Here is a 72089-nt window from a genome sequence, read left to right on the forward strand (position 1 = left end):
TCCTTCTCGATGGCTTGCCAGCATCAGACGATCCCAGGATCGCCTTGGGCTGTGGCTGCAAAATCCCCTGTCACATTTGATGATTTCAAACAGCGGATCACCCTATCCAGAATACCACAGAGCAACAGAAGCCATTCCAAAACAGTTCGAAGACACTCATCCGGACTCTGATTACGGATATACCTAGTATTAATGTACCTCTACAATCTTCTGCTCCCTGTCTCTGGTTTGTTGTCTGATTCTTGTCTAAAGCACCCTGCCTAGATGCTGGTTATTATCCTCAGTCCAAAGAAGTATAATAACGTTGAATTTAAGTGTTTGTTTTCTCCAGATCAGCGTTTCACTGTTGGAGTGCCAGTTGTGCATGCTCGGCTGTCCCCTGGGAGTTTTGCTAAAATAAATATCTGACAAAAATTTTGCACTCACTTGAACAGGATTTATTGGCAACACCGCCAGTGTTTTTTCTTCCTGTTAGGCCAAGTACATTGAATTCTCTGGTTCTCGCTCAAGAAAACATTTATTTGTGCCGTTAGCTGTAGAATTTTGTTGTTTTGCCAAAATGTGCCTCAGCACCAAAAAATATCGACAACCACTGGTTTGGATGGTTTGGTTTTATATGGCTTGCGTTACAAATTCTACACCTCATCAATCTCTATATTTACTTTGTGGGTCTGTTTGCTTCCTGTTTTGGTGAGTAGGTCATACAGAGACTGTGCGGCGTGAATGATGTGTGTGTGTGTGTGTGTGTGTGTGGCAATGACCACTTCACACCACAATGCTTAAACACCCCTCTCTTCACTACAGCTGGTCAAAGATTATAGAGCTTACCCTCCACCAAACCACACACACACACACAAGCCCACCGTGCCCACTGACATTTGACACACACTCACTTCACACCCTTCCTTCGAATGCAGCTCGCGGAGCAAAGTCTTTATTATTTAGCTTGAAGGAAAGAGCTGAGGACAGAAAGGTAGAGACAATCAGTGATGATCAAAGATCCTGGGACTGCAGGCGGGATGTTTAAACAGAGCCAATGAATAATTCATTTCGCAAGGTTGAACTACAAAGCAATGATTCTCCGTCTCGACTTCCTCAGATATGCTCTTTGTAAAATTACTACTGTGAGATGTCTGACTAAAATCACTGTCAGGCAGAGAATGTGGTCATTTAGGAGAGGCTGTGGGGCAGGATTCTGAGTAACACCATGTCCACACAAATATGGATAAATTTGAAAGTGTTGTTCATGTGTCAAAAAGATCCCCGCAATTTTTCTTCACATCTTTTTTTTTTTCTTTAAAGTTTACCATCCATACTGACAGTGATTACAGGGAGCTCAAGGCACTGCAGCTTACGCAAGAAAACACAGGCAAACAGAAGACTGAGGTCTGGGTTAAGCTTAAAAAGAACAAGTTTGTCTGACTTGCTGTCCGACCACGTCAAGCCAAACTTTTAGGCAGAGCAAAATGCAGTTATTCATATGCTGTGGCTTATTTTACAGTTAATATTATTAATTATCTGATATGCATAGATGCATACAGTCACAGTTACATTTTGTCTTCCACAACAATTCTGTTTTAACGTCTTATGCATCTACATGTTAGGGAATTCATTGTTCTTCAGATACGCTGGAGAAGTTTAAACCTTGCTAACTTTCTCACCTCTGCATAGATGGCCAGTGTTGGCATGAAGTGGATATGGATGTCATCAAAGTTTTCAGAAATTCAAAGTCAGATAGGTAAGCATCTAACATTTTCTTCTGTTGAAGCAAACTGATCCTATTAGAGTAGGGGTCGACAACCTTTGCTATTAACAGAGCTAATATTGGCCAAAAAAAGAAAACAAATCTGTCTGGAGCTGCAAAACATACTTCAATAAAGGTAATAGCCTGTTAAGTCTAAATTAGCTCATCAACATTACAAATAAGTCTTACTGAGCATTCATTAATATGATTTACTACAAGGGGGTGGCTCTGCAGTGGGCTGTTTATAATTATTTAGCACTTTAACTTTGCAGCATTGGTGAAGAAAGCAAATAAATCTGTCCACACACTATTAAATCCTCTATTTTCCTTTGTTGGTTTTGGAATCCACAGCCTAGCCTTGCTAGCGAGACTGAAGTGGAAGTGAAGTTGAACAAAATTTAGAGGAAAAGGCACCAAGTCGTAGAAGTATGACGCGCATTTTAGTTGAATACACATTAAAACATTTTTTAATTTAATGTATAGGCTACATATTTACAGTTTTAGAATGCAGTAATTACTCTCGGCCTACAACAATGACAAATAAAAATCTGAATGTAAAAAAAATAGCCATTATTCATTTCCATATAAACTCAAAGCCACAGGGAGACAGTGGAGAGGGTCTAAAGAGCTGCATGTGGCTCTGGAGCTGCAGGTCGCCTACCCCTGCATTAGAGCCTGCAGTCATGCTAGCAGCTCTGTTAGGCGGTACTCATAGTTACAGCAGTGCTTTGAACTAAATGCTAATGTAAGCATGCTAACATGCTTTCACCATGTTCACCATCTTAGTTTCCAGTGTTACATTTTCTAATTAATTAGTACAGCTACGGCTTATTTGACTGTCAATAGTGTGCATCATGTTTTTAAAAGAAATGCAACAAATGGATGACACACAAGCAAATTAAGAACCACATTCACCAAAGTGACACCACATATGCAGCATAGAGAGACATGATGCAAATACAGAAACACCACATCTCTCAGAACAGTAGAAAAACATACTTCATATTTCATCATATTTCTTCACTTGCAGCCAACGGCATCTTTTTGTCCACACTACAGTTTCAGAGCAGTGTTTTCAAATGTTTCCGCTTTGGAGACTTTTTTCAAAAATAGAACTTTTTTGGAGGTTACAGTAAAAATAAATTGTTCTCAATCACAACCAACACTTCACTGGGTCCAAGTGCGCAATAACTGCCGCAAGCCAAACCAACAGCACTTCGAAATGTAACCTCTCTTTTATTTATGAGGTTTCATCCAGGCAGCGGGCCATGGGAAGTGCATGATGGCTTTCTACACCATTGCCTTGTCATGTTTTGTTTGTAGCCTTGTTTTCATTCCACAAAAGTGCCTGTTGTCATGTAACTGTGTTGTGAGTATATTTAAGTGTATTAATGAGGCAGCCTTCCTGTGTTGTTGGCCCGTTGATAAGCTCAGCTATAGGTTAACAGCTTTTACTGTCGTTTTACTACGGTGTTTAGGTGTGTGCGTGTGTGTGTATGTGTGCATTTGTATGTACGTCTGGAGCCAAGGAAAGTTTCCCCGGGGCGTCAGACTCCTCATTAACCTTCTCTTCATCTTTCCATTCCTCTCTTTCCTCTTTCTGCCCAATCCAACATTCCTCGCTGCCTCCTCCTTCTCGACAAATGGCAACGTTCACATCAAAGAATATTCTGTACGGTAATTTACACATTCATTAAAGCTTTCTGTCGCTTACAGGGAGATTTTTTTTTCCTATTTCCTGTTATTCATCTGTGCTCAAGGACATTCCTCCCATTTGATAAGATTCATATGCACACAGATAGATAGATAGATAGATAGATAGATATTTTGAATTATCTTGAATGTCTTTATACAGGGACAATAATACATACTGTGGGGGTCATATAGGGATAAGAATCAGATTTTCTGTTTCTCAATCCAGCTAAAGAATCCTTTTTTGATCGCCTGCCATCTTTATAATGAAAAGCCAAATACCACATACTCACTGTGCATATCTGTCAAGTACTTTTACTTTCTCATCCAGATTTACCAATTCTTTTTTTTTCATTGACTTTATCATGCTATTTGCATCACTTTATTCCAAAGGCATCATCTTGAAAAGTGCAAAACAACTGCAAGTATTTAAATAATCAACGTGTGACTTCAGTAGAAATCAAAATGTAAGTTCTGCCTGTGAGAAAATCAATGTCAACTCTCCAAAGCGGGTTACAACTGTAAAGAACAACTTTCTGATGTTTTCACTCCATCATTTTCCTTGTACAGAACGTCCCCTAAAGCGGAGTGAAGTGTTAGCAATATTGCTACTGTTGGTACGCGAGAAGCCTCTTTACTGTCTTTTATCGCTCTCTCTCTCTCTCTCTCTCTCTCTCTCTCTCTCTCTCTCTCTGTCCTTCTGTTCCTCACATGCTCCATTTATCTTTTCTCCCTCTCTCTCTTTCTCCGCGTCTCTCTCAATCTCTCTCTTCCTGTCGCTGTCAGAGGGGAATGACGACCATCTGCAGCCCTCCTGCCCCCTGACATCTGGAGACGGGCTGAGACACAATGACAAGAGCACACAGACACACACATGCACATATGCACACACACACTGTCTTTACTGTAGTAAGAGATGTGCAGCAGACAGGAGAAGAGACAAGGAATGAGGTATTGGGTGGAGTAGAAGGGGCACAGGGATACAGATGAGGTCTAATGGCAGTAACACATCATGCTACTGTTGGACTGTCATCATTCAGAATACAGAATATTCTCCTCAGGACAGAGAAAAACGTGAGCTATTAAAGCAGAGGGGGCTGTTTTAATGAGGACTTACCTCAGGATCTCACTTGCACAACTATCTGTACATCTGTCAAAGATACTGAGCTGTTATCTCTGTGTTCTTATATATAACATCTTGCACTTAAACAACCTCCCCTTTATTTATTGGTTTATTTAACAGGGCAAAGCAGTGAGCAGCAATTAACATTGTTGGAACTGTCCTAAAAAGCTATTTTTCATCTGTAGTCCAAGGATAGACGTTATTTAGTCACCCTAAAAGAGAATCCAAAATTTAAATGGTTATTGCCCACCTGGATTGGGAGAGAGTCTTTGCCTCAAGTGAGGGGTTCAAGTATCCCAGCTTCTTGTTCACGAGTGAGGGTAGAATGTAGCATGATATGGATCGACGGTTTGGTGCGGCTTCTGCAGGGATGCTAGCACTGCACCAGATCGTCATGGTGGTCCTTCTACGTCCCAACCCTCACCTATGGCCATGAGCTCTGGGAAGTGACGTAAAGAATGCGATCACTGATACAAGTAGCCAAAATGACTTTTCTCTGTGGGGTGGCTGGGCTCAGCCTTAGAGATAGGGAAAGGAGCTTGGAGTAGTGCCGCTGCTCCTTCACATCGAAAGGGGTCGGGAATCTGATCAGGATGCCTCCTGGGTGCCTCCCATTAGAGGTGTTCTGGGCATGTCCCACTGGTAGGGTAGACCCAGAACACGCTGGAGAGACTACAAATCTCATCTGGCCTGGGAACGCCTCGGGGTCGCCCAGGAGGAGCTGGAAAACATTGCTGGGGAGAGGGACATCTGGGGTTCTTCGCTCGCCCTGCCACCCCCATGAACCCACCCCGGATAAGCAGATGAAAATGGATGGATTGATATTGCTGTAAGTTATGAGCATGCAAAGTTCACCTAAGTAATATTCTGTGCTGTGTAATAATTAATTTTGCCACTGGGATCATTTCACTTGCATCTATTTTCAATTTTGAAATGTTTGTCTTCAGCGACAAAGGCAAACTTAATGATCTGGAGCATTGTGTCTTTGCTGTTAAAAGTATCAGACCTCTGCTGAGGTGTTTTCTTTTACCTCAAAAGTCTCTTTGTTCAGGGATGATGTCATGTTTTAAACCTTTAAAGCCACATTTTCACATGCATGTCACTGAAATCTTCCAGGATACTCCTACAGTGTATTTCCATTCGAGCTGCTGTTTTGGAAAACTCTGCTGTTGAACTGTGTGGCTGCAAAGAAGTGTGCATAGTAACTATTCTTGTGGACACCTACAGGCTGAACTTAATGTGTATATCTGAGACAGCTGTTATTTTATGGATTACTAGTATCTCACATATACAGCCTCAAATGGTCTAATTTGTATTTGAGGCACCTGCAGGTTGTTTTATTTAATCAGTGCTGTCCTATGAGAAGACACTATTTTTGAAGTGAATACATCAGTTTTGAAGGGTCAGAGCAATCAGTGAGGTACAACACCTGGACTGGGTTGCACCAACTGGTCTTTACTAATCCTGGTCTGAACTGTTCAGTCGGTCTTTATTAAGACCAGTCTTTTATGCAGTGTCTCATTTTATTGTTAAGTTTCGGTCTATTAGACCTTCAACATAGCATACAATACATGTCTGGAATTATTAATGTTTCCAGCACCTTGCCAAGGCCAAGCTGGGTGGAGCGGTAGTTGTTCTGCATCAAGACCAGTCTTTAACATGGACTTTATGTCGATTACACCAACCAAACTACATCAGGTCTTAGATTCACATTCATGTTAATGACCAGCCACTGTGGCTATTGCCAACAGCACATGCATTGCTAAAATATACTGTAAACATTTTCCCTCTGTCTTGCTAATGTAAATCATGTAGCTAGTTATTTATCAGGCTTGCATTTTTCACTGGTGAACATTTGTTCGGTCACTCATTAAGGAAATCGCCTCCAGAAGTCCATTGTAGGTCCTTATCCTGATCCTGTTAGCCTGTATCATCTGTATTTGGCCATTTAAGGGGCAGTGGACTAAACACTGACATATTATCAACGCTTATTTACACATCCTGCAGCAACATTAGCATTCATTTATAGATTTGTTTCTGGTTTCCTGGTGAATCTAAGTCCAATATTCACTCTGTTTTTGGCTCTGCTTTTGGTCTCCACCAACTTCTGAGGGCTCTTTAGCTGGCTCTTTAGCTGCAAAATGCTCCACTATGTTAATCAGCTTACAGAGTTTATTTAATTTTTTTTTTTTTTTTTTTTGAGCTCCTGGAATTGACACTGATAAGAACGGTGAGGCTGAACCAACAGTGAAATTACAGCCAGATAGCCAAAAACAAAGAGCTGAAAGATGCTGAAATGTAGAGTCAGGTGATAACTTTCTGTGGGTTCATGACTATGATTGACACTTTTTACGTACACAATCTCCCATCATTGAGTATAAACTTACCAACAAGAAGTGCATTAGAGATCAGATGCATTATGTGTTGGCAAACCCATTTATTTTTTAAATGTATTTAGAAACAACCCCATATTCTCAGTCGTGGTTTGATCAAAAGTGAGACATGTATCAGGTTTTAATCATGCTAGCAAAGTTACCCATAGTAACTTCCTCACAGGATGAGTCACTTTCCTGCCTTGAGCTTAGCCCAAGTGCAGCACCCGCCAAAATGATAGATGATCAACTTATCGTCTGAACTAATTAGAAATACAAGCTCTTGAAGTGTATGAAGGATAGTATTTCCACCAGAGTGGTTTTAATCAGCTTCCTTCATCTCAGTCACACTTAGAGCTAATTCAGAGGACAAGCTCTTGTAGGAGTTGAAGGATCATATTTCTAACAAAACGGAATTAAGTTGACTTCTTAGCTCCCTAATGGCAGAAACGCCCTAGCAGTATTTCAGACAAATGAATTGTTTACAAACCCTCAATGTGCACTAGAAGAACAAAGTCAAATCACCTTGGCGTGTCTCCTACAAACTTAGTTACATTTAGACGATAAATAATGAAAAGAAAAACTGGATATTTTTAGCCATGCTAGCACCGTGGCTCTACAGATGGCAATGTCGTTCTGTCAGTTATTTGGTCCACCAGTTTGGTCCACACTGAAATAGCTTAACATTATTAGATATCAACCCATTCTCATTCCCAGGATGTCAAATACAGCAGTTTGGTCAGTGGCCTTCAGCATCTGACAATGCACCCCTCAGCATCTGTATGAGATGCTTTCAATTAACTCCAATGTAATACAATCTATAGCAACATTAGATGCTCAGAGCAACGGATGTAAAATAGAAAGCATAAAAGTCTGCACAGGGAGGAGCATGAGGTGGTGGACAGGTCAAACAGGACTTTTACCCAGGAGACACTCTTTGTGAACATTGCTAAACTAAAAGCGAGGTCAGTTTTTTTACACAAACCATGTAGTTAACATCATGTGACAGCCCAGTTTCACTCCGAAGTCGTCAAAATCCGGCGCTTGGGCAGTGACTTGCGGAGTCAGACAGTGACGAAAAAAGCTGTCCTATAACATCGGCATGATACGCAGCTGGTCACTGTTATAGCTTAATGGCACTCAGCGGTGTTGGGGGAAAGGAGGCATGACAAGAACAAAAGTTAAGGTGGCGAAAGTACAAATAGGACAGTTGGGAAGGGTGGTGGATGGGTCCAACTGTCCCATGAACGCCAACTTTCACCTGGGAGAACGGTTTTCACATCCTGTAAGATTATAAGGCTAAACCCTGATCTTTAATCCTAAACCTAACCCCATGTTTTGGTTACTTAAACCCAACCATGTGCGTTAATTGTTTAAGAAAAAAAAACAACGTAAATTCGCTTTGTACTGACATAGTATGTTTATTTTGAAAGAGACAGTGGGCTCTAGTTTTGCAGACCGGGGCGAGGCAGGGGCGCAGCGCACCTGCGCTTCGCCAACTGGGTGTGGCCAGGCGGATTTTGCAAGTTTGGCACACCGTGCGCCCTGGTGCAGCTACTCCTCTTTCCCACCTCCGTCCCTCCTACCTGCGCAAGTCGGAAACAGGGAGGAGAGAAGGCGTGGAGTGGGTTTTACACACATCCCACCAATCAAATGAGCCCCTCTCCTCGCCCTTAAATGCGCCGCGCGAAGGCGTAATGAGAGTTTACTCAATTCGCCATGGCAGAAGAGAGCAGCAGCGTCAGACGGCCAAACTTCTCCCAGGAGGAAACTGATGTTTTGGTCCGGGAGGTCCAAGCTCGCAGTGTCCGAATATACGGAACTGCGAGCAGACCTCCACGGGCTGATGATGCAAAGGTAGCCTGGGAGGAGGTCACCACAATTGTAAATCAATGTTGCGTTTCTCTCGTGCGCGCGCGCTCTCTCTTTCTCTCTCGCAGTCTCACTCTGTTTCTTTTCTTTTGACTTTTCTAAGATGACAGATGCTGAATATATACTCCCTATCTGATGCTGTGGCTGTTTGTGGTTGGCTGAGAGGGATGTGAACTCATTAGTTTGCAGCTGTGTTAATCAAATCAGGTTGGGTTTCCATTACGCGTGCCAAACGTGCCAAACGGTGCCAATCCCCTTTGATCTGACATCAGATGTGACGGGACAGTCGATATAGAGATACATTTATGTGCTGATTGCAGATAGTTGCATTGAATAGTGTTTTTTTGGGTATTTATTGCATCGTTAATGTGCCTGATATTCTGGAAACCTGCCTGTGAGGTTTTGGTGACGTGTGCGCACTGTCTGCTGGTCAGCCAAACTTCGGCTTACACCGGCTGCGCTCCCCCTGCGCTGACAGTAGACGTGGTTTCAGCTGGCGAGCTTTTAGCGCACCTTCGGCGAAGCCTTTTGGCACGAAACTGTCACTGCGCCAAGCTGGATCTGTCGACACCTCCCCCTGCTGCGCCGTTACACCCATCTCAGCGCGCCTCGGGTTGCGCTGCTTGAAACTAGCTCTGCGCGGGGTTCGCCACCCTACGCCACCCTGCGCTGCACCGGGAAACTAGAGCCCAATATGTAAAAGGTAAATTTCATGTGAAAACAGAAGTGTATTTTGAAAGAAGACAATGCATGTACAGTAACAGGCAGAACTTGACACGGCATCCTAGAGCGTCAATAACCAACGCACCTGGGGTACCTTTCACATCGTATCTGGACGTCAGTGACCAAATGTCGATATGTACTGAGGTCGGAGTGAGAATTTGTTGCAGGTGACACATGTCATAGTAGTTAACTTATGAAGCTTTGCGTTAGTTCATGCACGACATGGAAGTCATACGCCCCAGCTGTAACCAGCTGACAGCCAGCTGATTGGATCATTGTTTCTTATCCGTCACACACCAATCACAGCCCATTGCCATACAAGGCGGTCCATTTAAATATGGCTTCCTACTCACTGAGCCCTGCTACACTAATGCTGCCACACACCACTGCTGCTGCTGCTGCTGCTGCTGGCAAAGCTTTACCTCCACCACCCCAGCCTCCACCTTTCTAATTAGAGTCCTAACATGACTTCAAGGTCAAAATGTTTTGCTTGGGCCCACTCTTGTGGACCAGGGGGACTGTCTGCATTGTGCTCCTTGTTTTGGCATAGCATGCTGCTTGTCTAATCCAGGAAGCACCGCAAGAGCGGAGCCCTCACATAACTGTTTTGTAATTTGTTGCAATAAATGGTTAAATCTATGAGTGTTCCTGACTGAAGTTAATTTATATACGTAGTTAAGCTACATAACAAACATACTTACTTTAACTCAAACCACGATCTTAATTCTCAACCTAACCAAATTTTGCTGCCTAAACCTCAAACATTTATGGTGGTGAAACCTACATTTCTTGTGATCATGGAGGTTTATTTTGAAAAGACACTATGCATGTAATGAGTTGAAGCTGACATACAAAACTGACATGAGAAGGGTAATTAATGCATCACAGTTTAAAGTGAAGGGTCACTGACCAAGCTGCAGTGCTGCAGACGAGATGAGAGTGAGAACATGTTGACAGTCATGATGGCCCAAGGATAAATCCTAGGCCCACTGACTTTGGTGATCCTCTGACTTTCCCATAGTGCTACCGAAAGGTTAAAAAAAAGTTATCTAAATCCAGAAACCCCCTTTAATAAGTGACATACATGGCTGCAATCACAGGAGTAATTCTACGACTACAGTATAATTGTCTGGATGTTTGAAGAAGACATGAGCACCACATGATGCAGATGGAGCTGTAACATTTTGAAAAGATGAGGCAGAATGAAGATCAAACCATGCAGTAGAGTACATGTTGTTACCCAGCATGGCATCTCATTTGCCTCTTCACAAGTGTAGGATAAATACTGTCGAGTAGTGACTGCAATGTCAGCCGCGTATAACCTAGTCAGGGGACTTATAGGTTTAATTAGTTTATTAGTAGTTTAATTGACGTTTTCAACACATTTCTGAGCAAGACCAGCCATTATATAAGATGGTCTAGGTTCTTGTGTGAAGGTTCAATGCAAAAGTCAGAGTATTCCACTGAGATAATTACAGATTCTGTCTGTCTGACCTGCAGGGCAGCAAATGTGTCTGCTCCAGTGCCTTTGTGCATGTCCACAAGTACTGATGTGCATGTGAGTCCATTTCTAGGTCTATGTGTGAAAGAGAAGAAAAGAAAAGATTAAAAGATTAAAGCTGTGTCCCAAAAGGAAAAGTGTATGTCTGAGTGAGTGTCTCAGATCTTGCTGATTGTTGCGTGTATTTGTGTGTAGATGTGAACTTGTGGCAAAGACCGGTTATTTCCATGAAACCGTTTGTGACACTGAGAAACCACTCCTTTATAGTCTAGGTCCAAATTATCATTTAGAGCATGTTACGTCACCCTGCAGTCTGACACGGTATAATGTCCTCAAACCGTGCTTGATTAATCTTATATTCCGTTATTATGCTATTTATGATGTTATCTTTCTGTTCCAGCTGTCTGTGTCTGTCACATCCCACAATGAGGCAGCTCTGAGACACTGTGCTCATATATAACCTAGCTGAGTCTATCCAAATCCTCTCTGCGGGATGGTCGGCTGGCTGCCACTTTTAGCACTCTTAGGTAAACCAGCTAAATTACTGTGGCAAGCTGTGAAATGCCATTTCTTTCCTATTTAAGAGAGGTGTCAGCTCAGCCTTAAATTGTGTGTTTCGAGGCAGAATCTGTTGATTGGACAAGCTGTGACCTCTGACTTTAGAGGCCTGGTTTACAATGTATTAATGTTGTCCTTTTCAGTGATCCCAAAATAAAAAACTTTGGTGTCCTATAATGGATACAGGCTTTATTTAGTTGCTCATTTTTAACACATTTTTGCAATTATAAGGCTGGAATTTAGAGTTTGGGTAGAAGATTGTTTAAGAAGACTGCTTTAAAACCCTATGACCTGCGTTTATATCCCATGTCAGCAAACACTCACCCTGGTGCTAATACTCAGCACCGCACTAAACACTCTGCTGGCTGCACCAGAGAGACCGCAGCACAGAAAACATTTCCTCGGAGCATCACTAAAGCACCACATTTCTCCTTTTCAGCAATTAAAAATGAGATGTTTTACTTTCACGGAGCAAAAATAATTCTATGTTGGACAGCAAAACAGACAAGGCAACACACTAGTCTCGCACTATGTTTTATTTTAACCAGATTAAGGCCAATTATGCCATGCCAGTGCCGATTACAGTCAAAGTGACATTTCTGTGCTAGTTTTTTTATCCCTCAGATGTTTTCCCCGAGTCTTGAATGTCAACTTTGTTGCTAAATTAGTTCAAAGAATTTTGCATTTCCAGTTTAGCTTCAGGCTATAACTGCTAAGGGAAACAAGACCAGAGGGAGTCGAAGGAGCTGAGACAACCTCTAAAAAGCCTCAAGTGTTTGAGCTAGTTAGCACGACAGCTTACTCACACCTCTATGTGAATGGACTTTATGGACCTAAACGCTGAACTGCACCAGTTGGAGTAATTGACTGTCTAAATAGCTGCAGCTAAGATAGAGTCACTCCAAAGTATTAGATAATTAAAAAGACTCACTTTAGTCCGTGCTTGTTTAGATTGTGGGTTCCTCAACTGTTTCAAGGCAAACTGGGGAAATTTGTCGTCTCACCCTGGGATCCAGATTCAATAATAAAGTACCGCTGTGCTTGTCTGCGTGGGGCCACAGCAGGAAAAGGAGAAAAAGGTCCCTGAGGAATTTTGGGTCTAAGCCCATTGCACTGGCATATTTTCAGAATGAAGTCACGGATAAACACAATCCAACAAGCAACAGTGATTCATATTTCATCATTTATATGTCGTCAACAACAAGATCCTCAGGATTTCCTCAAAAAATATATATTTCTGTCAGGGTGAAAACGGCCTCTGAAGACAAAACTCACCTTCACAACCCAGGTGGCCCAACAGTTCTTGGAAAAATAAATTCAGCATTTAAGGAAATACCCCTAAAGATCAACACTAATCTGTTATCCTTCTGTTCAATATGAAGCTATCACTGGCAGCCAGCTAGTTTAGCTTAGCACAAAGATGAGAAACAGAGGGGAACCACAAGCCCAGCTACCCAACCCAGTCTCTGAAAAATATGTCTGTATATTTCTAAATTGCATAATTGTCATAATTATGTTGTGGTGACAATGAAATCACTGCCTAGATTATGTTCAGAGACAAAGTTTCTTTGTGTCACCAAAACTCCGCTCTGGAGCTGCGAGGAGGGGGGTCAGGAAGTCAGGAAAAAAAACCCCTTTTTTTTTTTTTGAACAAACGTTACTATTTCTGTGTGCACGATTTGTAATTAATAATGTGGTTATCGTAGATAAGCTGGGGTAACCGTTAGCTGTTAACGTTAGCCGTTAGCGGTGTCTGTAATAACCATAGACTGTATAAAAATAAGGTAATAACTCAATAAACGGTCCGTGAATAAAATATCTTTTCCAGCAGATATCTTAGTTACAACATGATTGAGCTAGCAAAGCAGTTTTGTGTTGCTATGTGTGGTATTTATTCAGTTATGGGAAATCACGATGTCTAGAAAGCATCAGTGGCTGCAGCTGACAGGGACAGTTAGCAAAGCTAACATCAGGACGTCATCTGTTAAAATCCTCCCGTTGTCGGATACGACATGAAACTACTCCAGTTAGCTCAATCATGTTGTAACTAAGACATCCGCTGGAAAAAAAAATTTTTTTCAGCGTTTTGGGTGGAGCGGTCGCTATGGACGCGGAGCTTGCTGTTTCTGTAGGTACACATTTCCTGACGCGGAGCTTGCTGTTTCTGTAGGTACACATTTCCTGGGGACACCTCAATCAATCAATCAATCAATCAATCAATTTTATTTATAAAGCCCAATATCACAAATCACAATTTGCCTCACAGTGCTTTACAGCATACGACATTCCTCTGTCCTTTGGACCCACACACGTATCGCCACGCCCCCTCCATTGTGATTGGCTAAAGCGCAGCATCGTTCAAACTCAAAGCCCCCCCTCCCCCCCTCTGTAGTCGTCTTTCACACAGGGCTGCCGACAGATTCTACAATGTAAATTGCAGAATCTGTCTTGAGAGATTAATACAAAACAAAATTTTCTCAGCATTATGCTTCCCTAAAAAGTGTATTTGCTGTTCAAATTACTTGTATAAAAATGTAATTTGTGGGGGTGTAACAATACATTGATCTTGGTAAATATATTGATTCAGTGATCAACAATTCAGCATCATCATGTCATCATATTCAAGTTATGCTTTTATTTTGAAATTCCCATGGTGCATCTGTGTGACCATTTCCATCAAAACACACCTCCTTCCTAAACACTGAATCAGTACAATGTATCCTATTACAACAGTTTGCATAATATCCTACAAATTAGTGCCCCATAAAGAACGTTACGCCCTTACTGTAAAGTTATGTAATTGACGTAAAGTTGCTAAGGTTTGCTTTAGGCAAGTAAAGTTACTGTTATTAGGTTTAGGAAAAGAAACATGATGACAACGTCTCTTAAAATAACTCAAATTTCACTCGAGGCTCACACTGTTCTGAACACCGATCTCCTGGGGAAAGTCCTGTGTTTTGTGACCTATCCACCACCCCAACCTGCTTCCTAACTGGACCACTTGGGCCGTTTCCTTATTTACTCCTGTCAGTGCATTGCTCACATGATCACAGCCTTCCAAAATACATGGGTTATGCACGAATTATTGGCTCATTATCATTTGGGATATGTACAAATTTTGGCGTGTTACTTTTGTAGCATTGTAGCAGAACGAATGAACTGTGCATGAGAACAGCCTAAACAGTGCTAGCCGCCTTGCACCTTGCAGACATTAGCAAGCAGCCAGGACAAATACAATTAGGATATCGATATCAATATCTACTGATACTGTGCCATATTGATCACAGGCCTTGTGATATCAGCAAATATCGTTGTGCAGAGAATCAATGTAATATCATATCACAATAAAAATTGTGATTTACACCCTTAGTAATCTCTAGGAGACAGGGCTGACCTACGAGAACCACTCATAGTTCACTGATGAATTAATTAGTTTAGTTTGTTTTCATTATTAATATCTTTACTATTTTCCATTTTGGAAAAAGGCCGGTTTCTTTGTGTCCCCAGTCTATATTTTTAAGATAGGCTAACCAGCAGCCAGCTGAAACTTCAGATTTACCGTACAGACAAGAGTGATGTTCTTCGATGTTCTTCTTAAACTTAAAAGCAAGAGATCGATGAAAAATTATTTCCCAAAATGTCAAGCTTTTATTTTAAGGCAGGATGACCCCATCTATCCAATGAATAGGGGACATTAACAACTACTGACTCTCATTTACTGACAAATCTCATTCTGTTTGTTTAAAAAAACATGACTGAACATTAAAAAAACATTGGCAAAGACAAAAACATTTAATAGACTACTGGGGTAATGTAGAGATCCTCATCATATAAGAGATGTGGAACACAATTGGTTGATTCTATTTTGTATGTCATATGATATGATAATAACTGCATGAATCACGGGTTTTGATTAAAAACAATCCGCTCTCTATGTATGGAAACACGAAAACACAGTGTGAAATTAAATAATCTTTCATAAGAAATGCATGGGTCTAATTAGAGCAAGTTTACACAGTATTGAGTCATTTGTGTTGTTTGTGCCTGTCACAGGGTATAATGAAATCGTATGTAACCCTGTTAATAAGCTGTCATCGCAGGAACAGTTATGGAGAACAAGCAGCAGAAAACAGAAAACTAAAGTGAGGGTTGACAGAGAAAAGACGAGGAATGTCTCACCTGAGCTTTTGTTATTGACATTTTCTATGTGACACTTTGTGTGTGTGTTGGTGTTTCATGCTGATTTAAAGCCCCGGTTATTAGGCGCATATGTAAAGGACCGCAGGCCACCAGACGTCATGCCCCCAGGATCCCCAATCAGCAGCCCCCCAACCTCTGTTGTCCACACTCACTTATTAACTTCTTCAACCCCTGTCAACCCCCGCTGACCCCTCGTCTGCCTCTGCCCTTCATCAGCTCCCGCCTTCCTTTACTCTTACCAGGCCTGGACCACCTTTTCAACCCCTTTGCTGTATCAATATATCTACCCATGTCAGTATATCTCTCTTTCCCCCATTTTATCACTCCTCCTCTTAATTGCCTCTCTATCAATGAGGCCTCTATTCTCCCTGAAGTACGAGCCCATGTGAAGCTCCAAGGACATGACGTCATGACCACAGCCATAAAGACTGTTAAGAGTTTTAGGTCTAATTTATAACATTTGAAGGACATTCTTTGCTAATCCGCAAAAACAGTGCTGTTATTGATTTTTTTTTTTCATTATGGGTGGTCCCATGGGAAATCAGACTCTTAACCCTTTTATTTATACTTGCACAAATGTTACAACTAAGTAGGACAATGGTAACAAGAAGGGAAAGGGAAAAAAAATCCAACTGGTCGCCAGATCTTTCTTTATGTTTTCTGTTGTTTAAAAAAATTCAAGTCTTCTTAATACTTCTTCCTGAGGGTGGAGTAGTATTGCAGCAGCAATTTAATGTTGCCTTCTGGTGATAATATAATGGCTACATCTGCAGATAATAGACCTCCAGCTCACTGATGGACCCCTCTTAACCTTCTCCCATCCATTTTTCTTAAACTGCTCAGTCTTTCTCCTCCTCCCTCCCTCCCTCCCTCCCTCTCTCCTCTGGCTCGAGGGTCAAAAGCTCAGGGGCTTTCTCTGCTGTCCATGTGTGAGATTTACTCAAACAAGCTCTGTATATCATTCAAGAGAACACAAGGGGGACTTGTTGGCTACAGTATTTTTGTTCATCTCCGGAGTGAACCCCTCTCTCTCTCTCAGGCATTCGGATCAAATTCTATCTGCTGCAGCTTCCTTAATTTTTAGCGATGACATGAATTACTGCCTCGCACCATGGTGATAATTCTTGCTGTTAGTCTTACAGATACTAAGTCTCTGGTAGAGATCCAGAGTCATGCTTAAAAGGGCACTTCTGAAGGATGTATTTTTACACTCTTTAATCTTCTGGCTGTAACATGCTGCCCCGCCGGCTAGTGTACACATTCAGAGCTGAGGATGGTTCATTACGTTAGTTCCTGAGTTGTGGGTAATAACACTCCATCACCTCTTATTGGCCTGTTACGTGTCTTTTTTGGTGTAATGTGTTGAAATTGATATGTAGCTGATATATGAGTCTCCCAAAAAAAAAAAGAAGAAAAAAAATCACCTGCTGATGTTTGTGAACACTCACAATACACACACCTTCTATTGGAGTCTGGACTGCAAGCCAAAATGTTCATCTTAATACTGTTACTTTGATGTATTGAATACTTCTTGTCCATTGTTACTATTGAAATGGATTAGCTTAATATTATCTTAATGTTATTCTTATTTAGTGAAATCATATCTACAGTACATATGCTGTACAGGAGGTATGCAGGAATTATCCTCCGGTGTCGAATCGATGCCGTACCAACAGCATAGGCTCTACATTGATGCATATGTTATGGTTGGTAAAATATCATGTTTTTTTTTTTCATCCCTGGTAGCAGAGTATCGAAGGCATGGGTGGACGGCCCACTGTGAGCCTGTCGAAGTGGGCTGCAGAGGCTTCGCAGGGCGATCTCTACACTGGGTCCTGGGACTCTTACGGATCTGTGGACAGCAGCGACGAAGAGCCATCAAGAACATCTTGGGAAGCAGCTGAAAAGGCTTCCCGTTGGCTTTGGATTAAGAGGGGTGATGAGTGGCGAAGTGAGCTACCTGGACACAAGTTGGGGCCTGATCATCCCCGGCTGGGTCGCCCAGGTGAAGGTGTCTGATGTTACGACCTAAAACACCCAGTGATCACCGGGTTCATCACTGACGATGTGTCCAGGTTGAATCGCGAGGTATATCACATCAACAACAATGCTGTGGTTACCATATGTTTGGCACAAAGTCATATGTTATGGTCGGTAAAAGAACATGTTTTGGCTTCATATACCCAATTTTGGTGGTACAATCACAGCTGGAAATGCAACTGATGTTAAACTTAAAGACAAACTCTCGAACACTGGTCTGCAGCTTGGCAGTCATCTCGCCCAGGTTTAATAACACCCACCATCCCCTCACTTTTGAAACGTGTATGATACCTATGAAACATGTAACCTATCTATGGTTTGCTGAAATGCACAATGCCAAAATTTTCCTCTAGCAACTGGGCTGCTGTGACAATAACAAAATAACTTAAACTATTAAACCTGGAAAACTTATACTTAATATAGGACCAGTGTCCTGTATGCAGCCCACTATAACATAGTAGATAATTACGTAAAGTACACATTCCTCCACAGCATCCATTAAAACCTTGTTGTTTTTCACCAGAACTGTTCACCACAGAGTCACTGATGACCTCCAGACCATGACCAGTGGACACAGACGTTTCTCCTTGTATGGCTACGATACAGTATGAAGACTGCACAATGTTGCCAGTGTCAAGCCACAACTGAGAACTCATCACTCAAATGAAAACTCTCTGTATTGTGAACTCTGATCTACTGGCAGTTTATTGCTCACATTTATGTACAGTAATGGTCTTGCAGCATTTTCAATTTGTTCCCTCTGTTTAAAGCGCCACAAACTAATCTCACTCATCAAGCTTAAATATTATTTTTACATTTTATCATGTTGATATCACAGAACAGGTCAGAGGTAAGCCTAAAGAGAGATTCAGTTTTCTTAACATAATTGCTTGCCCTCCCCCAGCTAGCCATCTCAAATAACTTTGTTTCCAACTGAGAGTAAAGCTAACACATTTAAAAATAAGTCCTTGTGACCATCCAACCATCAGCCCAGTGGATCCCTGCCATGGCCGCCTACTTGGCTGCTAAGCTCCAGGCCCTCGCTCAGCCAGACAAGCCTTGACCTCATGGAGTGCTGGAGCCTCAAATCAATAATAGACCTCAAGGTCCTGGTCCTGGTGCCCCACAGCGGCCTCAGGCTCTGAGACAGCACTCCTTCTTCAAGGTCAGACTTCAGGAATATTAGCTGTCGTGAAAACCGTGAATCTTAAAGGATTGTGGCAGTGTTAGTCAGAGTTGATTTAGACAAAATAATCAAGATTTAAAAGTAGGAATTGGGAGCATAATTATTGCCTGGTGATATACAGCGTCTGCAGAAGGATGTTAATAACGCAAATATGCACCATGATCTTTCTCTAACTTAAAAATGCTGTGAGCACTAAAACATAACAACAAACATGCTTCAGTTACTGCCATCCGATAATTTACCGCAGAGTGGACGTTATCAGGAACACAAATTTAATATGTTTTATTTGATTAAGAAAAAGCTAAGTAAGGTGACATTGTGTGGAGATAGTACACAATATGCTATACAACAACTTTCATAAATGTTAACAGAGTATTCCATGTGATAAGTTTCTTGGGCCATGCCTCAAACCAATCAATAATAATCAATCTGTCATTTACAGTAGCAGAAAACGGACCTATGAAGAAAGCTGATGTCAAATCAGCTTGGAAACCAAAACGGTTACAGCACATGCTACGTAACGGCAACATCCCCGCTTCCACTGGAGGATCTTTGGCTATGTTCAGACTGCATGCAAATCAGATTCGCTTCTCAAATCAGATCTTGGCTGCGCTGTTAATTACAATTAAACAGATCAGATTTGTGTGTCCACCAACCGATCTGCACAGGTTGCTGTGGTAATGACGCTGGTGTCTGTAACTACGTAACTACGCATCTGTCCAACACAGAAGCATGAAAAATGAAGGTCCATAATTTCAAACAGTTTATTTTGGCGCCTGTCCATGGACTTTTGTTCCTCATGATGTCCTCTTTAGCGCTTTGGATCTGCTCAGTACGTCTTTTCATGTTGGATTGGATGTTGTTTTTGTGTGTTGTGTCCAAGGACACTTTGAAATCTGATTTGAGCAGCCAGAGCATCTGGGCTGAGACACCTGTAGAAATTTGACCAGAATCGCATTTCAGACCACCTCCACATGTGGTTTGGATTAAATTTGCAAAAATCACATTTCCAAATGTGTTTCTGACGTCCAGATTTCCTAAAATCAATCTGGATATGACAAAAAATGATCTGGCCCCTAGTCTAAACAAAGCCTATCTTACATGTCTCCCCATTCCCAGCCTGCTTCCACACTTACACCGGTCCAATAAAGGTGAAACAGGCCAAGACAAAATAATTTAATAAAATAAAGAATGCTGATTTCAATAAGAGTGTTTGGTCTGTGCTGGACAACCTGTTTTTGCCTTTAACCAGCACTTTATGAGCCCACAGCCTTAACCTGCTTGGAGCCCAGAGGTCATGAAGAATGTAATTGGAGGTCTCGGCCTTGCTAAGGATAGCTCTTGGCTTCCTACCCTTTCTGATGCCTCTATTCCTGTTTTCACTTTTTGGTATGACCTTGATGGAGGGGGGACATTTGAGGATGAATATGTTTTCTTTTTTCTTTTCCAAGATGCGTAAACTAAGTAAGACAGTAAAGACAAAATGATCATGTTTTTATGCAGGTGAATGGTGCCAGACATCTGTGCAAACACCTCTGTCCTTGTACCGTCCCTGTTCCCCCTCCATGTTTTTATTTTGTATCGCCCTAAGCTTTTCTGACACAGTAAGAACAAATACAAAATGTACTGTGACGCGAGAGAAGAGCTACAACAGTGAGGAAAGGAACGCACTGCAGTCAAGTTCAATAATGCAAATATCAGAACTGGGAAACGAACATAACTTAATAGAATGCAATGATTTTTTTTTAGCCAGGACTTTAGAGAAAGAGTTTATTCACACATCAAAGACAGATCAAAAAGAATACATAATGCACATGATTTGAAATTACGTATCAGCAAGCTGGTCTCTTCTCAGCACTGAGCTGTTTACTTCCTGAATTCATGACTCAGCACTCCATTGGTTGACCTAGATAGCACCAAACCCCAGAGACAAAAAAGATAGAGAGCACTGATGACCAGTGTACTTTTTAAACTCTCAAAGGAGAGGCTGGCCGGAGGCGTAGAGAGCCAGACTGGAACTTTAGTTTTTGCGGACTATACTGTAGGCCTATGTGTCACAAGTGTAAATGAGACTAAGTGTAGTAAACAATTCATTCATTGATTCATTGACCGATTCATTCAATATTCATTTAGATGGTCTCTGTCCATTAAATAAGTCAACAACATGCTGTAGTACCTTTTATTCCCTTTCCTTTCTCCCTTTCTTCTGTCTCCCTTCATTCATTAATTCAGCCATTCACCTCCCCCAAAGTGCCATTGATATTACATTATGTCTTGATTCGTTCCTTCCTTCCAGTCAGACAGACACTGATCCATTTATTATGGTCCAATACATTCCAATACAGTGATGACTATTGTAATGAAGTGAGCTGGGATTGGGCCTAATGCTTTTCACAGCCATATCACAGCTACAAGGAAATCAGTGCAGCATGAGGAACTGTTAAGTCCCCACACACCAACATGGCCTGCAGAGACATGGGTTATAGGGTGGTGGAGATTGGGTCATCTGTTGAAAATCACCAGAGCGGAATTTGCTGGTGAATGTGAAGCATCAAATTGCATCTTCAAAGATATTTACGGATGTTCGCTTGTCAAGCTGGGGGGATAAACAGTCATTCAAGATTAATATTACAATCCATTATTCAGGCAGCTGATGTGAGGATTCAGTCATGACCCTATTCTCACATCTGCTGCTGCTCTGTCGCCCCGCTGCCTTAAACTGAGATCACTTTGTATATGAAAACTTGATTTGGATGTTAGAAACTTCTGTCTAAACAAACCAATGTTATGTGGAAGGGGCCACTTACACAAAGGCAGGCTCTGTAAGGATGGTGGGTCGGGGGTTACTGTGCTGAGACAACAGCTGAGAAGCATCAATCTATTTTGACTCTCCCTTCATTTAAGTCTCTCAGAAGGTGGTGTGATCATTACGGGGTGCCTGAGAATCCGAGATGACACGAAAGAGGGGACAATTCTTTATTTAGTTGCCCTCACGTACATTTCATGAGAACTGTGTGGAACTATGGACGACTCTACTGAAACACAAAGTCCGGTATTTGCTCAGTCTGGGCTTTATTGTCCCACTGTCCCTTAAACTGAATGGGGTCAAAGGGGCATGGAATGGAGATAGCTGGAGCCCCTAACACCACACTTGTACAACAATACAACAACTTTACAGTCCTGGGCTGAAACCTTGTAAACAAACAGCACCAGCTGGCAATAGGTGGATGTTTTATCCAGAAAATTCTGCAACCTAGGACCACATAGCTACCATTGATGACACGGGGGTCATGTCCTCTGTGTTATTTCTGGGAATGTGATTGGCTTTCACGACCCATGAAGGGTAGCATCAGGCTAAATGTGACATATCTTGATTAAAAAGCTTTACATTGGCTGTTACTGATTAAAAATATTCAATTCAATTTAAATCAAGGAAGGGAATTTAATATTGTATGTTTGCAGTATGGAAAACTCACTGAAACAGCTTCTACACATTAAAGCCACAGTTGGTAACTTTTACAAAAATAACTCTGTGTCATATTTGCTGAGACTGTCACTATATTCTGAAAGAAGTACATGAGACAAAAAGTCTTTGAAAGAAATCATGTCCCTCCTCCTCTTCCTACTGTTTCTAATGGCAACCAATCAGAGCAGCAGAGTCTCTAAAGCAGCTGTCAATCATTTAAATCAGTGCTTGTAAGCTGCTGTCAGGCAGCTCTGATCAAATATGAATCAAGATTCAGTTACTGCATTGCATATTTCTCGCTCAAATGCTTTTAGGAACATATTTGAGTGCACTGTTTAGCTGTCAAATGAGAATGTTTGTGACCTGGCTGCCATGAGGGTTACAGCTGACTGAATGCAGCAACTTCATTTTGATTGGCAAGCAGTGATTGACATGATTGACTGCTGCATTAGAGACTCCTCTGCTCTTATTGGTTGTTTTGTCACATGTGGTAAGGCCATTAGATATGCTACAAGGCAATGGAGTCGGCAGATGAGCATGTTTTGTTTTGTTTTTTCCTCCAGATTATCTGCCTCATTTAGTGAAATGTGAATACAGTGACAGTTTCAGCAAATATGTTTTTGTTTTAAAAAAATAAAAGATACCAACTACAACTTTAAGGAGAAGTTTCATTGGTCAAAATGAATAAATTAATGAATGAATAAATCTGGGAGGGGTGGGGTGAGAATAATGGAAGAGATTTAGATTTAGAAGTTTTTAAAAATCCTTAAGGTCTTGCTGCAGCTTCCACCAAATGTAGGAAAAATATTATTTATTTAAGCAGCTTACACTGATGGCATCAATCAATAAGCTATAAATCCTCCCCTAATTACATGTAATTCGCAAACTAGGCGGAGATAGAGTGATCTGAGAAGTTATAAATGAGTTGTGCAACAGTTGAGACGGATGATGTAAAATGAGCTGCAGCTCATCAGACAGAGGTCCTCTTCTGTGGCCTCCATGCAGCGTGAAAAGATTTGAAAAGAGCACCCTGAAGCGCGGTGACTCGTTACCTCTGTGTTTCCAGAAAGCCCCTCCTTAGACAAACCCCTCAGCCCGAGCGTCACTCAAAGTTCACTTCAGTCCAGTCCCCTCTTCCCTCAGCTCAAATACACATTCACACACATCCACTGTCATCCGCACAAACGCGCACACGCACATTCACACAGAGCCAGACGCTTTTGCAAACAGCCCGCCTGCCGCTTCCAGCGCTACTTTTCTTTCTCCAGGAGACGCGCATGAAGACCTGTTGGATGTTACTAAAAGCTTTCTGTGGTTGTTGTGCGGAGTTGACAAAAGTGTGACTACTTTTTTTTCTCCCTCACTCTCTTCAGTGACATCTTATGTGACAACTTTTTTGGGACCTTCTATCTCGGACTTTATTGGTGGAACAGCTGGTTAATTGCATTTCAAATTTCCGATCAGTACAAGTGGATTAAAATCAGTATTTGATGGGCAAAATGAATAACTCTGTGAAATAACTCCAAAGGATTTCAAGGTATGCTCTTATGAATTATGCACAGTGATCTATTAATCTCGGATACTTCATGCGACCGTGCGTAATTTGCTTTAATTTCATCTTCAAGTTGAAAAAGTCTCTCGAAGTATGGTTCTGCAGCTGCTTTGATGTATTTGAATGGGATATGTGCATTTGTGCGCTTGTGTGAGATTAGATAAGAGAGGGACAGAGGGGGAGAGCGCCGGAGAGTTTCTATAGGGTCTTATTTTACGTATCCCCTTTGTTTTCCTGTTAATAATAAATCCCCCTGGCTTTTTGATCTATGCGGTGATATATCTGTCATTCAAACAACCTACTTGGCACGCGCATGCGCATGTGTAGATAGCCCAAAGGGCTGTTTTGTTTCAGACAGGTGCAATGTGTCAGTGTGGATCTAAGGATAGAGTGTGTCATGTGTTGTACAGATTGCAAATCCCCTTGAGTTAAATTTGTGTTTTTGGGCTGTATGAATAAAACTGACTTGACTTGTGTGTGTGTGTGTGTGTGTGTGTGTGTATGCATGAGAGAGAAGGAGAGAGAGAGAGTGGGAGAAAGTGTGTGTGTGTGTGTGTGTGTGCAGAGGCGCAGAGAGAAAGAGAGAAAGAGAGAAAGAGAGAGAGTCTCCCATCTGGATTTTGAGACATGTCACTGTTGTGCACTTTGCGCCCCTTCATCAGACTTCAACTCCCTTTTCTCTCTGGCAGCATTAATCCCAGTGTGACTTCTCCTCTGGTGGAGTGAAGATGTTTCGGAGTGTGTGTGTGCCGGCGGCACTGCTGACTTTACTGGTGCTGACACTTGTGGTGCCCATGGGCCAGGCCTGTCCCAGGAGCTGTAACTGCTACCAGGCCAGCGAAGTGCACTGTACCTTCCGCTCCCTGCTCACTGTACCTCCTGGCCTGCCTGTACATACACGCCGCATAAACCTAGGGTAAGGGAATGCATGTAAGCACACAGAAGACTCTAAGATAAAGTGCTTTTATTTCCCTCACAAACACACCCACAGAGTTTGGAACCAGCAGTCAGACTGCAGTTAAAGATCCAGTGTGTAGGATTTAGGGTATATATTGGCAGAAATGTAGCATTATATAATAAGTATGTTTTATTTAGTGTATAATCACCAGAAAACAAAAAATGTTGTGTTTAAAATTAGCTGTTTATATCTGCATAGGGAGCAGGTCCTCTTCCTCAAAGCCATGTTGCAACACTGTTTCTACAGTAGCCCAGAACAGACAAACCAAACACTGGCTCTAGATAGGGCCACTGGCATTTTTGCATCAGCCACCATAGTAAGCAGCCCCTCTGCAATGACACGCATTGGAAAATAACTGATTTTTAAATGTGAAACTGCTGTAGTGAATGTTTTTACAGTTCAAATCACCAGGGCTGTTTGTTTTGGAGAGGAAGAGACCTCTGCAGACAATGTGGCTCCTGGTAAAAACGTCCTGAATGTCTAGATCTCAAGTTATCAGAGAGAAAAGCAGAGCATACTTAAGCAGGTGCTAGAATAGCAGCCTGTATTTGTACCCTGAAGCTTTTTTATTCAGTGTTTCTGCTGGTTTTAATCACCAAGTTAATTCATTTTGGAGAGGAAGAGACCTCTGCAGATAATCTGGCTGCTGGTAAAGACTTCCTGAACAATGAACACTGCAGGAATTCAAAGTTTTAGCTCGTTGCAATTTGCAATCCTCACCACTAGATGCCACTAAATCCTCCTAAATCTTACACACTGCTTCTTTAATTAAGCTAATATGGAAAAAATAATATTTGTTGATTTATTGAAGTGTCAGGTTCATGATGCTGTTTCGGTGCCCCTGCAGATTCAACAGCATCAGCAGCATCCATGATAGCTCTTTGGCTGGGCTAAAGAAGGTGGAGCTTCTGATGCTCCACAGCAATGACCTCCACCATCTCCCAGATGGAGCATTCAGGGATATGAAATCACTACAGGTAAACAGAAGGAGGAGCAACAACAGCATGCACTGGACCCAATAATATTACAGTATAGGACTAAAGAAGAGGGAATTCCATTCATAACCAAACTAGCGGATGATTACTGGAGAGGATAATCAACAAAATGATGCAAAGCCAGCGTTTTGAGGCAGTGCAGATGATTCTGCAGATGCCTCTTGTTTTTGTTTTACAGTTCTTCCTCATGGAGCTAGCAGTAGATCTGCATTTCCTGCAGCTAACAGCTGCATACACTGCGAATGACCTGAACTGTCCTTTGCCAACCCTAACTATTGATGCTGGATTATAAAATATATGGCTGTTAATGGGGAAAATAAATCATCGTCTCCTCACATATTTAACCTTTGACTCCTCTGCGATGAAGGTTTTTGCAGTACAGAGTTGTGTAAATCAAACCTGGACCAAGCCTTCATGAAATGTACTTTAATCCCTCTCCAGCCTCAGGCAGGGAGGACCATATGGAGGATCCTGCACTATTTCAAATGTGCTTTGTTGCAGAAAGCTCAGCTCTTAAACTTCCAACATGTGCTGTACTTATAGTTTACAGTCTGCACAGCCCCCTAACTATGAGAGATGAATACAGTTAAACAGTTTGACAGGAGAGATTTCTGTTTTTAACAGTATGAGTAATGAAGAGATTATCGAGCTACACAGCATTTGTCAAGAGTTTGATATAATTTAGAGAGGACACGACACTGATAAATATGCCTAAATCTTGCAGTCACCCTCTTGATAAAAATTGATTAGCAAAAGAATTAATTTTACATTTCAACTGTGAAAGCAGTGTGCAAATTAAAACGACGATTTACATGATTCTGTTCACATTTTTCTAATTTCTGTACAACTAATGCATAATTTATGTGCCATCATTCTTCTCACTGCTCAGTGACAGGAAACACACTGGACATTTTAGCAGCAACCTAAGGGCAGAGTTAGCAGTCCGTGGGGAAGTGATATTACTCAACGAGCAATTGTTCCCTTCATCTCCCAGGCAGATGCTGATATATTTGCCATTGTGTGATAATAGGATTCATATTTCCATGTGCTGACATCTTCACGTGCGAGATCTGTCAGCAGCTGGAACTCTGCCAGCTAAGTAGCCTTCCTGCAGAGCAGATTTATCATAAGCCTCACAAAAACACAATTCCACAGTGTGGTTTTCATGGTGTGCCTTGTTAAAATTTGGTGAGTTCTCCACACATGACTGGAATAGCAATAGATCCCCGCGAGTCTTCTGTTGAGGATAAAGGGCTAAATTTCATATTTGAAAAGTTGAAGACCCCCACTGCTAGAATATCCTTTTAGTCTTCCCTGCTTTGAATCGATAAACTCCCAGCATGAATACATCCTCTGGTTATGTGCTGTGGGCTATTTTCTCAGTTTTTACATGTGAGGTCATGTGCTGCTGCAAGTATTTCCCCATATTTTGAAAATAAACAGACTGTGTTGAGTCATGTTTGCTTACAGAGAGTTTTTCACTCAACTCTTCATCCTCATTCCAATTCCCCTCACATGATTTGTCATAAATTCAATTTACAAGCATGTGGTGTCCAGTGACAGACTTATGATGGGAGCATAGACTTGCGTTCTTCATCAGCTTTGTTGCCCATTATTTAATTGCTCTTTTAATTCTTCATTGCTTCCTCTCACTTCATATCCCTCCCCTTCCACCGGCAGATACTAAAGCTGAGTTATAACAAGCTGAGAGAGATCTCTTCATCTCTGACCTTCTCTGGCCTGACCTCGCTGCTGCGTCTGTACTTGGATCACAACCTCCTCCAGCACATCCACCCCCGGGCCCTGCTCCAGCTGCCTAGCCTCAGGCTGCTGCGTCTGCAAGGGAACAGGCTGCATCAGCTGCACCCTCAAACTCTGTGCACATTGTCCCTCCTGAATACTTATTATTTCTCCACACTCAGGTGAGCTTTAACACTTAGAGAACATAATGTCATACTCGTTGTCGGGGAAGTTACAATATTATGGCTGGTTATTGGTACAGATCAAACCATAGTGATGCCATGCCAACAACAACAATCACTTCAGGGTAGACAACTGGAAATTGATTTGAATTACATGTGAAAGCAGAAGACTCAACTAAACATCAACTAAACTAACTTAGTGACCTGCTGTACACGTCATGAGCAACTCAGCGACAGTGTATCTGGCTACAGTTGGCAGTTCGTAACTTTATTGCTTGCAGTGTGAACATAGCATAATACATTAAAACCACAGACACGGATTATGAAATCATAGTGTCTCTGTTTCATCCATCCATCCATCCATCCATTTTCTAACTGCTTATCCTCTTGAGGGTCGCAGGGGGGCTGGAGCCTATCCCAGCTGACATTGGGCGAGAGGCAGGGTACACCCTGGACAGGTCACCAGACTATCACAGGGCTGACACAGATTGACAGACAACCATTTACACTCACATTCACACCTACGGACAATTTAGAGTCACCATTAACCTATCCCCAACCTGCACGTCTTTGGACTATGGGAGGAAGCCGGAGTACCCAGAGAAAACCCACACTGACACGGGGAGAATATGCAAACCCCGCACAGAAGGGATCGAACCAGGAACCCTCTTGCTGCGAGGCGGCGGTGCTAACCAACTTAATGTTAACTTAAAAACAGCTTTGGTTCGCCAGCCTCAATGTACGAGAGTAACATTAGGCAACCTAACTTTAGCCTAACTAACACAACACCAACAACCTCAAATAAGCTGTTTGTTTGATAACTGAAAATGAAGTGAGACATAAAGCTTACTTTTCACAAAATTCCTCCTAAAAGGCTAGGCTGCTAGGTTTTCCCAACTCCTGACACTATATGGCTCTTTGTCTTTTCGACCATCACAAGCCTTTGTTCTGTGCAAAATCTCCTCCCTTTTCAGACGCTGAATCCAGAGCTGTCTTTGAGCATGTTTGCTCTTGACAGATTGAAATCTAAAAAATCCGACCCCTCTCCACGCTTCATTGTTACCCGACACTCCCATACACAGCAAGACTTAATCATTTTCTCAACTGTTCCTCACCCTTATTTTCTCAGCCCCATTAAATCGTGTGTACATGACACAGGGGTTTTCTACCTGCAAGCTGTTGTAAACAAACATTGTGGTTCTGTCTATAAAGACAAGTATACCTCTAACACTAAAGCTATAGCAATATCTCTTAACACTTTTCTGATTCCCTTGTGTTAATACTGCTGTCTGAACATGAAGGTGATAAAAATGATGGATGATTGTCTTACTCCGAACCTGTCAGCTCTCAATGCCCACTCCCACTCTTACATCCATTCCTCTATGACTTTGATTCAACATTGGTTTTCCCCCTCCCCTTCCTCATACCTTCTTTTTTGCCATTTTCCCCTCCTGTAGACACCTAGACCTGTCCAACAACAGTCTAACTACTCTGCCCAGAGAGACATTAGCCACAGCGCCTCTGCTGGAGACTCTTGTGCTGCAGGCGAATCCGTGGAGCTGTGACTGCAGGATGAACTGGTTTCTCACTTGGAGTCTGGCTCATCCAGGTGACTGTCCTGTCTGCAATATTATTTGTTTTCATCTGTTGTTTTGTCTCCCATGTGCACATGTGCTTTGTGTTAGTCGTTGGTGGAGTCTCTGAGCCAGTGTGATTCAGTCAGAGATGCAGACATGCGGCGGTTAATACAGCATGTGGGCTGCTTGAGAGACCAGAGAAGAAACAGATAAGGAGGAGAGTTAAGACGCAACATGGGGAATGGATTCAGAAACAGAAGACTTATTTGTTGATAATTCCAGTCTCTAAGCAATCTAAAATCTTCAATATAAGATGTCAAATCCGGCCAGATGATAGAATGATGGGATAAATACACTTTCTAATACAACCAGTTTTGTTATCTTGATACCTCTAACATCTCTTCACCTGTTTTTCATCACAAACTCCTCTCTGTTTTCCTTCATTTTCTGTATCTCTTCCAGTGTGTCTTGTGGCTGTTATTGAGATGTGAAAGAGGGCTGGACCGTGAAATCTTTCTCATTGATATGCCAGACTTAACCTGCCATGACTAATCCACGATGACAGCATTGATGTGTGCAGGCAGCTGAAATATAGGCTAATGATTGCTGTGTAATAATGAAGTGATGCATTTTTCTGATTTACGAGTAGATGAAGTAACCGTACCGAATTAGTAAGAGATATAAAGGGTAATGGATGCTTAAGAAGATCTGGCATGACTAATATATGACACCACTAATATGTGTTGATAGCTGAAATGTGCACTAATATGTTTGTATAGTTGCTATGCTGTTATACACATTTGATATGCCAGGGATGGTAACGCCGTCTTTTATGACATAATTTTCTCTGCCTCTCTCTTTCAATTAGGCTTAATGAAATGTCCCAGCGGCCCTCAGTGTCCAATCTGCGCCTCGCCTAATTCCCTTCAAGGTCAGGGCCTACTTGAGAAGGCTGACCTATCGTGCACCTCACCTGTCATCCCCTCCCCTGGAAGAGACACACCTTTGGAGGCAGAACTCGTTGAAATCCAATCAAGTGAATACTTCAGAGAGCCTTTAGGCACTGCATCTCTGGGTCTGTCTGATCACCAGGGTAACAGTGTCGATCTGGGTTGCAACATCACTCACTCTTCGGAGTCCCAGGATGTTGCTCCTCCTCCAGATCTCTCCATTTCCTCTTCTTCTCCTCTCCCCCTTGCACTGTCACTCTCCCTGGAGTGCCCCGTGGAGAGACACAGCTATGAGAAACTTTGGAGAATCCTGGCTTACTACAGTGAGACTGCAGTTCGCCTGGAGAGGGAGATCATGCTGAGTAAAGCCCCGGCATTGGCCTACCGCTACAGGCAGGCAGCAGAGACAGACGGATATTATCACACTGGAGTCAAAGCTTCTATTAAAGCCAGACCACAATGGTTGCTACAGCCAGCCATTAGCATTCAGCTCAACAGAGCACAATCTAACGGACATAAAGTTCAACTTATATACTCAACAAGAGTTTCTGCTCATCCTGACCGTGCTTCTCATCCCTCAGCATCCTCCTCTGCCTCTCAGCAGTGGGTGATGATTTCAGCTAATCATACCACCACAGCACTGGCAGCAGTTGCAGGCAGTAAGGTGGAGCTATTATGTCCTGTTCTAAGTTCTGGTAACCTTGAAGTTCAGTGGGTTCTCCCAGATGGATCTAAGCTCATCACCCCCTCCAGCAGCCCAGATGGTAGGCTCCAGGCTTCAACCTCTGGTTTACTTCTAAACAAAGTGCAGCTCTCAGATGCAGGGATCTACTACTGCATAGCCCGGGCAGGCAAGGATGTAGATGTTCTCCCTATGCGCCTGGCAGTGGAGGAGTCCTCTGTGCCGCCTTCAGGAGAGCAAATGGCACCTTCTGTCACCGGAAATGATGGGGAGCCCATCACTCTGTCCTGCCAAGCATCTGGTTCACCGGCGCCTCATATGAGTTGGGTGTTACCAGATGGAAACATAGTAAGGCAGGGATTAGCTATTTCAGGTGGGCTCATTATGCAATCAAATGGGAGTCTCTTTCTGCGTAAGCCTTCTCCGAGGGATTCTGGTCATTACCGCTGCATTGCGGTCAATCAGTATGGTAGTGACTCTCTGTCTATGCAGCTAGAATTAAACTCACAATATCTTCCTCCACTTATGACTTCATTTCCCAGAGGTCCACAGTCAGCCGCTGGCCGGTCAACCAAGATACGAGCACCATTACTAATGGAGGAAGGATCGGGGGCTGGAGAGGAAGAAGGGAGAACTCTTGTCGCTAATAGGGGACGGCCACGACCTCTCCAACCTCCCCCAAACAGACGATATCCAATTGGAAAACCCAGAAGACGTGGACCTACGAGAGAAGGCCCCCTAAGAAGAGGAGGAGGGCCTATATCATCTACTGACCAGAGAAGAAACCGATTTGAGAACAGACGGAGAATTACCACTAACAAACAAAGGATAGACCCTCAGAAATGGGCTGACCTCCTCGCTAAGATACGACAAAAGACTGTTCACGCCAATAACAGCCAGCCCGTTGCAGCAGGAAAGCCAACAGCTGAGCCAGTGGGAGGAGGCAAAGGTGAAGACACAGGAAGACACGAGGGACATGATGATACAGAGAGAAGCAGAGCTGAGGGAGCAGGGGTGGATGCAGAAACAGAAGGGTCATCTGGTGATGACACTGATCTACGAGAGGAAGGCCTACAGCTCATTCACCCCGTTCACACAAAAACTCACACAGAGCCAAATACAGACTCTGAAACAGACTCAGAGGTACAGATGGAGACGCCAACAGAAACACAGACAGATAAAGAGAACGAGACAGAGAGAGAGACAGAGAACACATCTCCACAGACAGAGACAGTGACAAACCCAGTGACACAGAGAGAGACAGTCACATCTAAGCCAATCTCAGGAACAAATGAAATTGTCCCTGAACCAAGTGAAGGAGGTGAGCTAGAAGCAAACACTAGTCCATCTAGAACCAGGCCTCAGAACCCCCGGCAGAGACTCTTCCCTAATTTGGTTCCCAACTCCCGGCCTCAAAGCCCTTGGAACTCCCGCAGGAGAATTGGACAGCGAAGACGAATCATCAGTAGGCCCGGGGGGCGCCCTTTGACCCCTCCCCGACCTCTCCCTGACCCTACAAACCCAAGGTCACAAACTGTAACACCTGATACAACCACAGATCAAATTAATGTGTTGTTGCTGGCGTCAACAACCACATCTCCAGCGACTGTGTTGACACGGAGTGACCATATTAGGACTGCTTCAAATGATGTGGCACTGAATCCTCTGTCACTACCTGCTTCTAACACTGACAGCATCTCCACTTTAAAATCTGCCTCCCCCTCACTGACTCCCTCTACCTCCTCTCTCACCTCATTATCCCCCTCTCACACAAAGACACATATAGACACTGCGACTCACTCAGACAACATCCCAGACACTGCAGAGTCCACACTCTTCAACACACCGACACCAGCGCCCACTCGCTCGGATACCACGACTGCACAGACACATGAGGCGCACACACACGGCCACACACATGGCATACAGACACACAGAGAAGCAGACTCAGCCTCAGGCAAACATGATGATAAACCCTCAAGCAAACACAGTGGAGAGCTGGAGAGGAATCTTTGGGGTGTATCATATGTGTCCCACTCCTCTACCTCTTTTTCACCCACATCTTCCTCCATTGTTTCCTCCACAGTCCCCACTGCAGCTACAACTACTACTGCAAAAATCACACCTTCTACTACTCTCAAGAGCATATCTACTAGTACTGCTGGTAGCACTACAAGTATATTTACTACTACTACTACTCCTACAGCTGGTGATGACATAGTGCCCACAACAACTACAACCACTGCCACGACTACAAGTCCAAGCACGTCTACTACAACTACCAGTGTTATCCCAACATCTAGCACCACCAGAAGTACTACAACTACTCTTAGCTCTACTACTACTACTACCACAACTCCTATTCTTACATCTACACCTCCCACTACCACTACTACTTCTTCAACTAGCCCCTCTACTACTACTACTACTACTACTACCACAACTCCTATTCTTACATCTACACCTCCCACTACCACTACTACTTCTTCAACTAGCCCCTCTACTACTACTACCACTACTACTAGCACTACGACCTCATTCAAAGCTATTCCCACAACTCCTAACCCCACTACTACTACAACTACTACTCCTACTAGCAGTACTAGAATTACCATCTTAGCTGAAACTACTCCAACTACTACAGCAGCTACACCCAGTACATCTACTACTACCACAGCAATGACATCAACAAGTACCACAGCATCATCCAGAGACAGACCGAGCATCATCCAAGTTGATCCCAGAGGGAGGCCTGTTTCTGGGGGTTCAAACCAGAGTCGACCCCCTACTGACTGGAAGAACCCTGGGACTAATTCTATCCCCGATTCACACAGCAGCAGGCCACGCTGGCCCCCTTCCCCTTCGCTTCCTGCCGCCCCTGGGGTGAGTTCAAATCGATTCAGATCACATAGCATTGCCATTTTGCAGAATATTTCACCCGAAATGGATCTTAAAGCAAACACATACATTAAGACAAGAGTAAGAGCCAAGCTGAGGCAACAATTTGGTTTTTATTTGTTAATTTAATTGCTAATTTATGTAATGTTTCCCCATTTTTCTGCTCCTTGCTTTCAGTCATTCATTCAATTAGTCATTTGTTTAAGTGCACTCTTAAATGTAGTTTGCAGTTCATATATAAAGAGCTATTTTTCTTTGTTGTCAGCTAAGTGGAACTCAAATTAACATTTCTTTTCTGAGTGCTGGCCCAGAAAATAATAACACACACTTATGCACACACACACACACACACACACTCTCTAAACCCGACTGTGCAAGCCCTTGGGCGAAAGCTTAGCAGAAATGCACAATAGATCTGAAAATAGTCTAATCTGTATCCACATGACCTTCTATTAAACCTAGGGGATGTTTATGACAATTCTTCAATTTCATGGATTTTCCCGAGCTCTGCCAGATCTGAGGAAGAGATGAAGAACATATGTTCCTTAATCAGCAACATTATGTGTTTTGAGACCCTAATCCCAAGGGATTTAAGATAATCAATTGTTAATTAATTTCCAGAGCTCTCTTGGCAAGCCTCTGCAGCCCGAACCATTGGGTCTTCCACCAATGATTCTAAATCTGGGATTACAGTAATGCTATATTGAATTTGTGAACCTGAACAATGCTTAAAAATTTCTTCACTGTTTAAAAAATGAAAGTAATTAAAAACTTTTTTACCAAAAGTTTCACTGCAGAGTTTACATATTAATGTTACTCTCAGTTTCTCAGTTAGGCTACTTTTGAATAAAGCTTTGATGTATAATTGAGTGCCTTTTCATGCACATGGATTTCCTGTTTATGAGGTTTACACCGGTTATGATCATATTCACAATAAGGTGTTTACATAAGCACAGAGAAACTGGGTTAATTATTTTCCCTGTTTACATGATAGATACTAGTAACCAGGTCACAGATTACTGCAGTCTATTCGAGCAGGCACTGTGAGGTTTACAAACACAAAGTGACGATAGGAGATGAGAGCAGCAGGAAATATTAAACAGTACTCTGTACATTTACTTCCATTTCTTCATTTCCTCGCCAACTGCTGTCTGCATCTGTGTCTCTGTCCGTCTCTCTCTCAACTACACACACACATGCACACACACATAATAGTTACTCCCCTAGTCCTGAAAGCAGATGCGCCACTGTTATAACACTGTCTTTGACACTGATGCCAGCCTGTCACTGTGTCTAGGACAGGGGGAGCAGTGGATGAAAATACTCAGCCTCTTTCATTCCCGAAAGACAATCTCAGGAACAAATGAAAAAACTCTACTCAACACTGACACATGGTCGCTGCCACCTTTGTTTGTGTTTCTGTTACGTTAAACGGGTTATTCATGTCCATGTAAACGCACTTGTTGTCTTCATCATTTCCTCCACAGCTAAGTTTTGATTCAGCTATAGTTTGAGTTAGGTGTTGTATTTATGTCCTTGAAACTTGTTATACAGAAAGCGCTTGGCCAAATGATATGTTGATTACACTGTGGTGATAATGTAGATTTGCTTTTTTCCCTTGCTATTAGACAATTCTCATTTTTCATGCATTGCTGTACTGAAATTGTTGTTCACTTGCAAGTCCTCCAATCACATGCTATTTAGTTGAAAAATTAAAACTCCAAGACGACCAACATGATGCTGCAGTTTTGCAAGTTGAGGAATTTTGATTAGCGGAGCCATGCTCTCAGATGTCTTTTTGTCATAATCATTATTTCTATAATGCATTACTCTGCCACTATAATATCTTTCCTAAAACTTTTTTACAGGCCCCAGTGGTGAGATCCAGGCCGAGGATTGCAGACCCACACATCAGGACAGTGTCATTCCCAGCAGAGAGCACTGCCAGGCTGGCTTGTGAAGCTCAAGGAGAGCCGAAACCTACCATCACATGGACCAAGGTTGCTACAGGTATACACAGTGCAGCAGATATGCACATATTTATTTCAGCACACACACAAATGCACATATTTGAAACAAAACACAAGGGTCTAACATTCAGGGTCAAAGTCATGGAATTCCACAAACACATTTCCAGGCCTGGTAAATTCATGGAATAAGTGAAGTCCTTGTCAGTTTTAGAAAAATCATGGACTTTTTGTTGTGTGTAATGAAATTGCTACAGTAATCTCCTGTAAATATTCTTCCACATAATGTAACGTAATGTGAATTTATTTTCTGCAGCTGTACACAGGTGATGTTTGGGATACCGTAACGTATGCTCCTTGCTTTCTGCCCGCATTCTGTCTCTCCTTCCATCTGGGCCAGCCAGCTTGAATTATGTTTGAATAGATTCTGAATCTGATATGTTTGAATAACACCGGGCAAGTGGGGCAGGAAAAATAACAGGTGACAGTGTGAATTCACATGTAGGGTCATTTGGGTGAATCCCTAGTTTCCATACTTAAGCCTCACTGCTACTTTTAAATTGTACCATGTTTTTGAGTTGAGGCAATTGACATGGGCAGGGTAGGGTGCTCAGTCGCCACTTGGAATGCCAATGCGCATTTCAGTTTTGTTTTAACTGCTCTGAAAAAGGAGCATGGTAGTTTGAAGGCACGGAGCACTGCACTGCTTCATGTCTGCGCACTGCTTTTAATAATATCATTTACATTTTAAAGTAAAGTATACTGGACAGTTCTGTTTGTGTCGTACATTTAAAGTGGTCATGAAAATTTTATCATGGGTCTTTAAAAAGTCAAGAAAATTTTTTCTATAAAAATGTGTGGGAATGTATAAATCAGGTTTCAGTTTTATCTTCACATTCACATTTACATGTACCTTGAATATCCACTTGGAGGCATGTCAAATTAGGTCCATGAACTGATGTAAAAACTCTGCAAAGTTTTCCAGATTACTCCATAAACTTGCTTTTTGAAACAGGCTTCAGGCTTATATTTTTTTCATCATGCCAGGAAACACAGAAATGCATATTTTTCATCCAGAGGTCAAATATATATGTGAATAACCCTGCACTTCATATGGAGAAAAACGTCAGACTACCTTGACCTTTAAAACTAGAAAAAGTAAAGTTTTGTGTTTACATCCTGAGGTCATTGAATTGAAAGGAAAATCAGTCTCAGCTTTAGTGCGTACGAAATGAATATGACCACATTTTATACTGATGAAATAACCCATTAACACCCAGCATTACGCACTGGCATGCACACAATAGGCTTTTCTCTCGCCTGCCATGTGGGAAACACATATTGCAAGAAAGTAATGGAACATTTTGTGCACTGCATCACTTGGTTTACTTCCCGCTGTGCCACTCGGCATGTCCCTGATCCTCCTTTCCTCTTACTCTTACTCACTCTCTAACTTTCTTTCCTACTCTGTCTCCTCACTGCTGCGCTCTGTCTGTCTGTCTGTCTGACTGTCTCTCCCTCCCTCTCAGGAGCGGTGATGTCAATCCACTCCAGGGCTCAGCGTTTTGAGGTCTTGCCAAATGGCACCCTTGTTATCCAGAATGTTCAGCTGCAGGACAGGGGCACATATATCTGCAGTGCACAGAGCTTTCTGGGTCGTGACAGGTGAGACTGCAGATACCAGTAATGAATATTAATGCCACATGTACCATTCAATTATAATGACTAAGGGACAAAATATGTTCAGTATTAATTACATAGGCCTAAGGCAAACTGCAATTTAATGACAAAGTATTATGTATGCTGTGTTAGTATTTCACCTGCTTTTCAGGTGAAAATAGTTGCAGACTGACGTGATTTAACATTTCTAAGTAGCCTAAAGTCATGTTCAAATCTCCCCTTATGAAAACTGTAAGTGTGTGTGACCCATGTATCCATCAGGATTATTTTTTAAATTGTTAATGTATGCCTTTGGGTGTTTCCTGAATGTGTCATATTTATGGTTTGGTTTTCATCCCAAATGTATATTTGAAACGCTTAAACTTTGTTGATGTGTTTCTATATTGAGGGTGTGTGTGCTTACTCTTCCATGATAGATTGCTAACCACCCTGGAAGTGTGGACCCGCCCCCCTCGGATGCAGCTGGCAAGCTATAGGGAAGCAACCATTCATCAGGGCGGAGAGGTGCACTTGGAGTGCCAGGCGGATGGCGTTCCCACCCCTCTGCTCTCCTGGGTTCTACCCGATCGTTCTGTCCTGACCTCCTCTGCCCCCTCCACCAGCCGCATCACTGTGGACACAAACGGAACCCTGCATATCTCAGTAACTTTACCTAGTGACAGGGGAGTGTACCGCTGCGTGGCCTCCAACTCAGCAGGTGCTGCCAGTGCCTCTGTGCGTGTACACGTGTCCTCGTTGCCCCCGGTGATACAGCAACCCAGAGAGGAACACCTGCTCTTGTCTCCAGGGAGGCCTGTTTATGCTCACTGCTCTGCCCGAGGTGCCCCGCCACCAACTCTGCGCTGGCGAATCCCAGATGGGACTCTAGTTCGCCCATCCCAGTTTCTCCATGGCAACCTTTTTGTCTTGCCCAATGGGACGCTGCATATTCGAGGAGTTGGGCTTAAGGACTCAGGGAATTACGAGTGCACGGCAAGTAATGTTGTTGGAGCTGTTAAGAGAACAGTGAAGGTAGAAATTGAACAGGGAGCAGAAGGAGAAAGGAGATACGGGGGAACAAGAAATGAAGGGGCAAAAGCAGTTGCCACAGAAAAACCGTCTCCTTCATCTTCACTACATAAAGACAGAACTTTGTCCATACCCAGCCACCCCTCCAATCCATTTAACACCGCTAGACTCTCCCCTTCACCCCCCTTTGACAGATCCAGGACCTTTCTGCTCTCCCCTGGTTCTTCTCGCTCATCTTCTGACCCTCACCAACCCAATCCCACTAACTCACCCTCTACAATCAATAAACCGGTCACTGCTTCCCCCACACACTTGACCAACATCAACAAAACAAAACCCTCCCCTCTCACTCCGCCCTCCACAAATAACACCAAAGTCTCACCTGGTATTGTAAGCAACACAAGAGCTACTTCTTCTTCCCCCTCTGACAAAAGTGGGGCCTCAGCTGCTTTGAATCCATTGCCCGTCTCCCCCTTCAGTAAAGCCCGTATTGTTTCTACATCACCCTCCATCACTGCTGTCCACTATGGGGGGAGTCTGCAGCTCCACTGCGCTGTAACTGGCAACCCATCTCCCATCATCATTTGGAGGACCCCCAACAGGAAACTGGTGGACATGCACTTCAGGTATAGGGGATGTGGGTTTGTGTTAAGGTTGTATTAATATATCCTGTGGTACATCTGTTTGTATCGTGTCTCATTCTAATATTTATGTGATTTATGTGTACGTTTGTCCATATTTGAATTTCAGTTTTGACCACCGTCTGAAGGTGCACCCTAATGGCACCCTGTCAGTCCATGCAGTAACAGAGAGAGATGCTGGAGACTACCTCTGTATCGCACGTAACAAGGTCTCAGATGATTATCGCCTCCTGCGTGTCTCTGTGGCGACCAAGCCTGCCAAGATCGAGCCTAAGCAGCCACTCAATCAAATGGTGTCATTTGGCAAACCACTGAAGGTGAGCTAAGTGAAAAAGAGCAGAATCATATTTCATCTCTGCCTTGCTCCCGATAATGATGTTTATTCAATTAACAAATAACAGCTATTTATTATATATCACACACACCACTGTTCCACAGTTGGGAACTTGCAACAAAGCCTGCCTAAACCTAAAACAGTCCATCTCCAACACCTACACAGTTTGAGCTTTTAGAGACTTATTTTTTGATGTGTTCTGGGTGTCTTCTATCGCTGGGCGTGGTGCCAAACATTTCTACAGCTTCAAGCTGTGTCTTTGGTTGTTTTTTTCTGATCAAAAAGTGCTTCATATTTTTTGACTCAAACAGAAAAGAACGACCTGTCAGGTCACAGCCTGTTATGAATCATCAACAGCGGCCTTCAGGGGATAGTACTTCACACATGAATATTTAACAGCTCAATGAAAAACAATGTCAAGCAGGGTGAAATGCAAGAAAGAGGACACCGTATTGTGGGAATTTGTTGCCCTTCATTTTAATTTGATTTAAACATTAATGAGCTTTAAATGTTTTTTTGAATGCATCTAAATTTGTGTTGCTTTGCTGTGTTTTCTACTGTGAGATTTCTTTTTTAAAGGGCCCGAATACAGCCTTAACAAAGCCTAAATGTATAGTACTGTGTTCATTACTCCTCCTTACAGAGACACTATTTCTCAACAGCTCTCAAAAGTTCAGTTTCATCCAAATAAAAGCTACAAAAACTTTTAAATGATAGCAATAATGATCCTGCTCCCTGCAGGTGGACTGCCAGGCATCAGGACTGCCTGACCCAGCTGTCCGTTGGAGCCTACCAGATGGAACCATGGTGAACAGCGTGTTGCAGGGGGAGGAGAGAGGAGGGCGAGCACGGAGGCTAACTGTGTTTGACAATGGGACGTTACTGGTTCCAGCAGTGGGTATGGGAGAGGAAGGAGAGTACACGTGCTATGCTGAGAATCAAGGAGGTCAAGATACCATGAAGGTAAGAAAACATTTTCCTCATGCAGGAGAATATTTATTTCATTGATGTACATTTTCATTTATACTTCAAAATCAAATCAAAATGTTTGATATATTACTTTATAGTTCACCGATGCTTTAATTTACTTATTCACATTACATGTCATTAATTCTTTTATTCAAATTCAGGTCAAAGTAAAGGTCATGATGATGTCCCCACCAACCTTCGCTGATGACAGAAGCTCTAACATCATCAAAGTACGTCAGGGATCAACCGCCAAAATTCGCTGCCATGCCACAGGAGATCCTGCCCCGATGGTGACGTGGTTTTCCCCAACGCACCGTGTCATTCCACGAAGTTCGAGATCTGGTTTTTATTCTGAGCGGGTCGTAGTCGTTTCGGATGGAACTCTGGAGGTCCGTCTGGCTCAAAAGATCGACACGGGAAACTATACCTGCCGAGCGAGCAACTCAGCCGGGGAGAGGAGCATGGTGGTAGGTCTGGAGGTGGAGGCTCCTAACTATGGACTGAGTGGCCATGTTGGAGGAAGAGGTTGGGGTACAAGCAATGGGCCTGGCAGTAGTTATAACAGTAGATCAGGAGACAGCGTTAATAATGCAGGGATAAACCAGAATGGATTTACCAACAGAGACACGAGCAGGCTTGGCAGCAGTAACAGCAGCAGTAGTGGCTACAGGGATAATAATGGCGGGATAAGAAACACTGTACCAAACACTGGCTACACTAACATAGCAACCAGTGGCTTTAATCCTGCCCTCAGGGGTGATAGTAGAGATGGATTGAACAGGCCTGTCAGTGGAATAACAACACAGCTTGGTAGCAGTGTAATCAGTGTCGGGGTGAGCGCAGGTAGGAATATAGGCTTTAAAGCAGATAACGGCAGAATAAATGGAAATGGACCTGGCATTACAAGTAATGGTAATAGTGTGGGTAACGGTCACAGCTCAGTTAGAGGAGATAGTGTAGAAAGGAATTCTGCTACTAATAATAATGAAGTCACTGCAGGAAAGGCAGGTAATGATGCTAACACCAGTAGAGACAATGGCAGGATAAGTGGTACTAGAAATGTTGAGGTGTTTGGCAGCAGTGTGTCTAACAATGGAGCTGGCACTGGCACACTAAGAGGAAATGGGTTTAGTGCGAGTAGTAATGTAGGAGTGATCAATGACAACAACAGGAATAGTGGTGGCTCAAGTGGTACTGGTATAGCTGTTAGTAATACAGGAGCTAACACAGCTGTGGGTGTGGTAACAACAGTGAAGCAGCGAGCGGTGAAAGGCCAAACTGTTCTTTTACCATGCCCCTCCCAAGGGTCCCCTCCCCCTCGTGTGGCCTGGCTTTTGCCTGGTAACGGTGTGCTGCCAGCTCCTTACTACGGCAGCCGACTCATTGTGCACCGAAACGGCTCCTTGGAGCTGCGAGGCGTGCGGGCCAGTGATGGCGGGACCTTGGTTTGTGTCGTTAGAGGTGAGAGAGGACAGACGCGAATACAAGTGGAGCTGGAGGTGTCTGAGTCACAGGAGGAGGCCAGATCTCCACACAGGGGACCGGCTGTGGAAAGGGCTGGTTTTATAGAGGCGCCTCGCTCATTGGATTCAGCTCAATCCTTGAACTCAAGGCCAGTGTTGCCTGAGACGCTTCATCCAAGAATCCCAGTTACTCAAAAGCCTCTACACAGAGTCCAGTCTGTACCAGCTGCACCTCGTCCAGTTGGCCCTCCACCCCGCTCAGCTAGCCCCGTCTCAGAGCCAGCAGTGAGCACCAGAACGGCTCCCTTGGTAAGCATCATTAATGGAGAGACTCTTCGTCTGCATTGCCCTGCTTCTAACACCTACGGATACACCCAGGGCTCTCTCACATGGACCATGCCCAGTGGCAAGGTACTGTCCCGGGGTGAAAGTGCTGAATCAGGCCGATACCTAGTCCAAGAGGATGGAACACTAACAGTGCAAAAGGCCTCTGTATTCGACCGTGGCACCTACACCTGCAGATCCACTAGTTCTGACCCCTCTTCAGTCTCGGTCCTCACAGTTCCCGTCATTGTCATCGCCTACCCCCCGCGCATCACAGCAGGACCCTCTCCTGTGACCTACACACGACCCGGGGTTGCTGTGGAGCTGCCGTGCCTGACGATAGCAACACCCCGGGCGACGATCACCTGGCAAACACCAGACCTGACACAGCTGACGGCAATGGGTCAGGCTCGTATCTATGGCAACCGCTATCTTAGTCCTCAGGGGTCCTTGGTGATACAAAACCCGACAAGCAGGGATACAGGCTTTTACAGGTGCACCGCCAAAAATGTAATAGGGGTGGACACAAAGGCGACCTACCTGCATGTTATATAACGGGGTGAAGCAAACACACACACACACACACACACACACACACACAAACATGCAGCAGAAAGACAGAGACACCGTCAATCTTCTGTACCGGTGAATGAACTCCCCTGCTGTTAACACTGTATGTGTACTCACATGCCCAAAGGAACTGCAAGGCTTCGTGCAGGAGATAATGTTGAATCTCAGAAAAGACCCTACACATAAACAGGTATATGTCTCATGTATGTATTTTTAATGAATGACTTCGTTTCCAATACTGTCTTGTTTTCCTATCAGGAGCCGTGGGATTCTCTGCAGATGCATTTTTCTCTACATAAACAAAAAATTGTGTGTAAGAAGGATTGTTTTGTGTGTCTCAGCGGCCTAAAACACATTTTGAAGTGATGACGAAAGAAGTCAAGGAAAATGCACAGCATATCAAGATTGTTGCACAAATGTAAATGCCCACATCTGTGCCTGTGGACTGTTTCAGTGGGGAAATGGAGCTGCAGTATGTTTTTTTTTTTTCAACACTGGTTTTATTTCCCTGCCTTGTCTTAAAATTTACCTTAAGGCAACATGGACAAAAAATTATATCTCACTCCAAAAATATGGTTTTGTGCTTAAAAACCCTGCAGCTTTTGGTTTTTACCTTGAAGAAGGGATTATCATTTTTTCATCTTTGTGCATGAAACTCAAGTATTGTTGAAGCAAAAAAAGACACATATGCTTTACTTGGCCTGATTGCTTTATTTCATTACTTTATGCAGTCATCCACTAACACTGAACTACAGATTAAAGTACAGTATTTTTCTGACTGGGTCACTGAATATTGTAGACAAAACACAGCATCACACAAAGAAGCTGTTTGCCTTCACAACCATCTACAGAAACATTAATATTCAACGTGATGTCGCACAATATAATCTTTTTTGATCCCTGTGTTTATTTATAAAATGATTAATTTTTTAAATTGTTGCAAACTGGGACTTCAATCGGCAAAATAATATCTAGATTTAAAAATTTCAACTTGATATTTACCTTAGTAACTATTGAAATACTTGTTGCATTTTTTAATTTATAAACTACATATTGGACAAAGGTTGGATTTCGTTATGTTGCATATATAGCAAACAGTAACTTAAATTGGTAGCCTTATTTGCATTATACTGCCGAAACTTAGCATTGAATGTGTAACAGACATGATGATAGCGGTCTTCAGTATTATCCACCCCAACTCGAGCCTCTTCAGGACTTTTTGAACCTATTAACTCTTCTTGTGACTAATTTGTGGGTTTCAGACTTTAACAATATTGTTCTACCACCATCGAGTGTATCACACATTCTCACAGCATTCCTGTGGCAGAACGAGACACGGTACAAAGCATTTATGGAAACACAACAGTCAGTTCTTTGAAGAGTGATCTTCGTGATTATTTTGATGTTCAAGATTGTATAAATGTATGTGTAGTTCAAGAGCCTGCCCAAAGCTTGTGCACAGAGCCAGCAGCTCATCCTTATCATGTTTCCCCTCTGCTTTGATGTTTGTCCTTAAATTATTTGTCTTGTAAAGACTCTGTCGTAAGACGCAAGTGTTTCGTCATAAAGGGAGAAATGATTAAATATTATTAAGTATTACTGATGTCTCATTAGTCACAAATGAATGACTGCTTGCTATATTTTCAACAGCTTCATTTTATAAATAAAAATGGAAAAAGGACCGAGAGTGTTTACTCTGTGAAATGTCAACAGCTGAAGAACAGTTTTGTTCAGAAATATGTTACAGATACAGTGTGTGTGCTTGTGTGAGACTGGGAGAGTCAGGGTGAGAAAAGAAAACACCTAGTGTGAGTGCAGGAGCGAGGAAGGAAACTTCTCCTGGAGTATATTATGAGAACAGAAACTCCTTATCCCCAGTTCAGCTGTCAAACCAGGAAATGGGGTCTTAACTGTAGATGAGACACATGTTGATGACATCATATCGCTCTCTCTGGGAAATGCAATAAAACTCACAGCAGCCTGCAGAGCGACTCCACGTACCACCCTGCGCTCACACCTGCTATGAGCCGTTTATAGTGTGCGTTCTGATTCCAATAAATACTAACACTAATTACACTTTTAGTTGAAGCAGGATTCCCCGCACATCATCCAACAGCATGAAGCCCAATCAGGTGCCTCTGAACTCAGGGACAGAGAGTTTCCAAGGGAGAAGAAAGGAATGGAGCACGCTGATCAATTTACAGCCTTCAATAGTGTAAACAGACTAACGTTTCAACACCACTGTGTCCTCATCAGAGTTAAAGAGCAAATTAATTAGAGGTAATCAGACATTATGTTTGATCAGTGCACTGTGGTGATGCACCATTATGGCCATTAGTACGAAGGATATAAATAATGCCAGCTTCCTGTAGGTGACAAAGGCGGCCACCCAGGGCGCCACTCAGAGAGGGGGGAGGGTGCCCAAGATGATTACATTGCTCACATCCCAGCTACATCAGCTGATCTCAAACAGCCCATTCAACTAATGGAGCAGCTGACTGATGAAAGGGAGTCAGCTGATAGATCATGTGATTCCGTTCTATGTAACCAATTGGCAAATCTCATTCAGGGCCCTATTTGAACTGCTCTGGCCTGCCTACTGTTGCTGCTTTGCAACCTGCCTCCACCCCAGCTCCTCCTTTTCATGCTGTGTCTGGCTTGTCAATGTCATTTCTGTTTGTCATTGATGCTTGCTCTGTTCTGTTCCCGTGGGGTCATTGCTGCTGCTCCCCCTACCTTTGGCTTTCAATGTAGGAGCATGGAAGGGCAGGGAGGCTTGCTCTTTCTGCCTCAGGCTTTCCTTGTTTGCGTGTGGAAGGGCATAGAGGTGTGCTGTCTTCACCTTAGGCTTTCCACATAGGCACACAGAGGGGAAGAGATGTGTGCTATCTCTGCCTTGAGGCTTTCCAAGTAGGCGTGTGGAAGGGCAGAGAGGTTTGCTCTTTCTGCCTCAGGCTTTCCTTGTTTGCGTGTGGAAGGGCATAGAGGTGTGCTGTCTTCACCATAGGCTTTCCACATAGGCACGCAGAGGGGAAGAGATGTGTGCTATCTCTGCTTTGAGGCTTTCCAAGTAGGCGTGTGGAAGGGCAGAGAGGTTTGCTCTCTCTGCCTCAGGCTTTCCACGTAGGCACGTGGAAGAGGCTTTCTGCGTAGGCCTCAGAAAGGGAGAGAGGCTCCAGAAGAGAGCCATACTGACAAATCTAATACTGCAAATGGAAATAAAGTTTTCTTTGACTAAAGGGGTCCTGACTGAATTGATGTTAGAGCAGTGATGGGTATAGCGAAGTGAAATGTATGTTCAGAACATTAGTGTAAGAGAAAATGAAAGGGCAAAAGCCATCTGGGGCGCAGTACAAAAAAAAAGAAGTTGAAATTTGTGAATTTGCACACACTGTATTCTTTTGTTGTTTATTTACTATTATTGTTTGTTAGCTAAGGTGCTAGCAGCGCTGAACTGTCAATTCAAAATAATTGGAAATAGCTGGTAAAAGTGCTGCATCAAGGATTTATTATTGAATGTTTTCTGAGCTGTCAGCACACACGTCACACACAGCATGCATGCTGTAGACCACAACTTTAAGACTGTTTTCACTTTTCCCAGCTGTGAGCTGCTTCTACGTTTCCGTTTTGCAATGGTGTCAATTACAAACACTGTCAATAGTCAAGAATTTTTTCATTTGAGTGTTAGAATTTCTGTATGATTTACTCTGTTGGTTTGTGGTGTGATGCAGCACAGCACACTGAGAACACAGTTTAGCATTAGAGAGCAAACATGCAACTAGGACACAGCCCAGACTTTCCTCAGCTCTTGAGGCTAATACCAGTCACTTGGCTAATTTAGCTCTCCTCAAATGACACAATCAGTTTAGACTTTCTGATGTCATGAGTCAAACCTCATAGAAGTTGAGATTATTAAATTACTGACATGCTAAAAAAACAAACAATAAATTGCAGTTTATTGATGTGACGTTGCTCAAGGATCAAAGGCAATACTAATACAAACCAGCACAATGCACCACCCATTCATTTGGGTTATTAAGTTTGGTTTAAGTATAAAGTAGGAAGAATAGTGCAGGGGAGCAACATTAGAGCTCTGTGTTGCGCTCCGTGAGCTCGGTTGTTTTCTGTGAGGGCTTGTCATGTTTTGAATTATCTCTTTTGTAGTGCTGGAGCATTTCCATCCATTGTGGCACACCGATTTTATGGTTCCACGTCTGTGATCCCTTTCAGCAAATAAATTATTGCTATTCCTCTTTTGTGCTATTGCAAACTTACAAGCATATAACTAACTAATAAACTGCATCACATGGGCATTTCATTTGGCATCTTCTTCACTTTAACTTGAGCCTTAACTGATATGAAGCGACTGCAGAATGGGTGAATTGGCTGGACTGGGTTGGCTGGATTGCAACAATGGAGCCTACAAAAACTGCCTGTACATATAAATGATGCCTTCTGTGTCATACTAATCTGATAAAGTAGGTTTAATAAATCACTGCTGAGGATCACAAGTTATCAAACCTTTTCATTTACACTAATGATCTACAATCCAGCAATACTGGAACAGTTCTGTTACTGTCAGAATTAATGATAGTACCATCAATTATGGTGAATAATGTTAGAATACACTGGAACGTTGGAAAAGCAAAATAATACATGAAAAGGATTCTAGTCAAACGCTCCAGACACATTACCGTTAAATCCCTCCTACTCTACCTGGAAACCTAAGTGCATACTTTGTAACACAAAACCCACATTGCTGCAACATCTGCTCATATTTTACATATTCACATCAATGGTGTCATCACAGCTTAGTCATGCCAGCTAAATCTGGCATATCAACGAGACAGATGTCACGGTCCACCCAGCTTTCATGTTTGCATCAGAATGAAAAGACAGACAACAGCTAGTCATCTGTTTCAGTGTGCTCTGATTTCTGTGTGTTTAAATAGAAAACAGGCAACTTCTTTTACTTTACTGAGTACGATTGTTTCACTGGAGGCCCTTTCTTGCCAGGAGAGGAACTCGATTACACTTTGCAGTGAACCACATGCATTTAGGGGGAAGACTTATTTCAAAATGTATTCTGCTACTGATTATCTGCTAAAGTTATCATCAGTAACGTAATCACTGCATTACTCAAGTTCAGTGGTGTAATTTATACCGTGAACGTATTCCACCGCCCACTGAGAGGCCTCTGACGGCTTCATTACTTTAATATCTTTAATGTTGCTGTAGAACAACAATACACTTTGGGGTGAAAAAGACATTTTGCTTTGACGCCTCATTAGTTTCGCCCATCATAAATGTGTTTTTCCAATGTTTTTTTTGTCTCAATTTTGCCTCTCTAACGGAAATATTAATGATATGAAAATGTGAAAAGGGTCTGAAGTCTTTCATTTCACAGTAATAATGATTATATAACTGGAAATAATTGGAAAATTATTCCTGCATGGGAGAGCTCTTGGGAAAAGCACCTCTTTGCACATGACAGCATTCACCCTATGGCTTCAGATACATGAAGGGGTTATTTTTTACATTACATCAACTCCAGCACATCAGCTCGAACTAATGTAATGTTAAAGGGGCAGATAGTGCAAACTAATTTCACTCTATCTGCACCAATTATGTGTTATTTCCCTTGTGTCAATTAGTGCCTGTCTACCTATAATAACACATTAAAATATAAGTATGTCCTTATAGGTATGACTCATTTCCCCTTTGCTTTTATCAAGGCAGAGGGATGATTATTTCCCATAGATACATATGGCTAAAGATCAGTTAGTAATGAGAGGATGGAAAAAGAGAAATTAAGAAGGAGCTTGTGGGAGGAGGTACACTGCAGCAATTATTTGGATCTCAACTTCTATGTCATAACCGAGGCTTCAGTCAGCTGTTGTCATATAGGTTTTATAGACGTGACTTAATGGGAGCACAGATGGTGACAAGAGACGAGATGCAACATGAGCAACATGTGCACACACACATTAAGTACACAGACTAATAAACGTGTGCCTACCCAAGACAAGTAATATACACACACACACACCACAATTTCTCGAAGGCTGAACAGAGCTTACAGGAATACCATTTCACCAGCTGTTCACTAATGTTTTTAAAGAAGATAAAGCAAATGAAGTCTCTACACAAACCATCGCTGTCAGCAACATACACTCAAAACACATCTCATCGCACATACCTCACATAGTGACATCATCATGTTAACACTAGCGCTTAAACCCATTAGCAGCATTAAAAAAGATTCCGTTCAAGTTCCCCTCAATTAGGGATGTGTTTTTGTTGAGTAAAAAAAAAAATCCTCAAGAAGACTGACCTCAAAAAAGATGGGCTGTGTCCTCATTGCATATTTGACCTATTTTAGTTTTTGCAATGATTTTAACGTTGAGTAAAAAAAATTGCTTAATAACACAGCAAAAATGTATGATTGACAATGTTTTGATTGTTACTTCAACGGTTCGATGTTTAGGATTCATCTGGATTCAATAATTCATTCAGCCCAGCCCATAAGCAGTCTACAACAATAGCTTATTAAGAACAGAGCCCACTTATCCTCAGTGTAACTCAGCTCGATCCCATCTAATTCACACAAAGGCAAAATAATGTTTGAACACTTTCTAAATACTTACTGAACAATGATAAATGTTTGATAAGCTTGTCTTCGCTACCATGATTCAGCTATTATGAAACAGAGACATCGGATCTGTAGTGATTCAGTGTCCTCGTTTCTCTACTGGTTATACTTAAAATGCATTTTATCTTTGAGAGTGAATGTTTTGGTCAATCAGGTCCTGCATATGTTACTATGTGAAACCAAACTCTGGGATTATTCCGTCATAGTCAAATGTTGAACATTACATAGCTATAAATGCATACATCATGCCAAAACCTGAAAATGTTTGTGTTGTTAAGAACCCAAATTGACAAATAAGCAGTGGTGGAAAGTAACTAAATACTCAAGTACTGTACTGTAATGAATGAATGAAGATAAAGTATGCAGGATTTTTCTGAAAAACAATGTATAGACTTCAAATCATCACTTATGACCCACAAGAAGTTTGTGGTCCTGTATTTATCTGCAGACTGTCCCCTCTGCCTGTATTTTCTTCTTATTTTCTGTGTTCAAGATGTTTATGTCATCTGTAGGGACCCCTTGATGCATTAGTGTCTCATAATGTTAAACATAAACATATCTAATTTGCAGAATGAGTGCTTTTACTTTTGATACTATAGATTTTGATTAAAGTAAGCTCTAACTGGTTTTTATTTGTACTGACCTCACTTCTTATCGTGGTATCGGTACTTCGACTTCAGAGAAAGATCTGAGCACTTCTACCACTGCAGATAATCCAATCAAAACCAGACCTAAGCTGAGCTCATATCACTGAGTTCAACAAGGTTCATGTCAGCATCAATCTGAATGTGACTGAGAATCAGTGACCTCAGCATCACAGTTTTACACCAGGGGGGACAAACGGTTACAGTATCCATCACGAAATACTGCTGAGAGCGGACTTTGGGTGTGTTACAGTACAAGCAGCAGGTCAGCTGTGAGTGTGTGTGTGTGTTTTGTGGTTTTATACTGTAAGTGTGTTAGTGCATTCATGTTGATGGAAAAATGTTTGTGTGTGTGTGTGTCCTCCTGGTAGGGTGTGTCGGTCAGCTGTTAATGATGGTGTCATGTCAGGGAGTCTCCTTTCTCAGGAGAAAAGGCTGACTCATGGGCTAACTGGCTGGCCTACTTTTACTGGGACTGGAAACTGGATCACTGCGGGATACACACAAACACACACATGCAGGGGCCCAGTTACTGTGCAATACTTTGGACTTGCAAACCTTGCACAGATGCAGGGAACAAAAGTCACAGTTAAACCATGGATGACAGATGAAGATTCTTTGGGGAGCGTTGCACAGCTGGTTTGAACAAAGCACTGTAAGGTTTGTCAGCACCCCACATGAGGGGATATACTGTGTTTATTTGACTTTACTGAGGTTTACACAGCTACAAAGAGTCTTTTCAGCAATTACATCTTTGATCTCATGCTAGATTTTTGATCAATACACCCCAAGGTAGCGACAGCGAAGCTTCACTCAATCACCAAACTTGAAATGCGTTGCTTAATTTATTCCTTTAATTAATTATTGCTTTATTGCTTTGCTTGTGCACCCACATCCAGACTCCCAAAAGGCCAATGGATAAATAGAAACCTGACAAAAAGAGCTCAGAGAGATAGCGGATAATGATGCACCTGCTCAACAGAGGGCTGTAGACTGTTTTCAGACCTCAAAGCTAATTCTGTAATACGAGCATCAGTGTGATGTTTTGGCCCCAAAGAGCAACTCAGAATTACCTGCATCATTTAATTGTCTTCAAACTTGGAAGTCTGCTAAAAGTGTGCAAAAATAAAAAGACAATAAACATGCAAAGTATTTTCCTCCAAAGGAAACAAGACATATTCAGGGAAGTCCTAAAGCTGCACTATTCAAGATTTATGATTAGAAATGTATGATAATACAACATACAGTGATCTCTCAGGACACAACATGAAATACAAAACACACCATTCTCCATATGCACATTTGTCTTTTGGTTGACATTCATTTTTGGGGTTATGCACGGTTACTGGTAGGAAGTAATGGCTGGAGGTTTAGCTCCACTGTGTGTTCTTCTGTTCAAGTACAAACTGCGTGGAAAAAAACTATTGCAGTGTTACATACTACATGTGGTGTGTTTGCTGAATTCTAAACAATATTTGATGTGACATGCTGGGTTGTATTATTATTGATTATTACATGGCAGTCTAAAGTCTTAAAGTCTTATTTCTGAAGAACAGATCATTGCTATGGACGCATTTCTGATCATACACAATGAACCCCTTGTGGATGATTCAAGACACCAATGCGACCCACTTGCTGTGTAATATTCAAACCCGCTCTCATTCCGTAGTTGTAAAATACCGCCGCTTGCTCACTGATTTCCACGACAACACCGCCGTTGGGCAGTGTCAGCTAAGAATGCCACCGGACTGCATCAGTTTGACATGCCACTAGCCAACAATATAATCTAAGGACCTGGAAAGTCCATAAAAAGTGGGTGTGAGGGGTGGTGGATGGTTCCAAATATACCAGACTTTCACCAAGGAGGCTGGTGTTCGCTTCCTGTATGAATATAGAGCCAGACCACGGTGTTTTTTCTAAACCTAAACATGTTTTTGTTGCCTAACCCTAACCACATGCTTTTGTTTCCTTAAACCTAAACACTGGCATTGTTGAGACTGACTGTATGCATCTAATGAGCAGAAACCATACATTTCCTGTGAAAATGGAAGTGTATTTTGAAATTGACATGGCATCCCAGAGCATCAACAACAAATGTACCCAGGATACCTAGCATGTAATATGTAGACCTGAAAGTCCACTGACCAAGTTGGGCGTGAGAATGTGTTAACTATCGCATTCATCATACTAGGCCAAAACAAAATCCAGTGAGATCAACACATTAAAAACTAAGACTTTGGGTCTGAATAATTTAACACAGAAAGCTCAGCTCAAGGAGCATTTTTTGGCCATTTATCATCTACCTTCCTGTTAAATAATGATGAGACAATGTGGTAACCAGGTGTAAATCAGTGAGGGAAGTTAGTGTTGATACTTTGCTCACTGAGTCATGTCGAGGTGGATCTGGGAAATCCCAGCCCTGAGAAAGACCTCAGCAAAGTTCCTCTGCAATAAACAACAGAACAAGGCAGATAGGAAGTCTTGGATTTATGGAGGGGTGGGTGCCTGGGAATGCTGCAGAAGGGAGTGTTTCCATTGTCGTTATAAGTCAGTGATTTAGAAGAGAAACCCTTCAACTTTCACCAGATTGAATAAATTCAGTGTCACACTGGGACCTGGGCCTATTAAAACAAACTAATGTGCTTGTGTTGTGGGAGAACCCCCCAGAAATGCGCCTGCAATGCAATCTTGGGTTGATTCATTGCTAAAGAACCGCTGATTTAGAAATTGAAAGTGTCATATTTTGAAAATGTGTCTAACACCCCGGGATGCAAAAACATTCATACGCACACACAAACACACACATGGATAACAATGGTTTAGTGCAACATTTTCCTCCACATGTCCTCTGTAATTATGGACATAAATTGCAGAGCAGCTGTGAGACGGCCGCTCTTTTTTAGGGATGACAAGTGGAACACACATTAACACTCACACACAATGCACTTTACACGTATGTCCGTTCCAACCCGAAAGCCCATAACAACCGATTTCTACACACAACCGCTCACGCACGCTGACACACACTCATCAGGTGGCAGAGATAATGAGACGCTCTCCACTATGTAGCAGGTGAGCTCGCCTTAGGTGATCTGGGATGGAAAAGATTAGTGGAGGATAACAGGGTCGGAGAAAAAAAAGGGAAATAAAAGAACGCATGAATAAACAAACAAGTATGAAGGATTAACAAAGCAATAAATAGGCAGATGTAAGATTGCTATAACAACAAACACGGCTGATTTATTAGACTTTTAGGAGGGTCGTCGGATGATTCTTGAGCAGAAAACAATAACTGAATGGAGCGATGATGGATATGGAAGGATGGCTGATGGATAAATTGATAGATATTGTGATGAGATTATGCGCTTGTCTCTCTAAAGCAAAGAAACAGCAAAGATGGTTAACATATCTATAATGTAAGTGGATCTCTGATCAATAAATGTATGAATGGGGGAAAAAAAACAGGAAAGAGAGTAGGCTCGAGACGAAAAAAAAACTAAGTGTGGAACCACAGCACAACAGCGACTTTAAGTGGCAAAACTAACTATTGATTTATGAGACTGTTTGTTTGTTCATGAGTGACGCTGCTGACAAAGACAGTCAAACAATGCTCGTCTGAGCACTTGGTCCTCTGGAAATCATTACGGTGCTGAATCTGCTGATGCTATCCCATCGGACGGAGATAGAGAAAAATGTGAGAATGTAGTCTGCCAGACACAAAGGACAGAAAAGAAGGCAGTAAGAAAAGGGCAGAGGCAGAAAATGTAGTGCTGAGAACTGAGGGTAGGTGAAGATGAAATGAAAGCACAGAGAGGCGGAGGAGCAGGAAGAGATAGAGAGAGGAAGGAGGGGATGGAGAGACATCTGTTTTGTGTCAGGGACAGGTTACAGGCTGATAGCGGGGCTTAGAGAGAGAAAGGATGAATGAGACCGAGTAGCGGGAGACAAGAGGGGGGAAAAAAGGGACCGACTAGAGAGGAAAGAGAGTGCAAGGAGTGTGGAAAACATTACAGAGATAGAAGTGCCTAATTGGAGGAGACAGACATTATCATAAGCTGCAGAACTGTGAGGGCATGTCTCATATTCTTTCTCTCGCTGTGTGTGTGTATGGGTGTGTCTGTGCTGTAAGTGTAGGTGTTTGTGGATGTGTGTGTTCTCATGTGTGCGAGCTGGTTTTAGATATTGTTGTATCTCATTAGGGAGGATATTTCTGCACCCGATTTGTTTTATGTGCATGTGTGTGTTTGTGTGTGAGAGAGAGTGAGACGGAGATAAAAACAGACAGATAAGAGAAAGACTAAGAAAAGACTATCTACGAGGAGAAGAAACCATAATAAAAGATGAAAGGGAAAGTGCGATGTGGGAGCAATAAAAGACACCATGACACAGTGAGAGCTGGTTAGTATCAGGAAGCCGTAATAATACAAAGTCTCAGGGAGGCAGGAGGCTTGTATCAGAGGCTGTGTTTGTGGTTTTACTGTCCCATTTCCCTACAGAAATCTCCTGTCTCCAGTTTTGTCTTTTGCACTTTCCCTCCCAGACTGCTGAAAATGGAAATTCTGTGTCACAAAATCAAAGAAAATTTCAAAAAGGGTAGGAAAAAAAAAAGGTTTTCTGAGGACATCATTTGTCCGTCATGTTCCAATTATTAAGGACATATTCAGAAAGCCCTACCTTTTCTAAAGATAGCCCATTTTATACCTGTGATGTTTTAACGTGTCAAACACTTACCCTATAATCCCCCTCTATAAATTAACTGCATAAGATTGTCTGAAAACACAACCTTACCATTTTCATTTTTTAACTAAAGCGTGGCGGTGCAGCTGTGAAAATTAGGTTCCTTAAAACACAATAAGGGCCGAGGGACTCTGGCGAAGGCCCAGACACAGTAATTATGCTATTCTCCTCTGAGAGACAAGAAAGGAGGTCTCGCTAATGTAATCTCAATTTTATCTTCTTTGGGGGCGGGAGGCAATAAAAAGGAGAGAAACAGAAGGAAGGACTAAGAAAAAGAGGAGAAAGAACATCGACTAGAGGAAATGGAAAGACAGGGACTGCCATTTCAGACTCACAATAAAGGCAGGATAATATCAATCCCCAGTTATGGTGATGTCTTCTTATTCCCTAGTTCCTGTCGCAGCCTACATTTATATTAGAGTCACTGAAGCGATTCTCCTCTCCGCACAATGACTTATAGAGAGCATCAGATATACTAAATATACCCTCATCCCCTTGTGTCTGTTCTAGCTTAAATGTTACAATACTTTTACATCATTGGCACTGAGCTGATAGTCTCTCCTGCAGTGACTTGCAGAAAAGTAGTGACTTATGTATCTTATGGCACATAGAATATAGTAAAGGCAGCTTGTAACTGTTTGGAGCTGAAGCCAGAGTATGATTTGCAGTGTACCGTCCATCTGCACAGTGTGTGTATTGCTGATGGAGCTTGAGTACAAGTGATACTGTCTTTGCCAAAAATTTTAATTAGTCTGAAATAAGGAAGGGTGAAATAACACGTACTGAAAGTGGACTCTTGTGAGTAACATTTTCTGGACTTAATTAAAAAATGCAGATTAAGTGTTTGTGATTGTGTTTGTGCATGAGCATGCATATGCCATATGCATGTGAATCTGTGTATGAGCACAAAATGTTATGAAGAGCAGGATCCTCGCATATCTATGTCCCACAGTGTTGAATCTGATGTTTGCTTTGGTTATCTGAGTTTCTTCAACGTATATTTTAACAAGTGTGCTATGTCTATATTGTTAAATGATCTAAAACCAAAACAACATTCTGTACATATGGGATCCATTCCTGATTGTTTGCAAAGGAATTAATTTAATCTCTGACACAATAACACTCTCGCCATCAAAACAGAACACGTTCAAGCTCAGTTCATGGACTGCATACACTTGTAGCAAGGCCCGACCGGTCACGTGACCTTCTCTTTACGAAGACACACTGAAGTCTCACAGGCGCCTGATGGAACGAATGCTACTATTTCAGTCAACAGATCTGTCTTCATAGACGATGTAACAGCTTGCAATGCCCTCAAGCTATACATATGTAACTGTAACCAGAGGAATATTTTTGCACTTCAAGTCTTTTTTCTTCTGTTTTATGCACACAATTACAGTGATTGTGTGTTAGGCTCTGTAAGTCACTCAAAACTTAAGACTGTGCCTGACTGCATACTGTGTAGACCCAGACACAAGAGCTACTGTGCTGCTGCTATGCTGCTTTCGCTACTCAGGCTTTGTAGACATTAGCCTTTTTTACATAGAGATTGCACTATAGGGCTGCTACCAAGTCCCTTCTTTATACCTCCTTTGCATTTTTACACAGAGTCAACACAATGGCAGCATCAGAGCAGCCCTTCCAGAGTGTAATTTTAGATAGGATGCCGACATCGCAGAAGCAAAAACAATTGTATATTTATACATTGTGACAGATATCTAATACTCTATTGTTCTAAAACTGGGCCCAGTGAATGACCCTGACCCAGGAACCCACTGGTTGTTATTGGTTGTGAACATTAAAATGTGGTTACCATACTTATTGTTACTGTAATTTGAAGCACTATCTGGCACAAGAATTTGCCTGGGATAAACACAGTTCTATAAAATTGAATTGAAAAAGGCCTGACATGTAACAAAACAGTGTTGATCTCTATTGTGCCCAATAACATACGCGTCAGCAGTGCTTTATAAACATTAACAATGGCATAACATGGCAATAATAATCATTTCCCATCTCTGTTATATGGCAGTTGATCTCTCTCAGAAAGAAAGGTCTCTGAACTCATTGGTTTCCCATTTGCAGACAGCTTTGGCAGCTGGTCTTCCTCTTTGAGTTAGCTGCTAACTGCTACCTACTGCCTTATGAAATCTCCCTGCAGTGGGTCACACACATGATACATGGTCAAAACGTCACAGTCTAAGCAGACCTGTCCCTGAAGCAATGGGAGGTCTGGATGATAATAATGTTGCAGATAATCATAATGTAGCAGCAGACGGTCAGAAGTCAGTGTGACGACCTCAGAACTGGAGTAGTAGGCCCGTTTCCACCGCAGGAACTTCAGGGTAATTTTACGGGGCCGGGGCCGTTGGTGCGTGTCTCCATCGCAGGAACCACCCCCGAAGGACAGAGTTCCGGAACTTTTACAGGGGCTAAACAAGTCCCTGCCTAGGACTGGTACTCAGAACGGCCCAGAGAGACTCTTGGCTGGGACTTGGGGATTACTTGGTGTTGACTGGATATACTCAAGGCGGGATGTGACGTTACTATGGTTATCGTAGATTAGCTGGACTAACCGTTAGCTGTTAGCCGTTAGCGGTGTCTGTATTAACTCATTAGCTCAATATACGGTCCGTGAAAAAAATATTTTTTTCAGCGGATATCTTAGTTACAACATGATTGAGCTAGCAAAGCAGTTTTGTGTTGCTATGTGTGGTATTTATTCAGTTTTGGGAAATCAAGATGTCTAGAAAGCATCAGTAGTGGCTGCAGCTGACAGGGACAGCTAACAGCAGCAGCAAAGCTAACATCAGGACGTCATCTGTTAAAAGCCTCCCGTTGCTCAATCATGTTGTAACTAAGACATCCGCTGGAAAAAATATTTTTTTTCACGGACCGTTTATGAGTTATTGAGTTAATACAGACATCGCTAACGGCTAACAGCTAACTACATCCCTACGTCGCCCCGGTCAAAATGGTCGACCAACGATTACGTCACATCCAGAGCCCAGTAACTTTACAGGAATCTTCCTCCTACTCCGCTCTCTCAGTGGAGACAGGGCGGTTGAGAGGGCCGAGCAAAAGGACGTTCCTGTAGTAGTTCCTGCCCCCCAAATAGTACCAGGAACTTCTTCAGTGGAAATGGGCCTAATGTTACCACCTCTGCGCCTGGCTTAAAGGAAACCTACCTCTGCCCCCCGTGTCCATGATTGTACCTTTTATACAGAAAAGCGAGGCAGCATAGCAGCCTGAAATTCCCACCTTGAAGAGGCAGTGTTAAAGGGGCTATTGTGTAAGTCAAAGCAGTGCTTTCAGCTAAATGTTAATATTAGCATTACAGTGACAATGCTAACAAGCTGATGTTTTGCCGGGAACTGCCCATTGGTTCGACAGCCCATTGGTTCGACATCCCATTGTTCCGACCATATTAAACTCATTGTTCCGAAGTCCGTTCCGAATTAATCATGATGCCCTGTGGTTAAGGTCTGGTTAGGTTTAGGCACAAAAACCACTTGGTTAGGGTCAGGAAAAGATCATGGTGTGGGTTAAAATGAAAAAGAAAGTGACAAACACATAAGCCGTGAGCCTGCTCTGCCTCAAGCCAGTCGCGGCGTACCATACGCCCGCCGCGAGCCGTTCAGCAGGGTCCTAGCCTAGTCCTTTGTTGAGTTATGAGCATGTGTGTCTCTTGATATAAACCAACATTGTAACAGATTGGTAAGGGCTATCATCACAGTCCAAACTGCAATAGGTAATTTTGATTTGGCAGCAAGGATGAGAGGCTCTGGATTGCTTCTCACCTTGTGGATATGGGACTGAAAACAAGAGAGCCTGTTAAAAACCTTGGTGTTTTAAATGACTCCAACCTAAGTTTGAACAGTTATGTAGAAGCAATGACAAAATCAGCATTTTATCACCCTAAAAACATAGCCAAAGACAGGGACTGGGACCATATGACAGAACAAGACTTGGAAACACTGCTTTTAAACTAAGCAAAATTTAATACTGCAATGGACTTCTGGAAGGACTTAAAAAGACCATCAGGCACCTGCAACTTATTCAAAATTCTGCCAAAAGAGTCTGACCAAAACCAGAAGGATAGCCCACATCACTAGCCTGGTTACAACATCCTGATGAAGTGAACTCAATGTTCAGTTTCACTCTCTATATCAGCCTGGCACCGCTGCCGCCCCAAACACTTTCAGTGGGCGGGAGTACTCACCTTGACAGACAGACCCCTTCAGCCGAACAATGTAACAAAACACCGGGGTACATCTTCATCACCGACAAAGCTAGTTGATAAATCCAGCTTTTGCCAAATCCAGTCAGAAGAATGGCAAAAAAAATGTCTTTTTGTCCAAGAAACTCTGCAAGTGCATACTCTTGTTCTTGTTTAATTGTTTTTATTGACTCTATCTTGGCAATAACTTTACTTATTGCTGTGTGCAAGCTGCCTCCTGCATTTTACATAAACTACAACGCAGTCCCTGCTAATGTTGTCAACTATGGTGCAGATCCCTGATAAGCCCTGATTGGATTTTAATTTCTGAAAAGTGTTCGATTGATACAGAGAGTGAAACAGAATGTTGAGTTCATGTCATCAGGATGGTCTACCACCTCACCCCAGTTCTTAAAGGTCTACACTGGTTGCCAATAAGCCAAAGAACTGATTTTTAAGTCCTGTTACTTATTAATAAATCTCTACATGGAGCTGGCCATTAATGACTGACTGACATGGTCAAGCAATATAACCCTGCAAGACCTCTCAGATCACTGGGGAGTGGACTGCTGGTAGTGCCCAGGGCAAAATCTAAGTCATTATGCAGCACAGTGATGAAACCAATTGCTTGATGGTCTTGACATTGCCCCAGTCATTGGAGTTTTTAAATACAAACTTTTTTTTAATTTAAATTGTATTGTTTTAACTTAAAATTGTGTTTTTGTTGTGTTGTGTTATTGTGTTGTTTTGAATTCTCCATACAGCACCTTAAATCTACCTTTGTGTATGTAATGTGCTTTGAAATTATGTCTTGCCTTGCCCTGCTTTGCCAAAAAGAGAAAAAAGAAAAGAAAAATGAAGGAAGATGTCTGTTTCAGATTCAGTAGGAATGGCAAAAATCCATTCAGCCACTGTGGAGAATATCTACACACGAGAAAACTGCCTGCAAGTTTTAGGGCAGAAGTTTCAGAGTATAACATCAGTAGACTAAGAGCTAGGTGGGTGATTTCAACATACTGACCAATGAAACATTGAACCATGGGTAAAGACATTGCTGAGAACATAAAACCCTTTGAAAGGTCACCTTAATATTACATATTACTGCAAGAAGATATTGACTTGGGCAACATAGGACCCTGGGACCATGGATTTCCTCATGTAGCATGCTAGCATTTGCTAATTAACACTAATCACATGGTACCTCACAGCTGCAGCTAATGGAAATGTAATTACTTTTGCACATATGTGGTCATAAACCAAAGTATCTGACAAATTAATATTTTGACCTGATAATGGAGCTAGATAACAAGTAAGGGGTGATCAAAGTTAATACAATTCATCGGAGGGGAACATAAATGGCTGATCCAAATTTTGTGACAATCCATCTGACAATTCCAGAAACATTTCGCTACCAACCAAAAATGTTCCTAATGGTGTCACTAGGGAAACACAGGAGGGATTACCAAAGTCAGAGGGATTGATCGTCTGGGGTTCATGAACGTCTGTACGAAATTCATTGACTATGCATCAAATACTGTTTAGGCCGAAGTGATGGACCCGCAGACTAACATGGCCGTCCCTAAAGCCACACCACTACTGTCGCATGTCTAAAATCATTAAGAAAATTACAAAAAACACTAGCTCAAACTGAGATAACCAAACACACTCTTATCGACATTGGTGTGAAAATCTTGCCCTCTGAGCTGGGAAAGTCAAAGATATGGTCATATCAGTGTAACTGTGCACGTAGTTGTGCGTGCATTTGTGTTTATGCATCAGTTTGCTTGTGTGGCAGTGTGTGAGGATGCATCCAAGCATGCTTTATTATGTGTGTGCACATCACTCTGTGATTGTGTGCACAAGGAGATTAATCTGGGCACATCTACATTCGCCACAGACCCCGTGCTGTGTGTGTGGCGGGCTTAAGGAGTGCAGGCAATGCCATCAGAGATTTAACAAGAGAGGTTTTTGAGTCAGCAAACCTGAGGGGTTCTGACTCAACGCACGACTGGTGGGTGGTGTTTGTGTGCGCGCGTGATGTTTATGCATGTGTGTACAATTGGTGTGATGTCATGTGTGAAAGAGCCGCATGTTTGTGTCCAACATGTGAATACGTGAAAGGGCAAAAGACGATGTTGATGAGTATGGTGTGCAACTCAATGTGTAAAATGATGTCAGAGTTTCTCATCTTTCTCACTCCAGACTCACCGTGTACTGTAAGCTCTAACCCTAATCTGAGTTACATAAATAAAAACTTCAATTCAGATGATTTAATACAAATCTGATAGGAACCATATGTCCCCAGAAAGGTTCAGCTTATGATTATGATGTGCTGCCAAACTGTAATCATGAGCTAAACCCTTCCATAAATTCAAACTAAAGAACTTATCCCAACCTAAACTACAGGAAATTTGTATTATGTTGCAAATACAACTGTCATGTCATGTGAAGATGCCCTTGCAGGTTAACATTAAAAAAAAGGTTGTGCTTTTTGTTGAGTAAAATAGCCTCTGTTAGAGCATCACACGCATAGACAAGAGAAATCGGGGACAGATGAGAAAGAAGCAGACAGAGAGAAGCTATGGAACAAAAGGAAGAATCGACTTATGAAAGGATCACTGAACAAACTAACAAATGCACAGCAGAGAGAAAGCAGGAAAGACACTGCTAAAGAGGGAAAAGAGGTGAAAGAGGGGGTAAAGACACTGAGACCCAAAAAGACAAAGAAGAAACAACTAGGTTTTCACACAATGAATTTTCTTTGGTGTTTTGGTGCATATACAAAAGATATATATAGAATAGAAAAAAATGACAATGGAAATATTTTAAAAATATTTAAACAGAGATCCTAATCTAAAAAGATGTAACCCATGTAGACAGATGTGAAATTAATGCAACTTCTAGTGTCTATGAGAGGGGATATGAGTTCATGTCAGAGGGGGTCCCTGGCCTTGTTGATGAGGGCAGCTGCAGACGGGAAGAAGCATTTTTTTGTGGCTGAAGGATTTGGTCTTGATGGACCACAGCCTCCTGCCAGAGGGGAGCAGTTCAAACAGTTTGTGTCCAGGGTGGAAGGAGGTGGCTACAATCCTTTCCACCCGCCTCAGGGTCCTGGAGGCGTACAGGTCCTGTAGGGACAGCAGATTGTACCCAATCACCTTCCTGCAGAGCAAATAATACGCTGCAGTCTGCCCTTGTCCTTGGCTGTGGCAACAGCGTACCAGATGGTGATGGAGGGAATGAGGATGGACTCATTTCAACTGCCACTTGAAACCTAAGTGATGATGGAACCCTGCAAGCAACAGGATTCCACAGTGTTGACTGGGGAGTCATACGAGGTGATGGGGGCCTGTAAGGCTGCGTTCTTCTCAAAATCTACAACAGTCTCCCCTGTCTTCAGAGCATTTATCTTTGAGTTTTGTCTGCACCAGGTCACCAATCTCACACCTGTAGTTGGACTCATTCCCCCCATAGATGAGTCCTGTAAGGGTAGTGTCATCTGCAAACTTCAGAGGACTGCTGGACTGATGACTCAAGGTGTAGCTGTTGGTGTAGAGGGAGAGGAACAGAGGGGAATAGACACAGCCTTGAGAGGAACTGGTGCTGATCGCCGAGAGACAGTGACATGTTTCCCGATCTTCACGTGCTATTTCCTGTCTGACAGGAAGTCTTTGATCCACCTGCAGTTGGAGTCTGCAGTTGGCAGAGCTTGTCATGTAGCAGAAATGGGATGATGGTACTGAGGGCAGAGCTGAAGTCCATGAACAGGATCCTAGTGTAGGTGAGGAGTCCAGGTGCCGAAATGGAGAGCTATGTTGACTGCATCGTCTACAGACCTGTAAGAGTGGGTCAGTGAGGGTTTTGAGTTGAGAAATAACAAGACCCTTGAAAGACTTCCTAACCCCATGGGTCGGGGCAATGGGTTTGTAGTCATTAAGCCCTGTAGTCCTTGTTTTGTGGGGATGGGGATAATGGTGGGGGTCTTGAAGCAGGCTGGTACGTGGCATGTCTCCTGTGAGGTGTTGAAAATGTTGGTGAACACCGGAGACAGCTGGTCAGCGCAGTGCTTCAAGAGGAGGGGAGAGAAGAGGAAATATTCCCCAAAGCACTTGGCTCATATTTAGAAAGACAGACAAACAGTGGAGTCAGCCTGCCAACTCTACTTACCAAACTGATTCAGATTCACTGGCTGCTGCCGACTTCAATATGCTGCGCAGATCAAGCGTTCCTAAACATTTCAAGTCGGGAAAATTCAAAACGTATATTCTTGCCTTAGGATCTATTGTGGCACAGAATCCACCCTTCAACCTTTGACCATAGTTCCCAACAGCGACTCTCACTTCATCTGTTTTATTTTTAGTAGAAATGTGGGTCTTAAAATAAACCACATTAAACCCCCAGTATCCCAACAGTGTGGCTTTATGTGGGATGCATATTTTGATGCATCTATTGTAATAATGAGATACTACTACGCCTACAGTGAGAAACAGAAAGAGCATGATGACTTTTTTGAGTTATGTCACACCTCTTAGTTGCAACACAGCTGCAAAAAGCTCTATTGTTCAAAATATTCCCCAGGCTGTTTCTGCAATCTGTTGTTGTGACAATTGAACAATGGCAAAAAAAAGGCCTTCCCCTTTTCTCCAGTCTTGTGGCACGTTGCATAGACCGTCAATTCTTTTCAGCTGAAAAATGGAACTTGAAATAAGAAGAAATCCAATCATGCAGTTTCTTTATTCTCATTATTTTGTGCACTAACGTGAATGCGATTGTGTGCTCAGGTGATAAAAAAGAAACTTTACTACCGTGTTACGTTATTGAGTGGTACTGGGATTTCATAAGACGTAAAAAACAAAAATAAAGGTGGTGGAAAGGCCCCCCATACAATCACTGCTCGATCTCTCCCTGGACCACTCAAATAAAATGTACTAACAGTTATTACATACAAGGGGTTCATAAACAACAAGGCCGTAGCCATGGAGTCAACATTAGGGGGAATTAATTCAAAATTTGGAAACTTATTTGCTAATTTCATTTATCAGAAGCAAGTACAGCTATACAGTATACTCTACGAATATGACATAAATTAAATGTACTACTGTAATGTAATGTACTACTACTAATTGACTGACATTTCACTCAGACTTTTCACGTGGGCTATCCATAGACTGTTGAAATAATGGACGAAGCTACCATGGCGTCCCTCATTGGTTTGTGCATTTGTCCATTTTTAAGCCTTGAGTTCAGCATTTCAGCTGTCGCCATCTTGTTTTTTTTGGAGCCATACAGTTGTCATAAAGAGTAATTAGCTACAGAGACCAAAACTGTCACTTGACCATACTGTAAGTTTATTTCTGCTGCAAAGTTGGGCATTTTAACATGGGTGTCTCTGGGACTGACTGGCTTCTGGAGCCAGCCTCAAGTGGCATTTCAAGGGACTGCAGTGTCTGGCACTTCCGCGTTCGCGTTGGCTCAATTTTTCAGCCCTGAAGGTTGCCATTTGGAGCAATCTCACAAATAATGTAATAAAGACATTAACGTTGGTCGAATATACTTGTGAGCACCATTGTTGGTTGCTGGGTGAATATGTGGCTAATTAACTGCAGGTAATTTCAGTACGATAGCTGACGTTCTACATTTTGATTGGTTAGCACTCACAAATCAGCCATGTTCCACTCTATGCAATTACTGACACTTTTTATCAAAATAAGATTTATTTCCACAATTACAGCTCCAGTGCAAAATGATGTAGGCTAATAATATTAACATTAGCTTCTCAAGATTGTTTTGACTGAAGTGAAGCGTTATTATTGAAACACTGTTTCAATAATTAGTTTTACATCAACTGACGGTAACATTCACAGATGCAAAGCTAGCGAGAGGTATGTTCTCTGAATGCACGAGCTGTTCATTAGCTAACACATGCAATGTATGCTGGTTAGCGTCTGACAGATTTCAGCATAACATTGTAAGAAGATAACTATTCATAAAATTATCATTTACATAACACTTTACAAATCTATCACAGCTGACAATGATATAACCTTTTTTAACCAATATATAAGGGGGTTGAGCTTTTGAATAATTACTGCCTACATAATGCATACAGTATATATCTATGGCTCCATCCTTGCACTGAGGAAAGATTTGTGTGTTATGCTTAAACTCAGATTTAATAGATCACTTAAAAAATTCTCAGATTTCAGTGTCTAAGAAGATCTTTTGTGTCAAAACTAGATAAGCTGAAAATATAGTGCATTATGTTTATGAACTGGTTTTTATCCTTGTATAGAATACATGGACACTGTCCTCTTTTGATCATATTTTGATTTAATTGTACTGCATGTACATCATGTGAAAAAGCCTTCATCTTGAAACTCAGAGCTCACATGTGACCTGAGCAACTCTGTAAGGGTTCTCACCCACACAGAGTTTAAAGCCTGCGACTCTGCACCAGTCCATTAGAACTGAAGAAGCCTCTTGGATGAGAGGTGAAACGTCTTCAAGAAACTCAAGCAAGTCCAGTTGCCATGATACAGCACTTAAAATTACCATGACCTGGATGACTGAGAATCTTCACCAACACCTTCATCTTGATTTTTTTGAGTAAACAACTCTGTTTAAAAGGTAGTGATCAAATATTTTGTAAAACTAAATCCTCATTGTTATAAACTATGACAACGTTGGACCATGACTGGCTGACAAAACCAGCTTGTCTGATTGAAATAAGGAATGTCTAGTGAATGAAAACTATTCAGGTCTGTCACTTCAACTTCTGTCCATGGTATTTTTTAAGCAATTGCTTAGAGATAAGAGCCAAGTCAAAGTATACTGACTGCACAATGTGTTTACAAGAGAGACGAAAGTTAAGAGTTTCTGAGAGTTTCTCTCAAAGATACTGTTATCTGACATCATGTAAATAAGACTGTGCTGCAAAATTCCGCAGGGCATAATCTTTAGTATGTTTATACCCTATACAGATTACTGTATATTTAAATGATTTTGCATTACATAACTTTGAATGGCAACCCAGCATTAAATGTAAACTCCTCTGGTCACACCCAAAGTGATGCAATGAGGCAGGTGTTTTTAATCAGCTGTGAATGGTAAAAACACCTGTGTTGACATCACTGGGGTGGTGTGGTCTGTGGTCTGGTGTCTAAGCCTTCAGACAGCAGTGCAGTGGATGCTTCCTGCCAGATGTGAGTCAATGATAAATCTCATTTAAAATACATAAAAACACCTAGTGTATGTTTGCGTTGTTAAACATATGTGAAATATTTATTCATACCCACAGCTGATACCATTTTAGCTTAGGCACTGAAAATACTTGACATTTTGGCTGTAGCAGAGAGAGAAATATTTTACAATGGGGGGGGGGGGGGTGATCACAATGGTTGTGTGCCTTCCCTGTTTTTTTTCCAGAGGATTGGAAAACACAGAGGCAGACATCTTTCAAGGGTGAAAGTGTCCGAATAATAGATTTCCGGAGAAGCAATACCTTTAGATTTAACTGTGAAAATGTCAGCTTTAAAGTGTTTTATGGTATGTTTGGGGTTGATTGTTGATTTCTCCTTGCCAGACTCATAAAAAAAGAAGAAAAAAATTCCAGTGCACTGCATCAATTTTCATGTTGTGACTAACAGCTTGATGAGTGAACACCACTGCCACACTCCACCCTGATGAAGTTTAGCTGGTTTGAATGAGGATGACAGATCACACTGACACCACCCTTTTGTGCCCAACCACTGGTTTTGAATTTCTCCATGCTGCCGCCAAGTGTATCATAACTATACAAGAGTCTGATGAAACTTTAACATGGATGAAGTCAGTTAAGCCCATTGCTGCGATATTATCTGTTTATTTAACGAGGAGGCATTTGAATTAGACTGGGCAGAGATCACTTGTACATATTGGCAGGAGAGGGATATGTACAGACAGGGACACACTGAAGTAAATACTTGAATGACACCTGAAGCACGAGGCCCAAGAAAAGTCATGTATATCAGTTGTTTCTCTACACAGTATCATTCAGCATTATAAAACCTGAGAACCTATTTGGTGAAGCTCACTGCTGTTAGTTGGCAGGGAACTCTAGACTGAGGCCATAGTAGATTCTTCTCTCTTTTAGTTACAGTACACACCCTCTCTGTTCTCAAGTCTTCAAATACCAAAGCTTTGTCACGCCTCCTTGGCATCTCATACTGATGCACAGGGCATCATTGCCTCTGTATGTGATGCACAGCTGTCTCCTGAGTAAAGCACACTGTTAAACATGGTTAACATTGTCAAATGGTCTCAGTTAGCTTTAGGCAACAAAACTACTTTGTTAGGTTTTGAAAAAACATCATGGTCTTGGTTAAAATGAGTCCACACACTCACTCCAACCTCATCACATACTGACGTTTGGTCATGGACTTTCCACGTCCAGATATGATGTGCAAGGTACCCTGGATGCGTTGGTTGTTGACGTTCTGGGACACCATGTCAAGTTCTGCCTGTTACATGCACTGTCTTCTTTCAAAATGAACTTCCATTTTCACATGAAATTTACCGTTTACATACCGTCTGTTTCAAAATAAACACACAACATTGGTACAACACTGCAAACTGATGTTTTGACATTTTTTTTCCTTCAACAAAAAATGGACGTGGTTGGGTTTAGGCAACAAAAACACATGGTTAGGTTTAGAAAAAAAGAAAAATCATGAATAACATAATGCTCTGTTAAAGCAACATTTACTTTTGGTTTTATATGAAATGTACCTATGTAAGTTACATAAGGTTACGTTAGAACATTGTTGACTTATGATTTCACATGGGACACAAAAGGGTGAAAGTCTATGTTTGTTTGACCTATCCATCTCCCACCCTGGGTGGAGTTTATCACTCCTAATGATACATCAGTTGCTGTTATCGTCAAATATTGCTGCAAATGGATTTACATTTGAGTTAGTTGAAAGCCTAATGTGTTCCATGAAGATGCTAAAGGGTGCCTTTGGCGTCTGTCTCTTATGCCACAGGAGCGTAGCAAAACATCTGCATTTGACGACCTGAGAATGAGAAAGGGCTAGAAGTCACTGAAGATGATTGCATGTATCCCGTCCTGCTGCTGTAAAGACTCACTATAGCTTATGAAATATGTAATATCCGCAACTGAAAATATATCCATTATTGACTTCTACTGGAGAAACATTTGTTAAAAAATACAGAGCCCACCTGTTTTCAGGAAACTACTGGGCCTTTAAAAAATATGAAATTCATGACTGTGTGGTTTGGCAACATGTCAGCTGAGGACAGGAGACAGCTGGACAAAGTGGTGTGTACTGCATCCAGAATTATTGTCTGTCATCTCCCACCCTGAGCAGAAATCTATAAGACTAGAATGCAAAAGAAGGGCCTAAAAGTTTTAAAAGACCCCTCTCAGCTGGTTAACAACCTTTTAAAGTTCCTTCCTTCTCGCAAAAAGATTAAGAAGCATTAAGACCAGAGCATGCATGTTCCAAAACAGCACATATCCCGAAGCTGTTCGCCTCTTTCACATTACAAACACAGCACGACAGGCAACTCGGCAGGTTAAATAATTGCGCAATAGGCAGATGTTTTTAATGCACTTGAAGCCATTTATCTGGTGGGTTGTTTGATGCTGCTGCTAATTTCCCAACAGGTGCTTGTGTTCTGTCTGTGGTGCTCTTATGTGTTGGGATTTATTTTGCCCATTAGTTTTATGTTTTCATGATTATTTTATGGGGATCGGTATTACCTATCTGCTTTTTTGTTGTTGTTTTACTTTGTTTAATGAAGTATGGGCTTTATGAGCGACTGGCTTTTCTCTGTTCTTGTTTAGAAGAGCTCACCAAGACAAATTCCAACCAATCCTGTTGATGCGCCAATAAAGTATTGAATCTCCAATCTTGTTTTTAAAGATTTATGTCTTCAATGGGAATCAATAGATTTGGGGCTGAGACAGAGAAGTCGCAGAGCTTTTGTGCCAAAATGTATCCGGTCATTTGAAAGGGTTTTGTAACGGACAACAATGTTTTCTTGTTGATAGGAGCAAGAGATCAAAAATGTTTTTATGTATAATTTTGCAGGAAAATTACTCACAGCCTATTTTGTTGTTTGGCCGACCACACACACACCGGAGGCACATTCCAACATGTCTTTATCAGTAAGAAACAGGTGTGCTTAAAGCTTAAATCTCAAGAGAGAAAAAAAGGGCTGACCTACATATGTTTAATGATAGCAAAAGCATGACCTCACTCCCGCCACTCCCTTCATCTCTCTATTGTCCCTCTCTCTTTTTCCCATTCCCATTTTCTCTCACTAGCTCCGTCCTTTCCCCCGCTCCACCCTTCATCCCCTTTATCTCTTCTCACCCACTCCTGGCTGCCTCGCCCTCGCTCATTACCACCATTTTCCTCCCAACGGAGTGACTCAGCATTTTCTCCACCGTTGTCTCCCTCACTTATGTGTTTCTCACTCAGGCCATCACTCTCTTTCCCTCTCGGCGGAGAAGTCTCCCCTCTGACACATTGTCTCTGGTGTGACCATAATTAAGTACGATATTGCTAAAGCATGTTTGGCAAAGTTTACAGTGTTTGATGATGACATGATAACTAAGAATGTAAGAAAAAAAGACATGAAAGAATATTAATGATAAGATTAGATCTAGTTTAACAATTTCGCTCAGACTCTGCAGGTCTTGAAATACTTCTTTCTTTTTTCAAGACCAGCCTAACACAGGGAAGATACACCTGGTACCACAACCAGGTACTTGAGCTTGAGACCAAAAGGGTAACTACCAACACCATGCCACTCAAACCCCAGGATAAGTTCCATAGGCCTGCATTGTTCATCCAGGAGGGAGAAAAACAAGAAGCAAGCCTCTTGTCTACGAATTCAAGCCTGCTACATGGAGCCAGGGACTGGGAAATTCATGCTGACTTGGGCCAGCGTCTTATAGTTCCGCCCAAGATAGCGGCAACCAACTTACGACCAGACCTGGTCCTCTGGTTAAAGTCCTGTTAGCGCACATTCCTCATAGAACTAACTGTCCCTTGGGAGAATACCAAGGAGGAGGTGTCTGAACGTAAGAGATTGCGCTATGCTGACCTTGTAAGTGAAGCGGCGACTAGAGGCTGGAAAGTTGAGGTGCGACCGATCGAGGTGGGCTGCAGGGGCTTCGTCGCTAGATCCACAACTAGGCTTCTCAAGGAAATCGGGATAAATGGGCAGGCCCAGAGGAAAGTAGTCAAGGATCTGGCCGATAAAGCTGAGAGAAGCAGTCATTGGCTGTGGCTGAAGAGAAAGCATACTGTATGGCCCACAAGGTAACCACGGTGGAGCCAACCCTCTGACACACACAGGCCTGATCAGCATGTGGTGGGCCTGCCTCAATGGAGGGTCTTGTGATAAAGGCCGAAACACCCGATGATGTTGAGTTTCACAACTGATGATGTGTCGGGGGGGTGGTTCTGCCGGGTGCTCACGGCCGAAACACCTATGCTTTAGAATTAAGTGCGCTGAAACTCAAGGATTGTAACACCAAGTCCTAACCGATGAATCTGTGTATCAGTGTATTTGTCCTTCTTCATCTGCACTACTCTCCACAGCTGCGGCCACATCCTACCTAAATTAGAGTAGGTAGTGTACAGTGAACCAACTTTAATAAAAAAAAAAAAAATCCCATTAGGGCTTCTTTGGTGACCTCTTGTCTCCTATTTTCTATTAATATTTATTCATAGAATTAATAAATAAATATCACTGACTGAATATTGCCCTTTACACTTCAATTACCAACTTCTCATGTCTACAACAGCTTTTACTGCGGTTTGTGAATATGAATGAAATTAAATGTGACAGTGGAAGTTATTGGAAAAAAAAATCAAACTATTTTTTAACTTTTTTTTCATGTACATATCCATCCATCCATCCATCCATCCATCCATCCATCCATCCATCCATCTTCTAACCGCATATCCGCTTGAGGGTCGCGGGGGGGCTGGAGCCTATCCCAGCTGACACTGGCCGAGAGGCAGGGTACACCCTGGACAGGTCACCAGAATATCACAGGGCTGACACATAGAGACAGACAACCATTCACACTCACATTCACACCTATGGACAATTTAGAGTCACCAATTAACCTGCATGTCTTTGGACTGTGGGAGGAAGCTGGAGTACCCGGAGAAAACCCACGCTGACACGGGGAGAATATGCAAACTCCGCACAGATGGGCTCCTGCACCTGGGATCGAACCAGGAAGCCTCTTGCTGTGAGGTGACAGTGCTAACCACCACACCACCGTGCCGCCCTCATGTACATACGTGAGACCAATATAGTTTACTTTTTTAATCATAATTTCCAATAATACTGGCAAATCAGCATGAAGGTATTGAGAAATACACTGGTCTTATGTTATTTAAACAGTATTACACTGATGATCCCTGAGTCAGCCCCCAGCTATTAAAAGGAGGGCTGGGAGGTGAGCTGACCTTCCACCTACTGCCAACATCAGGTGAACCTGAGTAAAAAGACACTGCTGGGTCCAAAGTGAATAATGTTGAATATCCAACTTTAGACTAACATCACCACAGTGCGGCAGCCACGGCTGGCTTGAGCGCAGTGATCAGTGCATCTGTTGCACTGCGCTGCTCTGCCTCGTCTGTCCATATGCTGTCAGTGTCAACTATAAATGTGTTTTTCACTATGTCCAAAAATGGATATGTTACCTGCATAAACTGTAGTGTGAGTGCATGTGAAAGGTGACAATATTGGGTAAGTCTGTTTATGGCCAATGTGTGAGTTGGCAGCTGTACCAAGTTACATGCACCGGTGAAAGCAGAGCTGAGAATTATGCGCACAGCT

General features: G+C 42.3%; 1 protein-coding gene across 1 annotated transcript; it reads left to right on the forward strand.

The window, feature by feature from the left end:
* Positions 1-23633: 23633 nt before the first annotated feature.
* On the forward strand, positions 23634-44641 carry LOC126393297 (matrix-remodeling-associated protein 5-like). The gene is made up of 12 exons (XM_050049384.1): positions 23634-24014; positions 24719-24945; positions 25835-25964; positions 27663-27904; positions 29362-29513; positions 30350-33996; positions 35880-36021; positions 37508-37643; positions 38075-39292; positions 39417-39624; positions 40383-40604; positions 40772-44641. The coding sequence occupies exons 2-12, from the start codon at positions 24758-24760 to the stop codon at positions 42950-42952; spliced, it is 8466 nt and encodes a 2821-aa protein (XP_049905341.1). The 5' UTR covers positions 23634-24014; positions 24719-24757; the 3' UTR covers positions 42953-44641.
* Positions 44642-72089: the final 27448 nt, after the last annotated feature.

The sequence above is a fragment of the Epinephelus moara genome, chromosome 7 (genome assembly GCF_006386435.1).
Source record: "Epinephelus moara isolate mb chromosome 7, YSFRI_EMoa_1.0, whole genome shotgun sequence".
NCBI classification, from domain to species: Eukaryota; Metazoa; Chordata; class Actinopteri; order Perciformes; family Serranidae; genus Epinephelus; species Epinephelus moara.

Excerpts from the sequence above, each read along its gene's own strand:
- LOC126393297 (XM_050049384.1), top strand. The coding sequence starts at position 24,758 with ATGTTTCGGAGTGTGTGTGTGCCGGCGGCACTGCTGACTTTACTGGTG. Across the intron at positions 25,965-27,662 it reads GGGATATGAAATCACTACAG|ATACTAAAGCTGAGTTATAA; the intron begins GTAAACAGAAGG and ends TTCCACCGGCAG. Across the intron at positions 37,644-38,074 it reads AGCTTTCTGGGTCGTGACAG|ATTGCTAACCACCCTGGAAG; the intron begins GTGAGACTGCAG and ends CTTCCATGATAG.